At 42.5% G+C, this 72,089-nt stretch overlaps 1 protein-coding gene across 1 annotated transcript; it reads right to left on the bottom strand.

Annotated features, from left to right (window-relative positions):
• Positions 1–27,046: 27,046 nt before the first annotated feature.
• On the bottom strand, positions 27,047–64,902 carry AKAP5 (A-kinase anchoring protein 5). Its single transcript, XM_082242860.1, has 2 exons — positions 64,783–64,902; positions 27,047–28,882 (listed from the first exon to the last, which is right to left on the bottom strand). Exon 2 carries the CDS (start codon positions 28,755–28,757, stop codon positions 27,192–27,194), a length of 1,566 nt encoding a protein of 521 aa, XP_082098986.1. The 5' UTR covers positions 28,758–28,882; positions 64,783–64,902; the 3' UTR covers positions 27,047–27,191.
• Between the last annotated feature and the right edge of the window lie 7,187 nt (positions 64,903–72,089).

Here is a 72,089-nt window from a genome sequence, read left to right as displayed (position 1 = left end):
ATACAAAATGGTGTTTGCCCGTTTTTCTTCTTTGTCATGTAGGCGTAGTCATGCTTGCAGTGGGTCAAGGTCTTACCTTGCCTTCCTGTTATCAGCCATCTTGGACACGTGCAGATTGCTGTCTTTTATAAACTCTGTTTGCATCATCATTTGCCTGCTGCCTGGGCATCGCTCAGTAATGATGTTGCACACCTGACTATATCACCTGTTGGCTTGCAGTCCTTTACCCTTGTGTTTGTTATCCAAGGTGCATCACTGCTAGCAGTCTTCTGTTCTCTGTGTTCCTCTGTGCATGGACTGGCTTGGCTGACGACTTTCCTGGCTCTCGATTTTGCATCGGCAGACAACCCGGCATTGGCAGACAACCCACCTCTGGACTCAGCCCCGGCTTGGATGACTGCTTGCTTCTAGACTCGATCCCGGCTTTGATGACTACCCGCTCTGGACTTGACCCCCGCTGTTCCTGATTTCACTCCTCACTCTTGCTGTGCGTTTATTGTTGTTGCTCTAATAAACTGCTTTATTTACTTGCATCTTCGTGTGGTCTGGTTTCCTGGTACCCTGACACAGTGCAGCTTATGATGTTCTTTCATTGCTTGCATTGTGTAGTTTTTCACATTATTAATTTTACAGAGCAGTCTTGGATCTTTGACCCTGCCTATTCAATTGTGACTTTGCCATATTGTACCTGTCTACCATGCTTGTAAGATCTTTATTTTCTCAATAAAACACAATTGAAAGCAAAAGTCAGGGAGGCAATTTGAAAAGTACCAAATGCATTTCAGGGGTCCAGGAGTGCCCCCTTTAATAGGGCTAGCATTATAACAATGTTAATAGACTAGAAGTGAACTGGACATTTTAATGTTATTTTTTTCCAGTGTGATTGCAAGCACAGACCTTGTCAGCAGCTAGTTTGTAGCAACCGCATGAAGATCTGCTCTTGTAATTATTCTGGCTCTAATAAATACTGCATACACTTACAGTATGTGGTATTGGTGGTGGCTTAACTGGGATCCTGCCCAAAGGTAAATACATGCACTGCGCAATGAGTGTGACCAGGCTCTGACACCATGTCATGCTCAAAGGAAGATACGTGGAAGAACAAAGACAGCTGGTGGTCAATGGAATTTTATAATGATCATTTGACAAAGCAGTGTGTTTTATCATACACATCTGTGTCAGTCTGCTTTTTGCTAATAAAGTGTGCTAACTCAAAAACAGCAGAGGTTCTATCCCATGTACTATTATAGTCTCCCAACATTTTTTGATTCTCCTGAACCACTTAAGCCCCGGAAGATTTTACCCCCTTCCTGACCAGGGCCTATTCTGCGATTCGGCACTGCGTGATTTTAACGGACAATTGCGCGGTCGTGCGATGCTGTACCTAAACAAATTTGGCGTCCTTTTTTTCCCACAAACAGAGCTTTCTTTTGGTGGTATTTGATCACCTGTGCGATTTTTTGATCATGCGCTATGAACAAAAAAAGAGCATCAATTTTGCAAAAATAACAATATTTTTCAAATTTTGTTATATGAAATTCCCCAAAAAAATGTAAAAATCAAAATTTTTTTACATTTTCGGCCAATTTGTTTTATGCTACATATGTTTGGTAAAAAAAATCGCAAAAAGCGTATTTTGATTGGTTTGCGCAAAAGTTATTGCGTTTACTAACAAAGGGAAAGATTTTTGTCATTTTTGTTGTTTTTTTTTTTTAACGCGTAATGGCGGCAATCTGCGATTTGTTTTGCGGTACTGCGACATTGCGGCGGACAGATCGGAGCCTTGACTGACATTTTTGACACTTTTTGGGTTACCAGTGACATTTCTACAGTAATTAGTGCTATAAATATGCACTGTTACTGTAAAATTACACTGGCAGTGAAGGGGTTAACTTTTTTGAGAGGGAGGGGCTATGTGTGTCCCTTGGGGCGTGATTCTAACTGTGATTGGCTGTGGCTTGAGATGTGTGAACAGTGATCAACATAGTAGAACCGTATGATCATCATTCATACACCGGGGAGAATGACAGGCGGCTTGTTTACATTAGCCGCCTGCCTTTCTCCGTCTCCACCAATGATCGCGAGTGACTGGCGGACGATCGGGTCCACAGGTCACACGCGCGGGGGGGTCCGTGACCGCACGGGAGCTCCTGAGACCCTCACAGGCTAGCGACGTAGACCTACGTCGCTCTGCCTGTGAGGGGCTGACTGCCGCAGTAGATATACTGTGAGCGGTCGGCAAGTGGTTAATATTCTTACCTATTGATCATGTCAGATACTTTAACGTTCACTTTGAAGGTGACAACACTGGCTCATTGCATTGCAATCAAATAATGGTGTTGTCCCACATGCTGCTCTAAGGAATGAAGCCCTTCACAGATATCACCGTGCTCCCACATACACATTAACCAGTTTTTTCTTGGACGATCAGGGTTCTAGTGGTATCTTCATTGTAGACTTCTAAGACAGAAGATCTAAAAAAAAATAATAAAAAGTTACTCTGATTTCTTCACCCACCTCCATGCTGTCACCCACCACATCCATCCAGTAGTGGACAGTCCAAGGTGCTTCCTCAAGGCCAGTTACCCTTCTTTCAGCAAGGTCGCATCTTCAGAGAGTAGACTCCTGTATCAGCTGTTCTTCTAGGATCCAAGCTTTGGAGCTCAAGACAGCTCAGCTCCTCCTAAGGCCTGAGCCTAGCAGAGAAGGACCATGTGGGAGTAGGGGTGCCAAATATTTAAAACCTCCCCAGCATGCATCACCAGTCCTAGACTCAAGTTCACTGGCTGGGTTGTTAATTATTCATAACACAGACTATTAGTCCCTAAAGTGTTACTAAACCCACAACTGTAAAATCAATCTGTATATGCAGTAAAGCATGCTTGTCATATTCACTGTGGAATCATCAGCATTGAGGGTTTAATCATTTGCATTGTGTAAAAAGGCTGCTTGATCCTGTCTTCTCTGATCCTCCCCTTTTTCCACTAACTGCAGAACATGTCCAGATAAGACAGAGGCTTTGGAGTCAGGTTGCACATGCTCAGTTTGCTGTGTATTGCTAGAGAGTTTTTTTTTTTTCTTGGGAGAGTGCATGTGATCAGCACAGGGCCAATCAGCAGACAGAGGGTCAGGGTTCAGTGCAGTATGAAAACTCCTCCTACAAGCTTTACCAGGAACTGATACTGATAGAAGTCACAAGATGGCTATATACTGCTGACGAGAAAAAGTATTTAGCAGTATATATATACACATATATATATGATGTACACATAGCACCCCATACTGACAGAAAAACACAGAATTGTTGACATTGTTGCAGATTTATTAAAAAAGAAAAACTGAAATATCACATGGTCCTAAGTATTCAGACCCTTTGCTCAGTATTTAGTAGAAGCCCCCCTACAGCCAGGAGTCTTTTTGGGAAAGATGCAACAAGTCTTTCACACCTGAATTTGGGGATCCTCTGCCATTCCTCCTTGCAGATCCTCTCCAGTTCTGTCAGGTTGGATGGTAAACGTTGGTGGACAGCCATTTTTAGGTCTCTCCAGAGATGCTCAATTGGGTTTAAGTCAGGGCTCTGGCTGGGCCATTCAAGAACAGTCACGGAGTTGTTGTGAAGCCACTCCTTCGTTATTTTAGCTGTGTGCTTAGGGTCATTGTCTTGTTGGAAGGTAAACCTTCGGCCTAGTCTGAGGTCCAGAGCACTCTGGAGAAGGTTTTTGTCCAGGATATCCCTGTACTTGGCCGCATTCATCTTTCCCTCGATTGCAACCAGTCGTCCTGTCCCTGCAGCTGAAAAACACCCCCACAGCATGATGCTGCTACCACCATGCTTCACTGTTGGGACTGTATTGGACAGGTGATGAGCAGTGCCTGGTTTTCTCCACACATACCGCTCAGAATTAAGACCAAAAAGTTCTATTTTGGTCTCATCAGACCAGAGAATCTTATTTCTCACCATCTTGGAGTCCTTCAGGTGTTTTTTAGCAAACTCCATGCGGGCTTTCATGTGTCTTACACTGAGGAGAGGCTTCTGTTGGGCCACTCTGCCATAAAGCCCCGACTGGTGGAGGGCTGCAGTGATGGTTGACTTTCTACAACTTTCTCCCATCTCCTGACTGCATCTCTGGAGCTCAGCCACAGTGATCTTTGGGTTCTTCTTTACCCCTCTCACCAAGGCTCTTCTCCCCCGATAGCTCAGTTTGGCCGGACGGCCAGCTCTAGGAAGGGTTCTGGTCATCCCAAACGTCTTCCATTTGAGGATTATGGAGGCCACTGTGCTCTTAGGAACCTTAAGTGCAGCAGAAATCTTTTTGTAACCTTGGCCAGATCTGTGCCTTGCCACAATTCTGTCTCTGAGCTCTTCAGGCAGTTCCTTTGACCTCATGATTCTCATTTGCTCTGACATGCATTGTGATCTGGAAGGTCTTATATAGACAGGTGTGTGGCTTTCTTAATCAAGTCCAATCAGTATAATCAAACACAGCTGGACTCAAATGAAGGTGTAGAACCATCTCAAGGATGATCAGAAGAAATGGAAAGCACCTGAGTTAAATATATGAGTGTCACAGCAAAGGGTCTGAATACTTAGGACCATGTGATATTTCAGTTTTTCTTTTTTAATAAATCTGCAACAATGTCAACAATTCTGTGTTTTTCTGTCAGTATGGGGTGCTATGTGTACATTCATGAGGAAGAAGAATGAACCTAAATGATTTTAGGAAATGGCTGCAATATAACAAAGAGTGAAAAATTTAAGGGGGGTCTGAATACTTTCCGTACCCTCTGTATTTCAGAGAAAACCACCTTGGAGGTCCTATTCCTCAATCTAGTCCCTAAGTCCCTGAAATCGTTCTTTAGGATCCTCCACCTTCCTCTCACTTGGTCTTTGGTGCCCACATGAACCATGATCGCTGGGTCCTCCCCAGCCCTGCCCAATCTGTCTACCCGATCTGCGATGTGCCGAACTCCAGCGCCCGGTAAACATACTGTTAGGGCTGTCAAAAAGATTGCGGTAGCCAATCTGTCCTCTTGATGATTGAGTGAAAAATTTAAGGGGGTCTGAATACTTTCCGTACCCACTGTATATATATGTGTGTGTATATTTACTAAAATAATTGCATTTCCATGTTCTGTGTACTGTGGGAGACCGGATATAGTGAATGCAGGCTCCTGGGTTTAGTAACCTGGGAGTCACTTTTGGCTGGGGGGCCCGTGGAACACAGCTTACCTTAGAGAAGTTGGGAAATCCCTCTCTCAGCCCCCAGGCCCCTCTTATGTGTAAGTCACCCTGTGTCTTTTAGGGTGACCAAGAAAATCATGGACTTAATGGATACTGAGAATATGGTTTGGATTACTTCAAATGGAACAGTAATAATTATCAACCACATATCTCAAGAAATATATGAAGACTATCCCTGGTCTGTTTGAACATGTTCATTGAAAGAGCTAATCACATTGGCCTCTGTTCCATGTTACAGGCCTAGCTGCCTATTGCCAAAAATAGATTGCTTCACACAATATCATCAAATATAGTTTACATAGTAGGTGAGGTTGAATAAAGACAATAGTCCATCCAGTTCAACCTGTGTAGGTGTGTGTGGTCGTAATCATCTCTCATACCCCTGAATATTCTGATCCTTGAGATGTACGTCTAAGAGTCTTTTGAAAGCCACCATACTTCCGGCAGAAAACACCTCTTGTGGTAGAGAATTCCACAATCCTGTAGCCCTAACAGTAAAGAACCCTCTCGTTGCCTGAGGTTAAAACGCTTCTCCTCTAATCGCATTGTATGCCCTCGAGTCCTCATGCAATCCTTTTGACTGAATAGCTTTTTTTCTATGCCAAGATCACCATTGAAATATTTATAAATTGCTATCATGTCCCCTCTCATGCGTCTCTTCTCCAGGGAGAATAAATCAAGCGATTGCAGACGCTCTTCATAATTAAGGTCCTCCAATCCCCTAATTAGTTTAGTTGCCCTTCTCTGGACTCTGTCCAGCTCCAACACATCCCTCCTGAGGACTGGCGACCAGAACTGGACAGAATACTCCAGATGTGGTCGGACCGGAGTTTTATATCATCAGCTCAACCAACTGTCTTCCACATATTGTTGAATATGCTGATTTACTCACCTGTTATCTACTGTGGGGATGTGTTTAGACTTATAATAATGTGTATTGTACTTCAAGAGCTTGAGGATGACAGTCTGTTAGTTAATAGGCTCAGGTTGATTGAATCACTGCCATCTATTAGTTACTGGTGGGAAAATAGAATACTGTTTGTGTTGGTGGTTCCTTAGATAATTAGTTCAGGTTGATTATTTTTCTGTACACTATTTCATCTGCATAGTATAATGTTATCAGGCACCTGACCTGGTGAGGTAATCTGATCAGGAGGGGGATTTCCTCCTGTGAGGTATATATTCGGTGTGAGTTTGTTCAAACAAGCTAAGTTCCGTCTAGTTTTGTATGGGGGGTGGATAGAATATCTGATATCTATGTTCAGACTGGGGGAAGCAGTATTCTGACGGAAACCCACAAACACAGTGTGGGACGTGATTCCGATACATAACACTTTAAGCACAGCCTGCTGGAACATGCCCAATAGCATCTGACAAAATAAATAATACTGGGTTTAGGGACACTCACCAAAGAGATACTGTTAGACTGGCTACAACCCACAACTGACTATCTGCAGATCACACAAAAATATAAAAAGGGAATAAAATAAGGGGTCCTGGCTTTTTTTTTTCTTGAATATTCCAACAGCGAAATTTTACTACCATATTTCTCATTTGTAATTCCAGGAACTTTGAGTTTTCCCACCCACCTTTGTGTGTTCCAGCTTTTCCTATTGTTATCACCATAATATAAAATAACAAATGCAACAGAGAGCATGAAAGTCCCTAATAATGGCCACAGCAGGTGTACATACCCAGGAACTAAAGCAAAAATATTTCACTAATAGAGTCCCTGGGATGTATAAGAAATGTTCCAGTGACATAATTTTCTGGCTTTCAAAAGCTGCAATACCAATTTTATCAGGATTTACCTTTATTACATGTGAAAGCACAGGGAATTGTGAAAACATATATAAATGCCAAAAAAACGAATTCTGCGCTATCCCTGGGTATTAACTAGAGATCGACCGATTATCGGCAACACCAATATATCGGGGGCCGATATGCACCTTCCCCGATATATTGGAACCGGCCTTTGGATTTACCGATATTGCCAATATTTTCGTGATGTCATCGCATATGTTGTGCTCCGCGCACTGGGCAGCTCTTAGGCCGCCTCCCTCAGCTTTGTTACAATGTATTTTACTCGCTGCGGCCACACTGGAGTCTGCATGCTGCACAGGCGGTCGGTCGGGACAGTGAGTTCAACATCTAGTGAGTGATAACAGTGACTAACAGTCTGACACACGTTCTGTATCTATTCTGTTCTGTAACACAGCCGCCGTGGCCTCCCACCACCCACAGCTGCCCGGTGTCAGCCAGCCACCCAGTCCCACACACCCACTGTGTACCACCACAGGGTGCCAGCCAGCCACCCACCCACCACAGGGTGCCAGCCAGACAGCCATCCAATACAGGGTGCCAGCCAGCCACCACAGGGTGCCAGCCAGCCATTTTGTTAAGCCTATATTAGTGTCTGACTCTTTCTTGTTTCAATGGAGATAGAAAAATTAAAAGTGTGGTCTGGGACTATTTCTCTTCTCCATCTCCAGGCAAATCAGCAGCACTGTGCAACACTTGCAAAAACAATGTGAGCATGGGATCAATAACTGCAAAAACCAAAAATACGTCTAATCTTTGGGCTTATCTGAGGGTTCATCATGTTGAATTGTATAATGCAGCACAGAAAAAAACAAAATGAATCACAAGGTGAATCATCACTATCCCAGGCAACAATAACAGATATGTTTCAGAAAAAATACAGGTGGCTAAAATCTGATGGAAGATCCCAACTGCTGGACAGAGTAATCACAGAGATGATGGTGACTGGTAACCAGCCATTTACAATAGTGTCTGACTCTGGATTTAGGCAGTTGATGTCCATAGTTGAGCCAAGGTACACACTGAAGAGTGACAAATTTTATCGAACTGAAATGCAGCAAAAGATTCACCAAAAGGTTGTTGACAAAGTAAAGACTATGCTGCAACCAGAGAATGCTGGCAACTCACTCTCATTCACGATGGACTGCTGGTCAGGACAAACAGAATCACTAATGAGTCTTACATGCCACTTCATTGACAGCGGATGGACAAGAAGGCATTTGGTGTTGAATACAAAGGTGATGCAAGGATCCCACACTGGGGAGTACATTAACCGCTTGCCGCCCGCCCGCCGTCATATGACGGCGGAGCGGAGCGACCATTATCCTGGGCCGCCGTCATATGACGGCGGCACTTTAAGCAGGGCAGGCGCGCGATCGCGTGCGCGCAGCCCTGCACTGCCGGTGTCGGGGTGTCCCCGGGACACCCCCCGTCACCGGCAGGGGGGAAACAGCCAATGGGCGTGGCTGTTTCCCACGTGATCGGCTGTGTTCCAATGACACAGCCGATCACAATGAAGGCGCCCACTAGATGACCGCGCATGCGCGATCGGGAGCGCGCAGCGCAGTCATGTCGGTGGCACTGTGTTCCGTAGGAACACAGCTGTCACCGGCGGTAGTAAACAGTCACTGACAGTGACTGTTTACTATGTGATCGGCTGTGAATCCATTCACAGCCGATCAGAAAATGTAAACAAAGAGCAGTAACTCAGTGTTACTAGCTCTTCTCTCCTCATACAGTTTCCAGTATGAGGGGAGAAGAGCTAGAAATAGTGAGTTACTGCTCTGTACACATGTCACAAAGTAAAAATCACACTAATAAAGGTCCCCACACTGTCCTCAGCCCCCCCCAATGTCACCTGTCACCCAACAGTCACCTCATCAGTGCCCAGAAATTGACACCCATAACGTTCACATGTGAGCGCAGCGATCGCAGGCAGAATCACTGCGATTCTGCCCGCGATCCGGAAATCATTGCAAATCGCGGGGCGCCTGTGCGTTGCCCCTGATTTGCAATAGCACCCCAAACGCTGTGCGATGTTGCCGCCATTTCCGCCTGCCGAATCGCGGTAACATCGCGCAAACATCGCATGACGCCCAAAAAAGGTACAAGAGTTTCTTTGGAGCGTCATGCGTTGTTTGCGCAATGTTACCGCGATTCGGCAGGCGGAAATCGCAGCAACATCGCACAGCATTTGGGGTGCTATTGCAAATCACGGGCAACGCACAGGCGTCCCGCAATTTGCAATGATTTGTGGATCACGGGCAGAATCGCAGTGATTCTGACCGTGATCGCTACGCTCACATGTGAACGTAGCCTAAAGTTCACCGGTCACCAGAGACTGCCATCAGTACCGCCGTGCACCATCGCCCGTCACCTGTCACCCATCAGTGACCATCGCCCGTCACCTGTCACCCCATCAATCACCGTCACCTGTCACCCCATCAGTCATCGTCACCTGTCACCCCATCAGTCATCGTCACTTGACACCCCATCAGTGATCGTCACTTGTCACCCCATCAATCATCGTCACATGTCACCCCGTCAGTGACTGTCATCTGTCACCCCATCAATCATCGTCATCTGTCACCCCATCAATCATCGTCACCTGTCACCCTATCAATCATCGTCACCTGTCACCCCATCAATCATCGTCACCTGTCACCTCATCAATCATCATCACCTGTCACCTCATCAATCATCGTCACCTGTCACCCCATCAGTCATCGTCACCTGTCACCCCATCAGTCATCGTCACCTGTCACCCCGTCAGTCATCGTCACCTGTTTGCCATACACATGCAATCACTTACTGACCGCCTAACGACTATATGCGTCGGCCATTAAAAGCTAAATACTGGGGTTATGGCAGCAGATAGCCCCCATAACCCCGGTATTTTTTGAAACGGCGGGCGGTCGGCTTTCAGATAAGGGTGGTCCCAGTGGCGGATTCGCCGCGGAATTACCCTTACGGTGCAGGGGAAGAGGTGCCCCCCCCCCTCCTGCCGCGTCCCAGACGTTTTCCCAGCTTACCGGACCCGCCGGCAGCGGGGAAAACTATCCGGTCCCGGATCCTCAGAGACAGGAAGTCGAGTGAGGGCAAGATGGCCCTCACTCAACTCTATGGTCTTGGAGGACCGGAGCTACGTCAAAAGACGTTGCCTAGCAACCGGTTTAAAGGGCCGCTTTTTTTTTTTTGCTTTTTTTTTTTCCCTCTTTCAACAATTTTTTTTTTTTTTTTCTTTTTTAGTGTAGTTGTGAGGTGTGAGGTCTTTTTGACCCCAGATCTCACAATAAAGAGGACCTGTCATGCCTATTTCTATTACAAGGGATGTTTACATTCCTTGTAATAGGAATAAAAATGATCAAAACATTTTTTTTTTCAAACTGTGTAAAAATAAAAAAATAATAAATAAAATAAATAGGAAAAAAAAAAAAATTAAAGCGCCCTGTCCCCGTTAGCTCGCGCGCAGAAGCAAACACATACGCAAGTCCCGCCCACATATGTAAACGGTGTTCAAACCATACATGTGAGGTATCGCCGCGATCGTTAGAGCGAGTGCAATAATTTGAGCCCTAGACCTCCTCTGTAACTCTAAGCTAGTAACCTGCAGAAATTTTTAAAATGTTGCCTATGGGGATTTTTAAGTACCAATGTTTGGCGCCATTCTGTGAGCATGCGCAATTTTGAAGCATGACATGTTGGGTATCTAATTACTCGGCGTAACATTATCTTTCATATTATGGAAAAAAATTGGGCTAAATTTACTGTTTTCTTATTTTTTAGTTCAAAAAAGTGAATTTTTTTCAAAAAAATCGCATTTGGAAGACTGCTGCGCAAATATGGTGTGATAAAAAATATTGCAACGATCTCCATTTTATTCTCTAGGGTCTCTGCTAAAAAAAAATATATAATGTTTGGGGGTTCAAAGTAGTTTTCTAGCAAAAAAAATTATTTTAGCTTGTAAACACCAAGTGTCAAAAATAGGCCCAGTCTTAAAGTGGATAAATGGACAACTTTGTGTAAAGCGCTACTTGGATGTGAGGCCTATGTATGTGGCCAGGCTGTGAAAAAGTGTTACACATGTGGTATCGCCATACTCAGGAGGAATAGCAGAATGTATTTTGGGGTGCAAGTTTTGCTATGTACATGCGATGTGTTAGAAATATTGCATAAATGGACAGCTTTGGGTAAAAAAAATGTGTTTTCATTTTCTTTCCACATTTTCCAAAAACTTGTGGAAAAAAATGACATATTCAAAAGACTCATTATGCCTCAAAAATTATACGTTGGGCTGTTTGCTTTCCAAAATGGGGTCATTTTATGGGGCTGTGAAAAAGTCTCACACATGTGGTATCGCCATACTCAGGAGGAGTAGTAGAATGTGTTTTGGGGTGTAGTTGCAAGTATACATGTGCTGTGTGAGAGAAATAACCTGTTAATACGGCAATTTGTAAAAATAAAATAATAAAAAAAAATCTTCATTTTGCAAAGCATTGTGGGAAAAAATTACAACTTCAAAAAACTCATCATGCCCCTTATTAAATACCTTGGAATGTCTACTTTCCAAAAAGGGGTAATTTGGGGGGTATTTGTACTTTCCTGACCTTTTAGTGTCTCAAGAAATGAGATAGGCCTTCAGTACATCAGGTGTGATCAAGTGTGATCAATTTTCAATGAATAGCACCATAACTTGTGGACTCTATAACTTTCACAAAGACCAAATAATATACACTTACTTGGGTTATTTTTACCAAAGATAAGTAGCAGTATAAATTTTGGCCAAAATTTGTGAAGAAAAATGACTAATTTGCAAAATTTTATGACAGAAACAAAGAAAAATGCGTTTTTTCACGATATTTTCAGTCTTTTTTTATTTATAGCACAAAAAATAAAAAACCCAGTATTGATCAAATACCATCAAAAGAAAGCTCTATTTGTGTGAAAAAAAGGACACAATTTTTGTATGGGTACAGTGTTGCATGACTGAGTAATTCTCAGTCAAAGTGTGAGAGCGCTGAAAGCTGAAAATCGGTCTGGGCAGGAAGGGGGTGAAAGTGCACTGTAGGCAAGTGGTTAAAGAAATGTTTCTAGGCATGCTAGAAGAATGGGGAATCACCAAAGATCGAGTGATGCTTGTGCTGCGAGACAGTAAAGCAAACATGGTTAAAGGTATGAGACTTGCTGAAGTGTCAGGGCATGGCACACACCCTCCAACTGGTGGTAAATGATGATCTGTCACACCAGAAAGCTTTGCTGGACATTATTACCATGCTGAAGAAGTGTGCAGGCCATTTCCACCATTCTGTTCTTGCCAAGCAGAGACTGAGGTGCATTCAGGAAGACCTTGGCCTACCCAAAAACAACTTGATACAGGCTGTTCCAATACGATGGAACTCAATGCTACACATGTTACAAAGGATGCTGGAGCAGAAGCGAGCTCTCACTATATATTCTGGTGAATATGGACTTGGAGGACATTCTTGCCCTACTGCAGATCAGTGGGACATAGTAGGCAACATTATAGAGACGCTCGTACCATTGAGGAAGTGACACTGGAGGCGAGTCATTACGACTGATCTGTTTCCTCTGTGATCCCATGTGTGAGAGTCCTGAAGATGCTTCTTCAACAGAATAAAGGACCCAACACACGTGGCATCAAAGCATGTAGGCTGGCCATGAAGGACAGCCTCACCAAAAGGTTAGAGAAGCATGAGGAGAATAAAATGTTGTTCTTGCATGTCTTTTGGATCCTCGATACAAGAACCATCCTTTCTCTTCTGATGATGTATTGGCCAAGGCAAAACAATGGCTGACAGAAGATATTCAACAGAATGTGCAGGAGGTTCCTCCTGACGAAAAGAAAAGTCAAGAAGAGAAGGTTTCTGATGTGGAAGAGCAGGATGCATGAGAAAAATGTGCCAACAGACAGAGAAGAAAATTCATTGTGGTCAAATAGATGCAATGTTCAGCGTTTTATTGGGGCCTCATGCAGAGGATTCGTCAGAATCGGCAATAATGAGCCTGGATGATGAACTTCATCTCTATTTGAAGGAACCAGTAATTGACAGAAGAAGTGGTGATCCTCTTCAGTGGTAGAAAGAAAATGAGGCACGATACAAAAGACTTGCTTCTCATGCTAGAAGATACCTTTCTGCTCCTCCTTCCTCAGTACCAAGTGAGCGTGTTTTTAGTGAAGTGGCAGCAATTTATGAAAAGAAAAGAAGCTGTTTAACTGGTGAACATGCTGAAATGTTATGCTTTCTACACTATAATATTGATCTACTTAACTGGGAGTATTGATTTGAAAGTGTAGTAGTAGTGTCTGTCCACCAGTCCACTGAGTCTGTCCAATCCCCTGTGCTGCGCTGCAGTCAGTGCAAAACTGCTAGAAAAAAAAAAAAGACATAGTAGACAGTGGATTGAAGTCAGTGCCAGTGGACTACTGCTGCAGTAGAGCGCCACTCACTGCTGCAATATGTTTTAAATCACTACTGCAGTAGTGCAGTAATGATTTAAAATGATTGCAGTGAGTGAGTGCCCTACTGCAACGGTAGTCCACTGACTCCAGTCCAATCCACTCTGTAGCTGCTGCCTTGCTTTTTTTCTAGCAGTATTGCACTGACTGCAGTAGTTGCAGTTAGTGCCATACTGCGCAGACAGAGGTAGTCCTCCACTGACTTCAGTCCAATCCACCGTGACATGTGTAGCTGCTGCCTTGCTCTTTTTCTACCAGTTTTGCACTGACTGCACTGCAGTAGTTGCAGTGACTGCCTTACTGCAGAGGTAGTCCTCCACTGACTCCAGTCCAATCCACTGTGTATGTGTATTTATTGTGTAGCTGTTGTTGTTGCCTAGCTTTTTTTCTTGCAGTTTTGCACTGACTGCATTGCAGTGGTGAATTAAAAATATTGCAGTGAGTGAGTCCACTACTGCAACACTTCATTATACATGAATGCACAATCAGATGATGTGAAATGCAAAGCAAATGTCCCTGCAATTGGAGTTTTCCTATCAGTTTTTATGCAATTAAGATGTGAAGAACGAGCCCTTAATGTTAAAAATGTTAATAAGTAAAGATTTACATGTTCAGTAACAGATTTGTGTCGAAATTTGTGGGTTTTTTTTGCAAAATTTTACATGTGTGAAAATATCGGCCGATACCGATATGCGATTGCCAAAATATCGGTATCGGCAACGAAAAACCGATATCGGTCGATCACTAGTATTAACCACCTATTACTCAACTCAATATACTATAGGAAGCAGCTAGCACCACTATGCATCCACCCACCTCTACAAAATACAATATTTTTGTGACTATAAATATGAAAACGGTTTGATATTTGTCATAATGCAATTACACTGCATGCCTATAAATGTGGATGGCACATTTGGTTTCTAAGCCATAGGAGATGTGTGTGGAGGACATTTGGTCTGGGAGGCAAATACAACCAACTGGCCATCTCATGGTAGGGATGATAGAAGGAATTAAAAGGGATAAATAAACAAGGCAGTGCTTTATGAGCTGAATAAGATGACTGCTGCTATATGAGGGATATAGACTCATAGAGCAGGACACATTTTAATTTTGCTTTTCTTTAAGCGTCAATGTCCTATCTGCTCTTCACATTTGGTCACATGACATCCCAGAGCTACAAAGAAAGTCCATGCTTGAAGACATTTTTTCTGCCGAGAGTATGACCACAATTCTGACCAAGGAGCAGATAGCTATATAAAGTCCAGTGGCTGACTGTCACTGACTATGACTCCTATTCTGAAAGGAGGAGTATTTCCATTCAGGGCCATTAGTCCAACATATTTTTTTTTTGCTGGCCCAGGGGGCAAACGCCCCATGCCCACCAGCACAGTCCATTTCTTGAAAATGTTCCTATCAACTTGCTTTTGTTGAGTTAAACTGGCCATACACTAGTAGATTTTCGAACACGTTTGTAGGAATATAAATTCTCAGTACATTTGAGGACTTGACAAATATTGTTCAAAAGTATCCAAATTTATTTTGCTTTTAGGGCTGGTTCACACCACATGCGGTCCAGTGCATTTTTTTTCTGCGTCAAAAACAAATGAATAGTAGGCTATATGGTTTCCAATGGCATAGTTCACACTAATGCATTTAATTTCCAGAAAAAAAGTAGACATCCGCAATGCCATAGACATACATTATGTCCGTAAATCATCCGCAAAAAAATAGGATGATTTACGGACATGCGGAACGCCCGTGTGAAAGGGCCCTTACTCTATACAAAATGAACAAAAAAGTTTTACTTATAGTTCTACTTTAGCATTCACTGATGTGAACTTATCATAATAGTAGAAGTGGAAAGAAGGAAAAGGGCCAATTCCTTTATACTTTTTTAACGTGACTATTTTACATAAGGTACGAATGGTATTATAATATGACAAAAAAATGCCTCTCTTGGTTCATTTACATGACAATAGTCACCCCTTTCTGAACCATTTTTATACTCTTCCAGACTGGTGGTTGATATTCTTCATTGTTCATTGTTATAATGACAAGTAGAAGACCTCATAATATATACAGTCTATTGTTTTTTAAATTGACATTTCACACAAGAGTGAAATTACATTTAATACCATTTCTGGAATGCTGTAATAAATGTTAAAGGATTTCATTTCTAAAGGAACAACTAAATAAAATTTGCTCACGCCAGTATTTTATGTTTTTAGGTTTTTGTGTACCCACCAACACATGTAAATACGACACCTATAGCACTGTAATAATACACGGGTAAAACTACAAAAGATTTTTCTTTAAATCTTTACAGTGAATTGCAAAAGGCTAGGCCCACACTATTATCACCTTTACGACCGCCCGCTGCAGATGTACTGTGGCAGGAAGCCGCTCCTGGGCAAAACACCGTACATGTACGGCGCTCGCTCCCGGGAGTCTAGGGGGCAAGCCCGTGCTGCCGCCGGCGCGCTCTCGCCCCCTCTCGTCAGCGGGGAAGCCAATGCCTGTGTCAGGTGGCTCTGATTGCTGCCTGCCACCCGCGATTGCTCCCTGCTGAGAGAGAAGGACGGTCGGCTGTGTTTACTTCTCCCTGGGATGATCATAGAGATCATGTGATCCTGCTATATTATTATTATACAGGATTTATATAGCACCAACAGTTTGCGCTTTACAATGTGAGGGAAGACAATACAGTTACAATACAATTCAAAACAGGAGGAACTAGAGGGCTATATAGGATCACATGTCTCTATGGTCATCTCAGAAGCCACGCCCCCCCCCCCACACAGTTAGAATCACTCCCCTAGGCTCACATTTAACCCCTTGATCACTCACAGGGTTAATCCCTTCCCTGTCAATGTCAATATTACAGTAACACTGCATATTTTTAGCACTGATTACTGTAGTAATGTCACTGGTACCCCCAAAAGTGTCAAATATGTAAGTTAGGTGTCCGATCTGTCTGCCATATAGCAGAATGTGAAAAATATTGTTTTTTGTTTTTTTCAAAATTGTCGCTCTTTATTTGTTTATAGCGCAAAAAATAAAAATCTCACAGGTGATCAAATATCACCAAAAAAAAGCTCTATTTGTGGGAAAAAAGGACGTAAATTTCATTCGAGTACAACGTTGCATGACCGCGGAATTGTCCGTTAAAGTAACGCAGTGTCGAATCGCAAAATAGGACCGGGTCAGAAAGGGGGCAAATCTTTCCGGGCCAGAAGTGGTTAAGGGTACGGGAAGGAATGTAAATAGCACTCCTTCCTGCACCTGCAGGCCTCAAAAACATGCTGCTTTGACCCTCAATGGCACCCTGAAATGCAGAACCATTTCCCGTATGCAGAAAAGCATGGCACCATGGGATTTCCCTGCAACCATGTTTTTTAAAAGGTACAGGGACTTTTCCCCTGTGTTTAAGCAGCCCATTCAAATGAATGGGCTGCTGTGCCTGTGCAAACATGGCCACAGGGAAACACAAAGGTGTGAACCCAGCCTAAAATCCTATTCCACCCACAGATAATGGTGAGCCTGCTTAGGACAGATTTCTCTCTCTGTGATGAGGTAAATTGACATCTGATTGGATGCTAGGCATTAGTGCACACCACTGCCCTCTGCACTTCCTTGTTGAATAAGGCCAAATCCTTGGATTTTCCTGTTAATACTCCATCTCTAGCAGCAGATGCTTGCTTTTTTCACCCCCGCACTGCTCCATGCAGCATTCGGAGCCAAGGGAAATTCCTAGTACAAACCATGGGCATGCTATATAGAAGCAGATCCTTCCACTATATGACCAATCTGCTGTGTTACCACTTTATAGAACTGTGCAAAGGTATTGCATAGAGCAGTCTCAATCCTCCTCTTTTGGGGTCCCCACCAGTGCTCTTCATTCCTCCTTCCCTACGTGTGCCTCCTTAGCAGTGCTATGGGGGTACATGTAGGGGCATACTCCTGAGCCGGGCTATGTGCATCCATAGACACACATGATGTGGCACAGCCCTGTCCCCCCACTACCTCCCCACATAATATGACTGACAGCACAAGGAGCCAATTGCTCCCACTGCTGTCTATGTGTCCTGTGAGAGCAGGGAGAGAAGAGAGAGATGCTGCAGAAGGGCACAGCACTGGATATAGTGAGGACTCAGCTAAGCATTTAGGGAGGTGGGGGGGAATGCCCCTACTGGTACATTTTGTACCCCCTAATGGCTCCATTCACACCTGAGCAAACCAATTTAACCGCTTGCTGACCGCCGCACGACTATTTACTGCGGCGGTCAGCCCCTCACAGGCAAAGTGACGTAGTACTATGTCGCTAGCCTGTGAGGCTCTAGGGAGTGATTGCGAGCCGCCGGAGGTGCGCCACCGCTCGCTCACGGACCCCCGCGCGCGAGTGACCGGTGGACTTGATGTCCGCTGGTTACTCGCGATCGTCGGTTACACCTGGAGAAAGGCAGGCGGCTAATGTAAACAAAGCCGCCTGTCAATCTCCCCTGTGTAACAGCACAGATCATACGGTTCTGCTATGTAGGACCATTGATCTCTGCTGTTACACACACAGCCACATCCAATCACAGTAAAAATCACGCCCCTAGGGACACACTTAACCCCTCCCTCTCCAATAAAGTTAACCCCTTCCCTGTCATTGTAATTTTTACAGTAACAGTGCATATGTATAGCACTGATTACTGTAGTAATGTCACTGGTTACCCCAAAAGTGTAAAAAATGTCAGTCAAGGGTCCGATCTGTCCGCCGCAATGTCGCAGTCCCGCAAAAAAAAAACGCAGATCGCTGCTATTACTCGTTAAAAAAAAAAAACAATAAAAATGACAAAAATCTTTCCCTTAGATAGTAAACGCAATAACTTTTGCGCAAACCAATCAAAATAAGCTTTTTGCGATTTTTTTTTTTTACCAAACATATGTAGCAGAAAACAAATTGGCCTAAAATGTTAAAAAAAAATTTTTTTTACATTTTTTTGGTGGGGAATTTCATATAAAAAATTGTGAAAAATATTGTTATTTTGCAAAATTGTCGCTCTTTTTTTGTTTATAGCGCATGATCAAAAAATCGCACAGGTGATCAAATACCACCAAAAGAAAGAAAGAAAGAAAAAAAGGACATTAAATGTGTTTGGGTACAGCGTCGCACGACCGCGCAATTGTCCGTTAAAATCACGCAGTGCCGAATCTTAAAATAGGCCCTGGTCAGGAGGGGATAAAATCTTCCGGGGCTTAAGTGGTTAATGGCATTTTTTCTGGCATTTTTTAAGCAGCCTTTTACAAGCGTTTTTTTTTTAAAGCTTTTTAGAAGTGTAATACAAGTGTTTTACAGCTTCAGGTGTTTTTGTTTAGCCAATAAAAAGCACTCGGGGTAGGAGAGAAAGAGTAAATTGGGGGCTGAGAGCTGCTGTTTGAGCAGAAAACATGTGACAAAACGCTCAAGTTAGGCATTTCTATTCAAGACTATGGGGCCAAAATGCTGGTAATCTGCCAAAAAGAAGCTCATGAACTTTTTTGAGCGACAGGCGTTTTGCTTCAGGCGACAGAATGCTCAGACGTGAACTGGGACCATTGAAATGAATGTGATTTGACAGAAAATTGCCCAGGTGTGAACGGGGCCTTAAGGTAAAAAATGTTTTGTCTTTAGACCCACTTTACTGGATCTACAGAGTTCTCACCTATTTTCATCAGAAGCCCCATGACAAAGGCGTCCGACTCCTCATTCCAATAACTAATATATATATCAATATTTCCAAAGCTTCAAGTCAAGGGATGGTGGGGGAAGTTCAGAACATCGAGAACTGCTGTAAATCTTTTAATGAATATACTATTATGTGTTTGCTCATGATAGAAGCTACATTTTTACAGTGTCTGCTTTAATAACACATTCCCAGGTTGTGATAATCTATCTGCACCTTTATTTTAGGTTTAGGTCTATTCTTGCTTCCTATTTAGATAAAGCTTTCCTGCTTATTTCTTCCTTCTGAAAATGTGCATTTCTTTTTTTCTACCTTCATAAGTAATAAGATTCTAAGCTACAGGATGAATAAGCCTAAAAGCTTGCTGTGCTATACTTCTGTGCCATAATGACTATTATAGTGTCTAATGTTAGGAGCTCCAAATAAAAGCATATTTACTGTATGTTAAGAACAGCAGGCATCTCTATTAATGGAGGTTTTCACCAAATGTACCCATGGACTAAACAATTTCTTTTTTTTTTTCCATTATCCCCCTCATTCCTTCCTATAGCTCTTTCCAACCCAGCTGAAAAACAAAACAAATATACTTTAGTTCAGATATGATTGTATATATATATATATATATATATATATATATATATATATATATATATATATACAGTGCCTCATATATATATACAGTGTCTCACGAAAATTTCCCCCACACCATTACACAACCAGCCTGAACCGTTGATACAAGGCAGGCAACGAGTGGGTATTTGACTTACTGTTGTCTTTCTATCATCTCAAACCAGTCTATCTGTTCTCCTCTGACCTCAACAAGGCATTTTCGTCCACACAACTGCCGCTCACTGGATATTTTTGCTTTTTCTGACCATTCTCTGTAAACCCGAGAGATAGTCGTGCGTGAAAATCCCAGAAGACCAGCGGTTTTTAATACTCACACCATAGACTTGTGTTACCAAGCAATTGAACAGGTGTACCTAATAAAGTGGCCGGTAAGTGTATAGACTTTTTCACAGACAGAGAGGGCCCAGTGACGACCTCATCAGGTGCCCAATTATTGGGCAAGGAACAGGCTAAGTCCAAGAAGATGACCAAGGTAGTAGAACTTTGGCAGCCAATATTTTCCTGCAATCACCTAACAGTGATGGCAAACCTTGGCACTCCAGATGTTTTGGAACTACATTTCCCATGATGCTCCATTACACTGCAGAGTGCATGCGCATCATGGGAAATGTAGTTCCAAAACATTTGGGGTGCCAAGGTTCGCCATTACAGAACAGTAAGGGCCTTTGCAACAGCTTTCAATAAATTCACAGAGGATTCTTGTAGCTCCAACAGTCAGGTAGGTGAGATACAGAAATTTGAGATTCTGTAATAATATATTTTCTTAGAAACCTTTAGCCATTCACACTAGCGCGACTTATGAGGCAATTTGTGTCGCCCCAGGTCGCTTGACATAAAAAAAGCAATGTTAATCAATCAGTGCCGCCTTAATTGGCACTACTGAAGTCGCTCCGACTTCAGAAAAGGGTCCTGTACTACTTTGAGGCGACCTGTGATCCGACTGTCCCATATACTTCAATGGGAGTCGCCTCCTTATCTTAATTGAAGCGACTTGTGATCCGACTTTCCATAAAAATGGTATTGAACAAGAAAAAAAGAGCATTTTTCTTATAATTTTTATTAGAACATGAATATGGCTCCATTTTCCACCTGGCTGTTTTTTTTGCAGGCATTTATCGGGCATTTTTGGAGGCAGGCATGACTTTTTTTGGATTCAGTGTCTGGGGGGTCCAAATAGTGTCCCTGTGAAGTTTCATCACTGTAGCATGTCCAGAACCAGAAAAAAAAGCATTTTTCTTATAATTATTAATACAGCGTTGTGGGTTCAGTGGGTTCAGTGTGGGTTATGGACATGCTACAGAGCTGAAACTTCACAGGTACACTTTTTTGACACCCCAGACAATCCCAAAAAACTAAATCACCCCAAACTAAATCCAAAAAAGTCATGCCTGCCTCCAGAGATGCCAAAAAATGCCAGCAAGAAAAACGGCCAGGTGGAGAGAAGCCATATTCCTGTTATTATAAAAATTATAAGAAAAATGCTTTTTTTTCTGGTTCTGGACATGCTACAGTGATGAAACTTCACAGGGACACTTTTTGGACCCCCCAGACACTAAATCAAAAAAAAGTCATGCCTGCCTCCAAAAATGCCCGATAAATGCCTGCAAGAAAACGGCCAGGTGGAGAGGAGCCATATTCCTGTTCTAATAAAAATTATAAGAAAAATGCTTTTTTTTCTGGTTCTGGACATGCTACAGAGATGAAACTTCACAGGGACACTATTTGGACCCCCCAGACACTACATCCAAAAAAAGTCATGCCTGCCACCAAAAATGCCCGATAAATGCCTGCAAGAAAAACGGCCAGGTGGAGAGGAGCCATATTCCTGTTCTAATAAAAATTATAAGAAAAATGCTTTTTTTCTGGTTCTGGACATGCTTCAGTGATGAAACTTCACAGGGACACTTTTTTCATATTCTGATTGGCCAAATACAAAGTCGTTCAAAGTCGTCTATCATACAAGTCGCGTAAAAAAATTCACAAGTCGCGCCAAAGTCGCGCTAAAAGTCGCGCTAGAAGTCGCCCCTTTATGAGGCGACTTAGAGGTCGTGCTAGTGTGAATGGGCTCTTATAGTAAAGTTTTGATATAGATGAACTATGTACTGTATAGTTGTGCTTTTCTATTACTTTTGTTACTATTATACAAAAATAAACAAAAGCAGAAATATCAACTATAAGAATGTTATCCCAACCTACAAAACTATACTTAATCAACTTATTTGATAGGTTTATTTGAAGGTAATCAGTACAAATAACATCATAGTGAATAAATAATATGGATCACTTATGATTAGATAATAGTCTGTATGAGTTGAAGAGCATGTTGATAAGAGTATCTCAACCCAAAACTAAAATGTAATGTACTACAGCTTACAAAACCATAGATATGGATGTTGCATTAGTTTACTATTTTGTCCTCTATTTTCACCTGTTAGGTCTGCAAATAACACACTTCATGTCCCCTTGTGGCTATGCTCACTCCTCCACAGTATGTATGGAAGGAGCCATGGTTGCCAGAATCAGGTTGGACTACCAATACATTATATCTGTCTTTGTTCACCTTTGTTAGATGGGGAGATTAGTAGTTTTTTAAAGCAGTAATGAACCCAAAACCAAAAATGTATTATATTGCAGCTTGCCAATCATTAAATGTGGTGACTGCATTACTTTTCTTTTCTTTGGCTTTTTCCCTGTGTTTTCCCGTGGTGATCTAGTCAGTATCACACCTCCTGTATTAGTGTGACACAACTCTGGAGGAATGAGAGGTGGAGGCACAGTAGAAAGGAGCATTGTCATTCTTGGGGGAGGGGAGTGTTAAACGTATTGGCAGATTTAGATCTACCTACCTCACTAACACCTTGGGGTGTTTTTACCTACTATTTCTTCACCCACTAGGAAGGATTTTGGCAGATGGCCTATTTATTTCTCATCTTCTGAATTTCACGGAGCACTTAACATGTTTATGCACTTTATATATATTTAATATGGACTTTACGGAGCACTTTATATGTTTATGCACTTTATATATATTTAATTACGGACTTTACGTAGCACTTTATATGTTTATGCACTTTATATATATATTTAATTACGGACTTTACCTAGCACTTTATATGTTTATGCACTTTATATATATTTAATTACGGACTTTACCTAGCACTTTATATGTTTATGCACTTTATATATATTTAATTATGGACTTTACCTAGCACTTTATATGTTTATGCACATTATATATATTTAATTATGGACTTTACGTAGCACTTTATATGTTTATGCACTTTATATATATTTAATTACGGACTTTACGTAGCACTTTTTATGTTTATGCACTTTATATATATTTCATTACGGACTTTACGTAGTACTTCATATGTTTATGCACTTTATATATATTTAATACGGACTTTACGGAGCACTTTATATGTTTATGCACTTTATATATATTTAATTACAGACTTTACGTAGCACTTTATATGTTTATGCAAATTATATATATATTTAATACGGACTTTACGGAGCACTTTATATGTTTATGCACTTTATATATATTTAATACAGACTTTACGGAGCACTTTATATGTTTATGCACTTTATATATATTTAATTCAGACTTTACAGAGCACTTTATATGTTTATACACTTTATACATATTTAATTACAGACTTTACGTAGCACTTTATATGTTTATGCACTTTATATATATATATTATACTACGGATTTTACGGAGCACTTTATATGTTTATACACTTTATATATATTTAATATGGACTTTACGGAGCACTTTATATGTTTATGCACTTTATATATATTTAATTACGGACTTTACGGAGCACTTTATATGTTTATGCACTTTATATATATTTAATTACGGACTTTACGGAGCACTTTATAGGTTCATGCACTTTATATGAACTTTTTGGATTACCATCTTTGCACTATTATTGATTTACCTTTAGAATATGTAATGTACACTAGTTAATACTTTGTATCGATCAATTAATTTTTAGTGTTTCAAGCGCTGTGAGAAGCGTGCAATAGGCATGCCAATTTCATCATTTATCTGATTTTTTTTGTCCATAGCAGCTGCTCTTTATCACTTATTATTTATTCACATATAGAACTCATTTTTTTTCATACTTATCTTTTGGCCCGAGTGGAATTCATTTTAATAATTTTCAGATTTAGATACACTAGCAAATTGAAGCCAAACTCCAAACTTTATAATCAGTTACAACAGGCGGTTTTTATCCTTTTGGGACAAAAGTTTTACACGAATAAATAAAAGCTGGTCATTTTTGTATCACCCTGGTTTGTCTCATCCATGTAAACTGATATATTCTGCTGGAGAGATTGAACTTGTGAAAAAAAAATAGACTTGCTGGCTGGATTAATAGATGAAAGAAAGAAAGCCTAAAAAATGACACTAATACAGCCACCACATCTAAGAATTGGTAAACTGCAATATAATAAATGTTTGCGTTTGGGTTCAATACTGCTTTAAATTCAAACCAAACACATCAGCCAAGCCCTCACTCCAGTGGGGATGACAGCCGTACCGCTCTCCTCAGGTAGGGAACTCCAACGTATGCACATGAAAAAGAAGAAGGAGGCCCAAACACCTAGTGCATTACCCGTGGTCACCTTAAAAATGTTTTATCAAAATACAAAAAACATACTCACAAACAAGAAGAGCTCTGAAGAAGGGAGCTTGACTCCCGAAACGTGTTAGCTGTCCTATTTATAGGGACATGATCCATTCCACGTGTGGCGGACCCTCGTAATGTGGTTTTACTCTTCTTGTTTGGGAGTATGTTTTTTGTATTTTAATAAAACATTTTTAAGGTGACCATGGGTAATGCACTAGGTGTTTGCGCCTCCTTCTTTTTCATCTGCTTTAAGTTGAGCCCACAGGAAGTGATAAGAACACTGCATTTCTAGCAAAATCAACAGGTATTTTATGCCCAAGACTGTTCTTAGCCTGAAAAAAAAACAAAAAAAACAAATGCAGATGCCACATTTAAGGATTGCTAAGTAGCAACATACACATTTTTTGATCATGGGTTTAGTTATTTTTTTATTTAATACAATTATTTACAAGATCCGATCTTTCTTTTAAAGGAATGTTATCTAGTGGTTAAGGGTCCTTTCACACGGGGCGGACCGTTTTTTGATCCGCTCCGGCACCTTTTTTTTTCCGGACACGGATGATACTTGTGTCATCCGGTCCGTATGTCCGTTTATCATCCCATCCGTTTGCGGATGATAAACGGAGATAATGCATGTCAATGGGATTGCGGATGTCAGCGGATGACACCGTTGACATCTGTTTTTGCGTCCGTTCCGCTGACATCCGCAATCCCATTGACATGCATTATCTCCGTTTTTCATCCGCAAAAAAATGGGATGAAAATCAGACATACGGACCGCCCGTGTGAAAGGACCCTTAGGATTTCTCGTACTTTTAAGATGTACAAGTACTCCCTTAAAAAATAAATTCCAGGCATCAGAACCATTCTGGACCTTACTCTTCTGTTTTGGGTATTTCAGATTTCCTTTAATGAAAGGACTTGAAGCAAGCAATCAAGCAATAAAAAAATAAATAAATGTCTTTATTCTGCAAAGTGAATAGCTGTTCGGTCAACTTATCTTTTGGACATCATCCTGCTTCTGTTATTAAAGAACAATAAACTTACATTTTCACCCAGCATTGCCACCCTATAAACGATTTGGAAATTACCCTCAGTTGTGAAGGGCTGATTTGTAAAGTCTACTGCAACTCATAGCCCCAAAAATGTAGCCGATGCAGATATCATGGCATTATAAAGGGGTAAACTAGTCACTTGTATTTCGATAGATGTGTTCCTTGAAGTCACAAAATGCTGCACACATTGTCCAGTCTTGTCTGCTGCATCATGGAAACTATTGTCAGGAAAGGGCTTACACCTGTTTCTAAAGGCAAGGAAACGCTAAAGGCAAGGTACACATGTGTGAACAAGCCACTTAGAATAAAGCTGTCATAAACCTAAGAAATTTGAAAACTAACATGATGAAAAAAGAGGTAAATGCAGATCTATAAAGAAAAAAAATGTGGAACTTACGGGTCCTGTGCCGAATGGCTGCTCTGCTGTATTGTAAAGACATGAGTTTTCTCGCTCAGCACTGGTGCCATGGTGGGGTGATGATGTCACAATCTGAATGGCGCCTGGAAGCTAGCAGCAATCACTGTAGTAGTGGTGCATACTACAGAGATTTGCAGTTTCTGTAGGGAACCCACAGGTATGGCACACGCATCTTTAAGTTGGTCCAAACCAACTGGACCAATGTAGCTATGTAAAAATTGCCATATGTAAACTTCAACTTCAAACACTGTGTATTGTAAACTATTTCCATGTTTTTTTTCTTCAATTCTCATCAGTTTTTTTACATCTCAGTTCTGTTGATCTTCTCCAGCCTCTTTCAGCTACTTTCTGTCTAATGCCCCGTACACACGTGCAGATTGTCGGCCGAAAATGTTCGGCCGCCGAACGATCGGCCAATTTTCGGCTTGTTAGTATGATGCTTCCGACAGCCAACAGCGCACTTTCGGCTGAACAGAATCTGTCGTGCAAGCATTAAAATTTTTGTATGCCGACACCAGAGCGGCCGATTGTTCGCCAGTCAATACAGAATTCGGCCGACAGACAGCAGATTTGCAAGACTGGGCATGCTCAGAAAAGAAAAAACACAGGGAAAGTTAACCATCACATGACATCACTTCTGCAGTCGGCTGTAGTTGGCGGACAAAATTCTTGTGCAGTCTTTTGCACTTTTCAACAGACACGACAGCCCGGGGACAAAAAACGGCCGATCGTTTGGCCGACAATCTGCACATGTGTACGGGGCATAACTGTCTGCACTATCAATGTTAGCACAACCATCGTAGTATCTACCAGAGGTAAATATGATAGCATGGCAACAGTTGTCATCCCATAAAAGGAAGTGCCTAGACAAGGACCTTCATGGCTGGATTACCAGGTATTGCTGAAAGTTACAAATTTAAAAAGAATGACTGTTGAATTTACATTGCCATATTAAAGCTTACATAAGATTTTGAATTTAGTCTTCGCTATCCTTGGATCTATTACTGAATGTCTGAGCACACAATTTTCAGCGAGGGCGAACACTGATTATGCATTTTTTTCCCCACCTATGCTTGGACTGCATTGCCCAGATTTGCAACAGGTTTAAATTTGGGTGCATGAGATGAAGATAAAGAAGAAGATCAAGAAACAGAAATCACAACCCTGTTTTATTGTTGTTTATATTTCAAATATAGAACCTCTCTGAGGTTTTGCATGGGACATGGTTAAGTAAAGCATCTTCTGTAACTATCTGTTGAATGGATGACTGAATAACCTTACTAACAAGAGAGGCAGCTGTTCTCATTAGGAGAAATTCATATATATCAGATGTTGAGTCTACTATATCAGAAATGTCATTGACCAAAGACAGTTCATTCAGTCCATTTTCACTGTCAGTATCTCCATCATCTGTTTGGACCTTTGTTATACGACTGATGTTAGCTTCATGGATAGGTATGTCTTCATTAACTAGATGCCCATTTGCTACTCCAGTGCTTTGTATATTTGTATCATCTACAGAAATTTCACAGATTAGTTCTTTTTCCTCAACAGGAGACTGGGACTGCCTTGTTAAATTCATTTTTAATTTGAGGTCTTGTCCTCTACCATGAGTTTGTTGAAAATCACTTTTTTTTTCTTGGGAAGAATTAACTTTGTGGTCACGTTGCTTACTTAGGGAATCAAACTCACAATTTTTAATGCCTTTTTGGTCCAAGTTGTTTTCCGATATTAGGCATACTTCAGTACAAGTATCAAGGTTGCTATCACTTACATTGTTCTCTACATCTAGAGATCTTTGAAGTCTATATTTAGCTGCTAAAACTTGATCACTTCTTTCACCATCAGCTCCCGATTCCTTTGCACAGTTTTCTGATGAATTTATTGCAACGAGAGGGTTTTCAGAAGTTAAAGTTGTGTTTGCAGACCTTTTCCCTCTAGAAAAGTTCATGCATGAAATCCTGAGGTTGGAGAACATTTTCTTTTGTGGAACTCTTTGAATGCAAGTACCACTTGTGTTGGTTTCAAGGTGTCGAGCGCTGAGTTGTGATTGTCTTTTTAAGGACGAGTTTAATTTCTTTCTACGAGTAACTAACCTCTTGAAATTTGCCCAGGTCTTACCTGTTGATTGATCTTGTACCAAATCTTCTTTTTCATTGGTTGCAGCATAGGTAATGTCCTCGTGTTTTACTGAAGATAAATTCATACTTTCTTTTTTGTAGTCTTCATTTGAATCAGAAGATTTCTTAAGGGCTTTGCTTCTTTTTTTGAAGCAAATTTTTAATGGCTTATGTGAGTAACGGCCCTGCTTGTGGCGGGATTTTAAAGACCTCTTCAATAGTCCAGATTCAGACTTTTCTGGCTCATTAGAGCTTTTGGTTTCTAATGCAAAGGTGCCATCTTCTAGTTTTCGGAAGCTGAACTTCGCCTCCTTGGTTGTATTAAGATGGTAGGACTCCACAAGGGAAGAGTCGCAAGTAAATTCATTGGAGACTTCTTCAAAACCCAGAACCTCACCTTTCTTAGCTGCAACATTTGGATTTTTTTTCTCACTCTCTTGTAAGTCCCTAGAAAGGTTACTAAGATTGCTCCGGCTTTGCCTTCTTTTGTGTTTACCCCTCCTAAGGAACACCATTGAGGAGTAACCTTTGAAGTACTTGCCAACTGGATCACTTTGGCTTTTGTCACTGCTTGTTTGAGACCGAAGCTTTTCTTTAGGTAAATCAGTAGATTCTGCTTTACATCCCGACATTTTAATATATCTGGAGAGCTACCAAAATGTCTGTTAGATCTGCATTAGCTGTAGAAAAGCAATCCACTATTAAGTAATTTCTCTTGCATTTGGATCTTTTCCATTCCAAAGATTAAAGCCACACCCTATGAAAGAGACAAAAGAACAGAAAAATAGTGGTCAGTTATATCCAGGGCTTTTTTTCTCCGAGAATAGGTGCAGGAACTCCCCCTTTCTGGGTCAATTCTTTTCTCCGCCCCTACCCACCTTCAAGCACCGCTTCTTGATTCAAACCCTCAACCTCTCAGTGCTGCCCCCTTTAGAGTATACAGAGCCAGGTATCATTTTGTGGTGCTAAGTAATTTGTATGGAATTTGGTAATAATAGCAAGAAAAGCAGATCCCCTGCAGCCACGAGCAATATACCCCCCCCCCCCCCAGCAACCACAGATCTCCCAGCAGCCAGTATCAATAGACCCCTTCCTCAACAGCAGGTCTTATCCAGCAACAATTGACTCCCCAGCATCATAAGCCCCCTTCCAGCAAACCAGCAACAATTGAACTCCTCAGAAACAATAAACAACCATGCAAAAACAGATCCCCTCCAGCAACAATAGATCCCCCAGGAGCCAGTATCAATAGACCCTCCAGCACCCCCCAGCACCTCTTGCCATTAAATACAGTACCATTCAGTACTGTGTTCCCCCGCATTCCTGCTGAAAAAAAGGGGGGATTTTGGCAGTGATACCAGCACTTGATTTTCCAGATCTGTCCTCTTTTTCAAGGCATACTCTATCTTCTTTTAATTTTTTTTACATTTTGGGCAATGCAGCAGAAAAACTGAAATGACCTCATTTGCAGGAAGTAGGATGTCATCTTATCAAGAGGCGAAACCAGAACCTTCAACAGGGAAATCTCATGATTAAGGGCTAACTCCGCCTTTTGGACCATGTTACATATTACACCCACATTTAGGGTGTAAGGCTCCATGTACACGGGACGCTGGAAATGGCCGTTTAGGAGCAGTTGGGCGTTTTTTTCAGAAGCCCCTGAACCCATCTACATTTTATCTTATCTGTCCATGTACACCAGGTCGTTTACAGTCATTTGCAGGCAGTTGCGTTCAGGGACTGTTTTTAGAACGCAATTATTTGCGTTCGAACGTGTGTTTCCCGGCGTTTCAAACGCACAAACGCGTCCGAACGCGTCTGAACGCGTCCAAACGCGTCCGAACGCGATGACCCGCGTTTAGCGTTCGCGTTTTTTCATTTTAAAGGGGAATAATTTTTTTGACCTCTAGGAACGCTTCTAAACGCAAACGCCCGCAAACGCCGCTAAACGCCCGCTAAACGCGGGTACAAACGCGACCGAACGGACGTTTCAAACGTCTTAAAAATTCCAGCATTCAAAGGGACTTTTAACAACGTCCCGTGTACATGGAGCCTAACATGTATCATGGTGAAACTCGGACCCCCTAAAATCACAACCCCCCCTCTTCTGTGACAGCATATGGGGGTCCAGGGGAGGTATGAAAATAAAGTAAACTTGGAGGTAAAGTCTGCAGCAGCTCTGATTGCACCTACAATCCATGGTTTGTGTTTCCAATGCTTTGCGTGTTCATTTGCAAATAATAATACATGTGCATGCATTTTTTTTTTTTGTAAAAGGTGGCCTTTTCTAATTAAAATTTCTAGCGAGATACAAATATCCAGTGTGAAATACTGCCCATTAGTATCTACCTATAACTAATATATTAATTTTGGGTGCAGTCAGTAACTAATATCTCTAGAAAAAGGAAAAGACATAAGAATGCTGAGATTCATTGGTTATCATACAACTTAACCGCTTCAATCCAGAGCACTTTCACCCCCTTCCTGCCCAGGCCAGCTTTCAGCGCTGTCGCATTTTGAATGACAATTATGTGGTTACGCACCTTTGTACCCAAATTACATTTTTGACATTTTTTTCCCACAAATAGAGCTTTCCTTTGGTGGTATTTGATCACCACTGGGTTTTTTCTTTTTTGCTAAATAAATAAAAAAAAGATTGAAAATTTTTAAAAAAAAAAAAAGTTTTTCTTCTTTTATGTTAAAATTTTTTTGTAAATAAGTACGTTTTCTCCTCCGAGCACTGATGAGGCTGCACTGACGGGCACTGACGAGGTGGCACTGATGGGCATTGATAAGACACTAATATGCAGCACTGATGGGTACTCATAGGCATTACTGATATGCAGCATTGATGGGCACTGATAGGCACTCATAGGCAGCACTGACAGGTGGCACTGATGGGTGCTGATGGGTGGTACTGATGGGCACTGATAGATGGCACTGATAGGCAGCACTGATGAGGAGGCAATGACAGGCATTACTAATGGGCACTGATTGGCATCTTTGATGGGCCCTGATTGGCATCCCTGGTGGGCATGGGTTGGCATCCCTGGTGGGCTCTAGTGGGCATCCTTGATGGGTCTGCACTGATAATCAATGCGCTGAATATCAGCGCAGACTTCCTCTGCCAGGAAAGCCACCGATCGTCTCTCCTCAACTTGCGCCTTTTTAGCGCAAATTGAGGAAAGCTGATAAACGACACTTCCTGATTACGATGTGACCAGCTGTGATTGGACACAGCTGATCACATGGTAAAGAGCCTAAGTCATAGGCTCTTTACTGGGATCGGAGATGCGGTGTGTCAGAGCGACACACTGCACCCCCAGTCGTCGCTCTGCGAGCCCTCATGGGCCTGCATGAGCGGCTTATTCTGCTGGACATCATATGACGCCCAGTCAGGATAACATAACCACTTTGTGGCCATCATTCCGCTATATGGTGGGCGGGAAGTGGTTAAAGCCCATCTCTGGGCAAATGTGACCCATTTTCCATTCCTCCTAATCCCCTCTCACTCATTAAGCAGCTTTAAAAAAACTGAAAAATAACCCTCTGAAGCAAATTTTTAACCACCTAATGCCATAGTTTGTCTATGAAAATAGAATGTGGCTTGGTGCACCTAGTGATGTGCCTCCATCCCTTCCATAATATCTCCATACAACCAATTCCAGGTCAAATAAATTGGTCGTATGGAGATAGTTTGTTAAATGAGTTCAAGGGAAGTTGGAGAATTACGACCGTTCAGGAATAAAAGTTATCCAACTTTCGATATATTCTGATTTGATGTAGAAACAGTAACATTCAGCCTCATGTAGGAAAATGTCTAAATATAGACACACACACAATGGCTACCCATAGACAGATTTCTCCCCAAGTACAACAAATGATGGATAGAGAGACATCTGCCTGTCCCTTTTCACACAAGTATTTGCTATTGTTACTGCATTCTTCCCAGTAAATGAGCATCCAAGTTGCTCAGATATTTTCCAACATGTTGGAGAATCCATATTGGCAAAAACAATCCCTTGGAGATAGGAAACATCTGTTTAGCTGTGCACCCATGACAACCAAATTCTTGCCAAGGTATTGATCTGGCACCATAAACCTCTTAGTATCATTGGTCAGGGTTATTTTATTTTAGCCTTTTCCTATGATTGCCAGGGCAATAATACAATAAAAAACAAAAACTATATAATATTTTAAGAATGAACTCTTGGCAGATATAAGACACAAATTAATGCAGCTCAGTATTCATGAATACGTCATTAAATATATTATTTTAATTGGGCAATCCTGGACACAAGCAGAGTATTTATACACCATGGGTTATAGCTTCAAGGTGATTGACCCCTATAAACGTACCCTACTCTGTGTGTCCACAGTTTTGTGCAGGTGTCTGAAGGTGATGGACCTTTTCTCCTTCACTGAGAAAATCTCCTTTAGCTTAACAAGTTTGTTATTTTATCTTTATTGTTTTATCTTGGATTTTTTTCAGTCAACCCCCCACTGTCTTCTACTGCCAACAGAAAAGCAACCTCGGTAAAACATTGGAAATCGGCCACAAGCTGTGGGGACAGCCTGTAATGTTGCTTTGAGTACTGAATCCCATATGGGAAATAGCTTTGGCACTTGGTGCTAAGTGTTGAGTTAGGCTGTGGGATGCTATAGAGGTCCAAGGCTGTGGTCTTTTGGAACCCAGTCCCTGAATACCCCTTCAGGGATATGCCCGCCAGGGAGGGCAGAGTCTGGCCCAGCATCATAGACAGGTAAAACAGGGTCACCCTGTATCTCTGACCATTACTGTAAAAATGGGGCTATGTTGGAATAAATTCACTTTGCAGTGTAAACGCTTCAAACTTGGCACTAAAAATTACTCAAACCTTAAGGCCCGTACACACGAGTCGAAATTCGGCTGGGAATTTTCGTCCGACGACCGATCTGCCGATTTTCGGCTTGTAAGTATGTGTAAGGTTCTGGCACTCTCAGTGCCTCCTATCACATCATTTCCGGGTGCGTTCCATCTACCTAGATAGATGAAGCACATATAGGTGTGTTTCCCTTTAAGAGTGCTGACATCATCATGAGGCGCCGGACTGAACAGCTATTTAAATCACCAGCTTTCACTCACATGTGTTCGTTCAACCTGCTGTGTGCCTAGATGTGCCTTGATGCTAACCTGTCTTGAAGCTCTCATGCTTGCAAGCATACCTCGCTGTCGGAACCACGCTGCGCTGATCCCTGTATCCTGCTACCGGATCATCCGCTCTTGTCGAACCTCTCCTCTGCTACATTGTTACTAGTGATAAGTACCCCACAGGGGAAACCTCAATAACCTTCATACTAAAGCTTACACTGTGTAGCTCTGCATACTAAGGACTGTTACTACATCTGCACTATCTAGATTGCTAGCTCTTGAGCCTACTATCATCTGCTCTTGCACTGGGTTAGTCTCTCCTGTATGTCATCTGCTATCCTATCATCTACTACCATACATGATTGCTAACCTATCTGCATCCCACCTGTTACTATCTCATTCTCAAGAACATTCCTCTCAAGTGTCTGTCACCTATCGTCTCTACTCAACCTGTCTCTTCAGCCTATCACCTCTATACTACTATATACATAGATCACTCCAGGAACTTCTTATTGAGTGTGTATATTTGTATGCTGAATTGAGATCATCCACACATGATGAGTCTTGGGAGTTGGGATTGGTGTCTCAGCGTTTCTCTACATGACTACTGAAGTGGAATATTTCTGCAGCTGTAAATCCACATCATACATAAAACGCAGGAGCGTTACAGATTGAACGAACCTGATAAAATGGATTCAGCAGAAATGACCACTCAGGTGACACAGTTAACACAACAAGTAACTACGTTAATACACGCACTTACTGAATTAAAAGAAGACAATCAGGCTCTGACGCAGCAGGTGGCCAGACTGACACAGCCTACTGCTGCTCAACCCCCAGAACCTCTTGTCCTTCTACCAGACAGGTTTGATGGTTCCCGTTCCTCTTTTCTTTTTTTTCGTATGGATTGTGAGCTCCTATTTATCCTTAAGCCTAGGACCTATCATAATGACTTTATTAAAGTGCATGCTGCCATTAATTTGCTTTCTGGCAAAATGAAAACGTGGGCATACCAGAAACTGCAAGAAAAAAGTCTGATCCTAGACAATTGGGAATCATTTGCAATTGCGATACACTCCCAGTGTCTCCCCTCCCAAAAATCTACTCCTAAACCTGCTCTAGGTAACCGCAGACCCCGGGTACCTAGGGAAAAAAGGAAACCAAATGAATATGGTGATCCTGCCTGGTCATGGTCCAAGCCTGCCTTAAACAGTCAGCCTTGTCACTCTGACACATCTCATTTGAACCCTGATCCTACAGAGATGGATGAGGAGCCTATGGAGATTGGTGCCGTACATACTAAGTTGTCCTTACAAAAAAAAAAAGATCACAGGAGAATCTGTGGCCTTTGTTTTTATTGTGGAGAAGGGGGACATTTCATTACATCCTGCCCAACCTGACCTCATAGGCCTAAGGCTCTCCCAATGGAGGCAAGGCGAATCCGAACTGTCTTCCCTGAAAAACAGCCTGGAAATTACCAAGGCTGTTGCCAGCCCTGTCCCCGTTCTATATCAGAAAAGGACACCCAGAAATTGGCAGATGTTGGTATAGATACTCCTATTTTTGCAAGCACATTTCTAGCTTCCAATGAAAACATTGAGATTCTTGCACCTGACTGCGTACGCGCTTCTAATGGCACGGTGGTATGTAGGAAGGATCGGAGGATGTTTGAAGAAGCATTGGTTGCTAGGACTACTTCGGATGGTTATGCGTCCGATTCTAGTGAGGGGTTCATGTAGCAGACACCGTAACAACAAGTGATCCGATTCTCGTATCGGCAACCAGTATTATCCGATTCTCGTATCGGCAACCAGTCTTATCCGATTCTCGTATTGGCAACCAGTCTTATCCGATTCTCATATCGGCAACCAGTCTTTTCCGATTCTCGCATCGGCAACCAGTCTTATCCGATTCTCATATCGGTAACCAGTCTTATCCGATTCTCGTATCGGCAACCAGTATTATCCGATTCTCGTATCGGCAACCAGTCTTATCCGATTCTCGTATCGGCAACCAGTCTTATCCGATTCTCATATCGGCAACCAGCTTTTTCCGATTCTTATATCGACAACCAGCCTTAGAGGCCTTCCGGAGCCGGCCTTACGGGGGGGGGGGGGTACTGTAAGGTTCTGGCACTCTCAGTGCCTCCTATCACATCATTTCCGGGTGCGTTCCATCTACCTAGATAGATGAAGCACATATAGGTGTGTTTCCCTTTAAGAGTGCTGACATCATCATGAGGCGCCGGACTGAACAGCTATTTAAATCACCAGCTTTCACTCACATGTGTTCGTTCAACCTGCTGTGTGCCTAGATGTGCCTTGATGCTAACCTGTCTTGAAGCTCTCATGCTTGCAAGCATACCTCACTGTCGGAACCACGCTGCGCTGATCCCTGTATCCCGCTACCGGATCATCCGCTCTTGTCGAACCTCTCCTCTGCTACATTGCTACTAGTGATAAGTACCCCACAGGGGAAACCTCAATAACCTTCATACTAAAGCTTACACTGTCTAGCTCTGCATACTAAGGACTGTTACTACATCTGCACTATCTAGATTGCTAGCTCTTGAGCCTACTATCATCTGCTCTTGCACTGGGTTAGTCTCTCCTGTATGTCATCTGCTATCCTATCATCTACTACCATACATGATTGCTAACCTATCTGCATCCCACCTGTTACTATCTCATTCTCAAGAACATTCCTCTCAAGTGTCTGTCACCTATCGTCTCTACTCAACCTGTTTCTTCAGCCTATCACCTCTATACTACTATATACATAGATCACTCCAGGAACTTCTTATTGAGTGTGTATATTTGTATGCTGAATTGAGATCATCCACACATGATGAGTCTTGGGAGTTGGGATTGGTGTCTCAGCGTTTCTCTACATGACTACTGAAGTGGAATATTTCTGCAGCTGTAAATCCACATCATACATAAAACGCAGGAGCGTTACAGTATGATGCTTCCGACAACCGTCTCCGACTTTTCGGCCGAAAAAAATCTGGTGTGCAGGCTATAAAATTTTTGTCCTCCGTCAAAACACGTCCGATTTTCGTGCAGTCAGTACAGATTTCGGCAGGGAAAAATCTTATGAGCAAGACTGGGCATGTTCAGAGAAGAAAGAACACAAAGAAAGCAAACCAACACATGACATCACTTCTGAAGTAGAATTTTGTCGTGCGGGAAAATTCGTGTGCAGTCTAGGCACATTCCAACCAACAAAACACCACTCTGGACAAAAGATGGACGACCGGTCGGCGAAAATTAGTTGCGCGTGTACTAGGCTTTAGTCTCAGATGAAAGACCAGCAATTACATCACACCACTGGTTGTGCACATTACTGCCACTTCCACTTAGAGCCCTTTTAAGTTACTGAGACACTTCCTCTCGACCTTTTACATCGAAGATTCGTTACAGGGTGGCCTACACCAGGGACACCATGTACTCCCTATGGATATGATTACCCTGTACTCTGCACCCTATTCAATGTGTACACCACAGGGCAATACCCTCACTTGTAGCTATTGTGTAGACCAGGCAAATAGGAGTCAATGCAAAACCACAGGAGAACATTCGCTAAGCAAAAGGGCCACACAAGACTCAACCCCAGAGTGACGATGTGTCCCTTGCTTGCACCTGTGCAAGAGCCAGCTCTAACACTGGCCTCAGCATTCTATTCTAGCTCTGATTTAGGCATGCAGTAAGTGGCCTATTTGACTAAAGCAGAATTCTTTGCCTCTATTTCACATTTCCTTGGACCAGAGATGTATAGTAACGAAGTAGAACTACTTAAGTACTGTACTTAAGTACCGAAATGCGGTATCTGTACTTTCCTAGAGTAGAATTTTTTTCTCCTACTTCTACTTTTACTTCACTACATTTTTTCGATGATTTCAATACTTCTACTCAAGTATTTTTTTTTTGTGCTGCATAGTTACTAGTTACTTTTAAAAAAATTACCGCTGCCAGAACAGTAGATGGCAGGTTGCATAAAGCTCAAAAAAATGTGTATAATGTCATTTGTAAATCAGCGCATACGAAAATAAAGGCTGTGTATAATAAAAGCTGCTATACCAAATCTTTCCAATAAAGAGAAAATATGAAACAAACAAATGGTGCTACAGCGCTTAAAGTGCATCAAGAAACTGATAAAAAACACAGGTTAATCATTTGAATAAATCATTTGAAATAATAAAAAACAATATGATGTTCAAACTTTTGACTTCTTTCTTTAATAACTACATAACACAGTACTTCTACTTCTACTTTCAGTACTTGAGTAGAATTTTTTTTTCAAAACTACTGGTACTTTTTACTTTTAGTACTTAAGTAGCAAATTTTTTGAAAAAACTACTTGCAATACTTAAGTAAAAAAAATGTTGAATACTTTAGTACTTCTACTTAAGTAACTTTTTCTGCGAGCACTTCCACTTCTACTCAAGTCACTTTTTGATCGAGCACTTGTACTTTTACTCAAGTAGAAATTTCGAGTACTTTATACAAGTCTGCCTTGGACAGATTAGAGCCTTAATTCAGTAATCTTTATCTGGCTCAAAAAACACCACACTACTTCTCCTGCTCTTTTTTTCTCAACATGGGCTAGAACCCGATAAGCCAGTCCTAGAGGAAGCGGGCACATCATTTTGTATTGTACAGCTTGCAGCACACTGTGCTTCCTTGGAATCTCAACATGGTTCTCTCTTCCTGCAGAAACCAATATAGAAACCATCAGGGATATTTTTCTAGAGTATCTCTCCTGCAAACTAGCAAAAATCTATCAGACGTTTTTCTGAACTAGCAGCTCTTTCCTGTAAGCCCCGGTTCACACTTATGCGAGTGCGGGAAGGCTGCGAATCCGCAGCCTGTTCCCGCATCGCACACGCACCCCCGGCAGTTCACACTGCCATATGTGATACGCTGGGGGTGTCAATGTAATCTTAACGACACCCCCAGTTTGATCGCATATCGCAGTGCGATCGTGCAGTTCGCACAGGATCGGATCGCACAAGTGTGAACCGCTGTGCGATACGATCCTGATGCGGCTTCCAAAAAGGGTCCCTGTGCGTGTTTGGTGCGGCTGCGGTGCGAATTTAGCCATACAAACTGTATGGCTAAACTCGCACCGCACAGCCGATCGCATGTAATGTCGGAGCAGTGCGCTCCGACATTACATGCGAACCCCGCACACGCACAAGTGTGAACCGGGGCTAAAGAGTCTTTCCTCATAATTTACAATGACAAGGTTGTCCTACACCCAGAATGCCTTCTTTCTAGCAGTGTAGTGTATATAATACCAGGGTCCTGCAGTAAAAAGATGGCTATATGTTACTTGAACAGTGGGGAATCTTGTGCCTCCTCTCACCCTCTCACTTTAGTACAAAAAGAATATGCAAAGATGTCATCTGCAATTGTTTTAGTTTTAGGGCTCTTTCACACGGAGCGGACCGCATTGCGATCCGCTCCAGGACTTTTTTTTTTTTTTCACGGAGCGGATGACACTTGTGTCATCCGCTCCGTATGTCCGCATATCATCCCATCCATTTGCGGATGGTATGCGGACATAATGTATGTCTATGGGCATTGCGGATGTCAGCGGATGACACTGCTGACATCCGATTTTGCTTCCTTTCCGTTTTTTGAACGGAGGAAAAATAGGGTTCTGTTCCGTTCCAAAAAACGGAACAGAACTGAAAGGAAGAAAATCGGATGTCAGCGGATGGTATTCCGCTGACATCTGCAATGCCATTGACATACATTATGTCCGTAAATCATCCGCAAAAAAATAGGATGATTTGCGGACATATGGAGCGCCCGTGTGAAAGGGCCCTTAGTCATATTTAGTTGACTAAAATCTGCGGTATGTTTTAGCCGATTAAAATCTCCTACATTTCAGTTAACTAAAATCTCAAGTACATATGGGTCGACTAAAGTTTTTTTAGTCGGAGTAAAATTTAATGCGTTTAGTTAAAATGAAATGCATTAAATGAGCATTTCTCTAGAATTTCCAAACTCCAAAAAAATAAAAAATCTAAAATCATGTGATTATTTATGGTATTAAGGTTTTAATAAACTACACAGAAATTCTGGATGGCGGCCTGAGGAGGCCTCTAATGCTTCACAGTGCTCTGGTTGGTGGTCTAAAGAGGCTTGCAATGCTGCACAGTGCTCTGGATGGTTGTCTGAGGAGGCCTGTAATTTTTTTACAGTGCACTGGGCGGTCTAAGGAGGCCTGCAGTACTGCACAGTGCACTGGACGGTGGTCTAAGGAGGCCTGTAATGCACAGTGCTATGGGATGGTGGACTGAAAGGTCTGTAATGCTGTACAGTGCTATGGACGGTGGTCTGAGGGGAGGCCTTTAATGCTGCACAGTGCTCTGAATGGTGGTCTGAGCAGGCCTGTAATGATACACGGTGCTCTGTGCGGTCAGAGGAGGCCTGTAATCCTCTGCACAGTCAGATATGTTGGGATTTAAAAGGCCTGTAATGCACAGTGCTCTGGATAGTCGTCTGAGTCTGAGGAGGCCTGTAATGCTACACATTGCTCTGGGCTGTCCAAGGAGGCCTGTAATTTAAAGTGCTTTGGACGGTCATGAGTTGGGACTCTCAGGAGGCCTGTAATTCACAGTGCTCTGAACAGTCCTCTGAGGAGGCCTGTAAAGCTACACAGTGCTAAGCACGCCATACCATTAATCACACTATGTTTGTTACCTTGCTTGCTGGGAGGGAAGGCACTTATGGGCTTTATAGGTAAACCTCCAAGGAAACTGTGGGGAGGGGTTCTAATGCTGCCCTTAAAGCGTAACTCCACTTTTGTTGAGAAAAAAACATTCCCCTCTGGGTGATCTCTGTACATTGCAAGGATTTTAACAACCTTTGTTGCAAATTCCTACCTTTTGTTATTCTGAAGAAATAATTGTTTATTCCTCTGTGCTGAGTGGGTCGAATGGGAGTGGTTTTATAATTATCATTCAACTGTGGCAGCTGCAGGACACTAATGAGGAAAGCTGCTGGGCCTGCATCCCTTTAGACGTGTTCCTATTGGGAGGATCTCACCAAAAATTACATTTTTGTTGCAGGGGATGCCAGAAATCTGACTTGTATCTTAGGCAGACTTCTGGGAAAAGTGAGCGAATCACACAAGCAGGAAATTATGTTTCTGGGGTGTGGCCAGTATACATTTTGTGTACAAAACAGCTCCAGGTAGCCATATTGCATTGCATTTTCAGAAAATGACAGCGGCTGCAGATTGAAAAGGAAAGGCAATTTTTTAATAACATTCAAATACAATATGATTTGTGTCGCAATTGTATACGCTATATTGTTTTTCTTTATTTGCTGTTTGTTTTCTCCACGAAAGTGTAGTTACCCTTTAACCTGGCAATTAGATTTTATCTATCTCAACTGCCTAGTCGATTATTTGTACCTTAGCAACCAGATGAATTTGCTAACAATAACAATGTTGCTGCATCGGTCTCCTGATCATCTTCAGCACATACAGTATATTTCAGAAAAATACTGCCTGCGTGACTTCACACATATTTTCAATGTGATTATTTTTAAACTGTTTTCCACATTGTCAGTAAAACGTAGTGACTGAAAAATGAGTAAATCATCAAAAAACGATGTTCACTCTTTAAGTGCTGCTCTTGGGCAAATTTCTTGTTCAATAGCAAGTTTTTGTAAGTGTTTGTAACTGGAAACAACCTTCTTTTAGTACTCCTGACCAGTGATGGGCTCAGGACATGAACCCAACTGAGCAATCCTGCCAGAAAGCTGTCAAAGTTGGCATTCAATCATAGGCATCGGAGGCATTCCCCAACCCGCAGTTGCACATTTACACACCCCCTGCATACATGCAGCTGCTGGGTGGGGAATGTCTCCGCTGACTATGATTGACTGTTGGTTTTGACTAGTGATCGACTGATATCGTTTTTTTATTGCCGACACCGATACCAATATTTTGTTCATCGCATTTCGGTATCGGCCAATACTGGCCGATATTTTCGTACATTAAAAAAAAATGTTTTTTTTTTACAGGTACTCTTGTGGAGGGTTCTGGGGGTCTAAAATACTCCAAACCCCTCCTCTGCACTTAAAAGCATTCAAAATGTCAAGTTTGGCTGTTTTGAATGCTGTCATTTTTTTAATTTGGCGCCGAGTACCCAGAAGTGATATCACTTCCGGGTTTTTACATGGAGACCCGATCAGAGCTGAATGCGGCTTTGATCGTGTCTTCTCTTCGGCGGCCATGCAGGCTGGTTGCCTGGGTCTACCGGTGGGATGGGAGACCCGGGCGAGCCGTGGAAAGCGGCGGGAGGGGGGGGGACGTCCCCTCCCACTCCTTGTAATGACAGCCGAGCGGCTTCTCAGCCGCATTGGTTGTCATTACAAGACAGCCGACCATCGGCTATGGATGCCGATACCGGGGTGATGCCTCTAGCTGCAGGCATCACTCCGGTACAAGCACTTTCCCGAAATATCGGCAATATCGGTAACCTCAGGGGCCGATTCCGATATATCGGGGAAAGTGCAGATCGGCCCCCGATATATCGGCTTTGCCAATAATCGGTCGATCCCTAGTTTTGACAGCTTCCGGTTGGGATAGTTTAGACTTGTATCTGAACATGTCTGATTTCATCCCTACTCTTTTGTAGACAAAGCAGGAAGTAAGAGGAAATCTTTTCAAAGTAAGGGGAATATCTTTCTTATGCTGGGTACAGACATGTAAAATTTCCTACGACAGTTTGTAAAAAAATTTTTGGAAACATCATTGGTCACAGCACAAGATATTCATATCAATTAGTAAATGAAATTGGGACAAAAGCATCCCAAAATTCTGTTCGGTGGGAATACCAAAGTACCGAATTTACAGGTGCAATCTTGGTAACGAAAAAAAGTGATGTCATGGTTATTATGTATGCAACTCTAGCATGCCACTCCCTCCAGGCACTGTACTTTATTGAAATATTTATTCGTATGCAGCAGTCAGTTCATTTGTTTTTGTAGCATTTACTAGCACAATGGATTTTTTTTTTTGGATGATACCCAGATTCATACAGTATCACAGCAGTGGTGATGGTTAGATCATCACCGCTGAAAAAGAAAGTGTGAAGTAGAAAAAGAAAGTGTGACGGATTAGGATAAATAAATGGCTAAGGAAAAGAGACAAATTCTTCCATATGGAGCTTTTGCGTGAATTGGCTGTGAGTAATCCTGATGATGTTTGCAACCATTTGCATATGTCTGTAGCACTACCCCCAAAGGAACTGCTGTAATTTAACAGTTTTTTCCCCAAGATTAGTGCAGAGGCAGCCAGGCACACAGCAAAAGTTAAATAACTCTGGTTCAGTAATCAGTCTAGGGGATTTTTTTAATAGAATTTAATTGCTGAAGAACTTGGATGGGGTCTAGGGGGACATATTTAGTGTATAATTGCAGGAGGACATTCCACATTGCTAAGCCTCCCTGGACAGTCTATGCAGGAGCCACTGGCTCTTCCACCCAAAGGAATACAGCACACAGTCACTGGGATCCTAAGCTCAAGTCAGTGCTACAATGTCACAGGATCACTGGATGCCTTCTTCTAGTGGACACTCTTCAGTGAGAGGAGGTTAATGCTGCTTACAATGCCACAGGACAGTTAGACCCCTTCCAACTTCCACCAGGCACTCTTCAGTGAGCTCTCCAGACCAGGTCCTTTGGTGAAATTTAATTGATTAGCTTCAGAGAAGAATTTTAAAAGTAGGCCTTCCTGCTATGCCACAGCTGGAAGCTCGATTAACATGCAGCACATTCCAGTAGTCTGCCCGGAGGGGCAGAGGCCCTCAGGATGAGAACTCCTTCAGCAGGACAAGGACCTGGCGGCTCCAGGCCTATTTATGTGCTCTCCAGACACCTAGTGGGCCCTCCTCCCCAGGGAATGGTGGAAGCACAATAAATATTCAGGTTGCCCATTTGCCTTGCTCAACGTCCTATGTTCCATAAGCCTTTAGAAAGCAGGGGAGAGCAATCAAACCTGCAATTTGTGAGATCTAGAACAGCCAAAAGCAATCAACAGCTGCTCCACTGATTACAGAGGAGCCGAAAACTAACTTCATAGCAACCTAACTAGAAGGGTGCTACATATCAAAGGTATGTTTTCAGCAATTTCTAAAATGTATAACCCCCATGATCAAGAAAAGGGACACCATGATGAAAAATGCCATAAGTGCAGAGCAAAGGTTTATAGCATCTGGCAAATGAAAGCAGCTTATAAAATTGAACATTTTCTTCTGGGATATCAGCACAATTACTGATGCAAAAACATGCGAGTCAATTATTAAAAGGTGTTGCAACCACAATATACACTATATTACCAAAAGTATTGCGATGCCAGCCTTTACATGCACATGGAATTTAATTGTATACCAGTCTTAGTCTGTAGGGTTCAATATTGAGTTGGCCCACCCTTTGCAGCTATAACAGCTTCAACTCTTCTGGGAAGGCTGTCCACAAGGATTGGGAGTGTGTCTATGGGAACGTTTGACCATTCTTCCAAAAGCACATTGGTGAGGTCAGGCACTGATGTTAGACGAGAAGGCCTGGCTCACAGTCTGCACTCTAATTCACACCAAAGGTGTTCTATTGGGTTGAGGTCAGGACTCTGTGCAGGCCAGTCAAGTTCCGCCACCCCAAACTCGCTCATCCATGTCTTTATGCATCTTTCTTTGTGCACTGGTGTGCAGTCTGAGGTGGAGGAACTTGACTGGCCCGCACAGGGTACCTAAACCCACAAATGCGATTCAGGAAGAATGGTCAAACATTCCCATAGACACACTCCTAAACCTTGTGGACAGCCTTCCCAGAAGGGTTAAAGCTGTTATAGCTGCAAAGGGTGGGCCAACTCAATATTGAACCTTATTGACTAAGACTGGGATGCCATAAAAGTTCATGTGCATGTAAATGCAGGCATCCCAATACTTTTAACACTATAGTGTATATAGGTAAGAAAGACAATAGCAGTTTTGTTTTAGTTGTCACAACAGCTGGAAGATTTGTGAAAATTTGGGATTTCCCATCGCTTTCTGTACAGGCAAAAATAGTCACTATGACCAATAGTTATATTCAATCTTTGTCAGTGGTAACACAGTCAGCTGCAAAAACCCGATAGTTGTGCTAATTCCACATTTTATCCAAACAAAAAAAAAAATGATTGGCTTTCCAAGCTATGAGTTGTCTTTTATTTAATTTACTGTTAAACTAATGTTTTACTGCCAAAGCAATATTTTTGTCTATGTTTTAAACTTTATGACAGGTGAAGCTAATGTTCACTAGGATTTGGGTGGTCAGGCCCCAGAGGGACAACATTTCACACTTACTGCTTTATTTAGGAATTATTATAATTGGATACTGTACTTACTGTGACCCAGATTTGCCTGTTATGTGGTCTGATTATGCATTGGAAGTGGGTTTGCTTCTTATAAATGAGATGCGTTAAAGGAAATAGGCTGCCGTAACCTGCATATGGATTGCACAGATTTTCCATTAAACCATATCATTTGTCACTAACTTACTGAAATGTAAAACAAATGGGTATAATTACATCAACAAGTGTCAGAACCGGTGAAAAATGGGCTTGAAAATTTCTAGGTAAAAATCATTATGGGTGATCAATTTTATTCTCGTTTTTCGCATGTCATGGTTATGAAGTGGAAACAATTATGCACCCGTTGTCTTGGAGAAATCAGTGGCTAATATTGGAAAAAGGTAGAGAAGACAGGCACTGCCCTTGTTTTTTTTATTTAAATTTTGGAGGGTCTAGAGTAATTTGTATGGGTGATATGAAGCCCCACCTACCGTACCAGTAAAACCAAAGCTTTTCATGAAAGACATATGGGGCTGCCACTGCCTATCCCCCTATGAAGATGTTGGTTATCTGGCTATTCTATTGACCAACTGAGTTCTTTGATTTACTGACCGGTAACAAGCGTGCATCTCTATAAGGTCAGACTAAAGTCAGAAATCCTTATTTGCATGCTTATTCTAGGTACAGGAAGAAATCTTTTGAATTTGGAGGGTGAATATGACAGCTAGGATACTAGATTTTTTAGTAAGAGTAGCAAGTCAACTTCCATATCTCTTCAGGGGTATTGAAATACAATTCACAGGGGTTGAATATGTGAAATTTTCTTCCAGCCGGGGTCTGAATTGCTTGTTTGTGCGATGACTTAGATCATTCACATCACAGTCAATCTCCTCTAAAATCACAATCTCATTTTTTACATCAGTTTTCTCAGTCCCCCTTTACATCACAGTTTTCCCGTGACAGTGGTGTCCTCTGCCCCCTTCACATCCACATCACCCCCTTCACAGTAGTGTCCTCTGCCCCCACTTTATATCCCCCCACAGCAATGTCCTCTGCCCCATTTTACCCCCCCCCCACAGTGGTCTCCTTTACCCCCTTCACGTCACAAACCCAAAGCTCTACACCCCATTCACTTTGCAACTTCCCCAAAAGCTCTGCCCACATTCACATTGCAACCCCCCCCCAGCTCTGCCTCCCATTCACATTGCTCCTTCCCTCTGGTCTGCCCCCTCATTCACCGTGCAGCCCCCCTAAGCTCTGCCCCCATTCACATTGCAGCCCCCCCTAGCTCTGCCCCCAGTTACATTGCAGCCCCCCAAGCTCTGGCCCCTATTTACATTGCAGCCTATTTCAGCACTGCTCCTTCCATTCATATTGCAGTCCCCCTAAGCTATGCCCCCTATCTATATGACTCACCCCACCCCCTGATGGCAAACTCTCCCGAGAGTTGCAGAGAGAGTAGTGCATGATGTCATTAGCCTAGGCTAATTACCAGACAAGAATCTCTGCCCCCCTATCTATATGACTCACCCCACCCCCTGCTGGCAAACTATCATGAGAGTGGGAGAGTGTTGTGTATGATGTCATTAGCCTTGGCTAATTACCAGACAAGAAGCTCTGCCCCCTATCTATATGACTCAACCCACCTCCTGCTGGCAAACTCTCACAAGAGTGGGAGAGCGTTGTGTATGAGGTCATTAGCCAAGGCTAATTACCAGACAAGAATCTCTGCCCCCCTATCTATATGACTCAACCCACCTCCTGCTGGCAAACTCTCACAAGAGTGGGAGAGCATTGTGTATGATGTCATTAGCCTAGGCTAATTACCAGACAAGAAGCTCTGCCCCCTATCTATATGACTCACCCCTCCTCCCTTGCTGGCAAACTCTCACGAGAGTGGGAGAGCGTTGTGTATGAGGTCATTAGCCAAGGCTAATTACCAGACAAGAAGCTCTGCCCCCTATCTATATGACTCATCCCTCCTCCCTTGCTGGCAAACTCTCACGAGCTGTGCATGATGTCATTAGCCTAGGTCTAATGACCAGACAAGAAAGAGGAAGTGGGCTGTATAAGGTATTTACTGGCAGAAAAAAAATTTTTTACTATCCAAAGTTAAAACAACAAAGCCAAAGGATTTAATAGATGGAAAGATGAAAAAACGGCTGAAGGTCCGCTTTAAGTTGAGAGGATGATAAGAAACATCTTATTCAAAGTGCAACTGTGCCTGAAAGGGAGGTTCAGAACATGTCTATAACATATCTTTGCTACATGTTCCATTTTGTAATTGAATGGTTTTAGACTTGACCTTTTCTTTTCAATTTCCAGCTGACTATGATTTTCTAAACCTCCCAAAAAATGCAAATATTGCTTTCACTTGCAGCCATGGCAACTGGGGACATTCTGTATATGGTGTCCAGAGCCCTCCAATATCTTTGCTGCTCATGTGATTTTCCCAGCAGTCTTATAATTGTGTTTTGTTTATGGACAGTGCTGTGTCTCTATTAAGATGTCCTTGGTTGTCAGAACAAGAAGCAACAGGAAATCTCGACAAGCAAAAAAAACAAAAACATGTTTTTAGCACACAGCAAATAAAAATCCCTCACGAGAAGAACTCGTGTGGACAATAGTGGCTTTAAAAGGCACAACATGAGACACATACATACACTCTCACTGGCCACTTTATTAGATACACCTTGCTAGTACTAGGCTGGACCCATTTTGCCTTCAAAACTCCCAAATTCTTTGTGTTATAGATTCAACAAGGTGTTGGAAACATTCCTCAGAGATTTTGAGCCATATTGATATGATAGCATGGCACAGTTGCTGTGCAGTTGCTGCACATCCATGATGCCAATCTCCATTCCACCACATCCCAAAGGTGTTCTATTGGATGAGATCTGGTGACTGTGGAGACCATTGAAGTACAGGGAACTCATTGTCATGTTCAAGAAAGCAGTGGTGAGATGATTTGAGCTTTGTGACATGGTGCAGTACATTGCTGGAAGGAGCCATCAGAAGATGGGTACACTGTAGTCATAAAGGGATGGACATGGTCAGCAACAATACTCAGGTAGGCCGTGGTGTTTAAACGATGCTCATTTTGTACTAAAGGGTCCAAAGTGTGCCAAGAAAATATCCCCCCACACCATTACACCACCACCAGCCTGAACCCTTCATACAAGGCAGGATGGATCCATGCTTTCATGTTGTTAACGCCAAATTCTGACTCTACCATCTGAATGTCGCAGCTGAAATCTACACTCTTTAGACCAGGCAATGTTTTTACAATCTTCTATTGTCAAATTCTGGTGAGCCTATGCGAATTGTAGCCTCAGTGACAGGAGTGGCACCCATTGTGGTCTTTTGCTGCTGTAACCCATATTCTGCAAGGTTCAATGTGTTGTGCGTCTAGAGATGGAGTTCTGCATACCTTGGTTGTAACGACTGGTTATTTGAGTTACTGTTGCCTTATTGTCACCTAAAACCAGTCTGCTCCATTCTCCTCTGACATCAACAAGGCATTTTCCAAACAACTGTCGTTCACTGGATATTTTCTCTTTTTCGGACCGTTCTCTGTAAACCCTAGAGATGGTTGTGCATGATAATACCAGTAGATCAGCAGTTTATGAAATACTCAGACCACCCCACCTGGCACCAAAAACCATGCCACATTCAAAGTCATTTAAATCCCATTTTATCCCAATTCTGATGCTTGGTTTGAACTTCAGCAAGTCGTCTTCGCCATGTCTAGACGCCTAAATGCATTGAGTTGCTGCCATGTGATTGGCTGTTTAGCAATTTGTGTTAACAAGCAATTGAACAGGTGTACCTAATAACGTGGCCGGTGAGTGTATATAAAAATAATTTTATTTCACAAATATTAAAACCTAGTAAAAAAGGCTTCACAAAGAGCCCCTATAGAATTAACCATCAAAGAAACACAGGACAATGGGAACCAATAAGTGTCCAATGATCTGTCACTTGTACTTGTCTTGCAAATATTCTTGTCCACTTCTGAACAGTCAACGTGTTTCGCTTAACTTGTAGCTTCTTCAAGACCATTTGTTTTTGAGGGTGAAAACACTATTATCATCAAATAAATGAACACAAGTTAGATTTATATTTATGTTTATCTTGGATTCATGTAAAACAGCTGCATAGCTTACATTAATAGTGGCAATCTGTGGGATTCCAAAGAAGCAGTCTAGGGGGCAGACACAGCAGACCCAGATATAACCAGCCCAGGAAAGGCAAGGCACACAGGAGTAGTAAAAGGCCCAAAATGATGGTATTATGTAGTATCTTAATGTTTTGAATGCTATAGCCCTATAACAATTTACATGCCTCATGTCCCATCGGCCCCTATATTATAGGGTCTTTTACTACTCTTGTGTGCCTAAACTCTGGGACTGATGGGACACCTGGTATGTAAATTTTAATAGGACTATAACATTTAAAAACATTAAGATACTACATAATTCCATACTAAAGGGTCTTTTACTACCCTTGTGTGCCTTGCTTTTTCCTCGGTTGCCTGTGTCTGCCCCTAGACTAGTTCTTTGGAATCCCACAGATTGCTATCAATGTAAGCTATGCAGCGGTTTTACATGAATCTAAGAAATATTATGTTACCATAAATATAAATCTAACTTGTGTTCATTTATTTGATGATAATAGAGTTTGCACCCTCAAAAACAAACGGCCTTGAAGAAGCTACAAGTTAAGCGAAACACGGTGACTGTTCAGAAGTGGACAAGGGTATCTGGAAGTCCTGTGCAAGTGACAGATCACTGGACTCTCATAGTTATTCTTGACCTGTGTTTCTTTGAAGGTTAATACTATAGGGGGTGTTCCCCATGTTTATGGCTTTATGTGAAGCCTTTTTTTACTAGTTTTTAATATTTGTGAAATAAAGTATTATTTTTTTATATGTATGTGTCTCATGTTGTGCCTTTAAAACCCGCCATTGTCCATATAAGTACTTGTGAGGGATTCTTTGCTGTTATTATAATTGGATGGGGCACACATTTGAAAGGTATGATATTCAGTAAAGTGGGGATAGGTTAGTATGTGGTCTTATTGCTATTCATGTCTTCCTGTTGCAGTGACAACCTTCCATTTCTTGTCCTGGTGCCAAGAGGGAAAATCTCTTCAGTTGCATCACAGACAGGAATAAAAGCCTAACAAAATGTCTTCTCCACTCTTTCCACAAATAGTGGAGTTATGCTTTAAAAAGACATTGCCACTTTGCTAATTTGGGGCAAAGTGACAATGTCTATTGATAGCCCACTTTCCAGGGGTGTCTATGTGGGAGTCAAAGACCCCAGGCCAAATTCTTTGGAGTCACTTGGTGTTGGCCATTCAGAGTCAGTCTGATGTATGCACTGAAGGATTACATTATATGGACATCTGACCGTCACACCTACCTGTATGGCCAAATGTATGTGGACACTGTCCAAATGTTCAGGTGTTTTCAGGAAAGGGCACTCTTAATGCTACCACTTACAAAGACACTTCTGACCTTGTGGGAACAGTTTGAGGAATGCCCTTATCTGTTCCAGCATGACTGTACCCCTGTGCACAAAGCCAGCTCCATAAAGATGAGGAACTCAAGTATCCTTCACAAAGTACTGAAGTCAACCCTATTGAACAACCCTTGGGTTGTATTGACACGTGGATTGTGAGACAGATCTTCTTATCCAACTTCACTACCTGACCTCACACATGCGCTATAGGCTTAACCACTTAAGCCCCGGAAGATTTTACCCCCTTCCTGACCAGGGGGTATTTTGCGATTCGGCACTGCGTGATTTTAACGGACAATTGGGCGGTTGTGCGACGCTGTACCTAAACAAATTTGACGTCCTTTTTTCCCACAAACAGAGCTTTCTTTTGGTGGTATTTGATCACCTGTGCGATTTTTTGATCATGCGCTATAAACAAAAAAAAGAGTGTCAATTTTGCAAAAATAACAATATTTTTCACATTTTTTTATATGAAATTCCCCCCCAAAAAAATGTAAAAATCAAAATTTTTTAACATTTTTGGCCAATTTGTTTTATGCTACCTATGTTTGGTAAAAAAAAAAAATCGCAAAAAGCGTATTTTGATTGGTTTGCGCAAAAGTCATCGCGTTTACTAACAAAGGGAAAGATTTTTGTCATTTTTGTTGTTTTTTTTTTAACGCGTAATGGCGGCGATCTGAGATTTTTTTTGCAGTACTGCGACATTGGGGCGGACAGATCGGACCCTTGACTGACATTTTTGACACTTTTGGGGTTACCAGTGACATTACTGCAGTAATCAGTGCTATACATATGCACTGTTACTGCAAAATTACACTGGTAGTGAAGGGGTTAACTTTATTTGAGAGGGAGGGGCTGTGTGTGTCCCTAGGGGCGTGATTCTAACTGTGATTGGCTGTCTGTTGAGCTGTAGAAACAGTGATCAACGGTTCTACATAGTAGAACCGCGTGATCACAGTTTCTACACAGGGGAGAATGACAGGCGGCTTGTTTACACTAGCCGTCTGACTTTCTCCCTCTGCAGCGGCGATTGCAGAGTGACCGGCGGACATCGGGTCCGCCGGTCACATGTGCGGGGGGGGTCCGTGACCACGCGGGAGAGCGCCTCCGGCAGCGCGCGCTCGCTCCCTAGACCCGCACAGGCTAGCGACGTAGACCTGTGCCTGTGAGGGGCTGACTGCTGACGTAGATAGTCGTTAGGCAGTCGGCAAGTGGTTAACAAGCACAAATTCGTACAAGCACACTCCAAATTCTTGTGGAAAGCCTTCTCAGAAGAGTGAAGGCTGGTATAGCCACAAAAGAGAATTAACTTTGTATTACTTGAGTACATTCCATTTGCACACTATGCTAAAATTTACCTTGTGGTTAAAAGGGTGCTGTAATGACTTCTAACTGGTCATGTACAGCGTGAATAAGGAATGTTATTAATCCACCTGCAAGCTTGTTTGAAATTGCAAACCTCATTTTTAACAACCATATTCTTGTATGATTCGTGAAAAGCAAAATTTCAGGGCAGTGCAGGGACCCTTCCTCAGGCGTGTAGTCGTAATAATGCCCATGGTTTTGGAATAGAACACCCAATAAGCTCCAATGGATATGATGGTCAGGTGTCCACTGTGTCGAAAAACATGTGACCATATATAGTCTGTATAGTGGTAAATGGCTCTAGAGGAATCGATTTATTTTCAAAATAACCACCTAGATCTTATAGACACTGCTATTCCTGCAAAGGTGGCTCAACATTAGTGAGTATGACTCTTTATCTCTCAGTTTATGAAATAAATACTGTATAAAGGTAGCCACTCTCCTATTTCAAAGATAGGAAGTAAAAGAGTTAGTGGACCTGTCAGTACAATGTTTCTTTACTTGAATCAGTAGGGCACATGTCGTGTTACCAAATCACATTAAATCTTTTAGAAGAATATAATTTCCTTTGTGCCATTATTGAAAGTGGACCTGAGCTTACAAAACAGAAGATTTGCTATCTTACAGGAAACATTTAGAAAAGCTATTTGTGCCTAAGCAGTACCCTGAAGCATCTGTTTTTGTCTTCTATTTCTCCTAAATAATAGCAATGCACTTTCTGTTACTAAAATATTTCTGTTCCCTGAGTCTCATAGCTCTCTATCTGCTGTGTGGCATCATCTAAGGCAGGGGTCTCAGAGCTCTCTATCTGCTGTGTGGCATCATCTAAGGCAGGGGTCTCATAGCTCTCTATCTGCTGTGTGGCATCATCTAAGGCAGGGGTCTCATAGCTCTCTATCTGCTGTGTGGCATCATCTAAGGCAGGGGTCTCATAGCTCTCTATCTGCTGTGTGGCATCATCTAAGGCAGGGATCTCATAGCTCTCTATCTGCTGTGTGGCATCATCTAAGGCAGGGGTCTCATAGCTCTCTATCTGCTGTGTGGCATCATCTAAGGTAGGGGTCTCATAGCTCTCTATCTGCTGTGTGGCATCATCTAAGGCAGGGATCTCATAGCTCTCTATCTGCTGTGTGGCATCATCTAAGGCAGGGGTCTCATAGCTCTCTATCTGCTGTGTGGCATCATCTAAGGTAGGGGTCTCATAGCTCTCTATCTGCTGTGTGGCATCATCTAAGGCAGGGGTCTCATAGCTCTCTATCTGCTATGTGGCATCATCTAAGGTAGGGGTCTCATAGCTATCTATCTGCTGTGTGGCATCATCTAAGGTAGGGGTCTCATAGCTCTCTATCTGCTGTGTGGCATCATCTAAGGCAGGGGTCTCATAGCTCTCTATCTGCTGTGTGGCATCATCTAAGGTAGGGGTCTCATAGCTCTCTATCTGCTGTGTGGCATCATCTAAGGCAGGGGTCTCATAGCTATCTATCTGCTGTGTGGCATCATCTAAGGTAGGGGTCTCATAGCTCTCTATCTGCTGTGTGGCATCATCTAAGGCAGGGGTCTCATGGCTCTCTATCTGCTGTGTGGCATCATCTAAGGCAGGGGTCTCATAGTTCTCTATCTGCTGTGTGGCATCATCTAAAGCAGGGGTCTCATAGCTCTCTATCTGCTGTGTGGCATCATCTAAGGCAGGGGTCTCATAGCTCTCTATCTGCTGTGTGGCATCATCGAAGACTGCGGGCCCAAGGGCCAGATGTAGCCCTTTGCTAGCTTTTATCTGGCCCTTAGGGCACTATTCCTCCCACTGATATGAGGCACTATCCTTCCCACTGACACTAACAATGGAGCATTATTTCTTCCACCGATACCAATGATGGGATACTATTCCTCCTACCAATAAAGGGCACGTCTCCTCCTCCTATTGACCACTAACTCTAAGGCCATATTTATTCTCATTGATGTCAGGCCTGGGACATTTTCTGCCTCTACTGAGCATAGTCCGGCCCTCCTAAAGTCTGAAGAACAATAAACTGGCCCGTTGTTTGAAAAGTTTGGAGACCCCGAATCTAAGACATAGGTACCTCTGCTTGCTACTCTCAGATTTGGAGTCAGATTTGGTGATGGCACTATTGTGCTAATTATTGTTTTCTTTGCTGGAGAGGAAGCTGTAGCTGAGAACCAACAGTGCAAGCTTCTCCCTGCCTTTACATTTTTTTAACTGTTGCTCATCAGTCATGAGATCACCAGTCATCCACTGACATGAGGAAGCAAAGTCCCGCTCATCTACCAAGATGACCTGCTCTACACAGAGACACAGTTGGGGAAACCTCAGACAATACTAGTAACTATTCCTTCACGCAGTATTCATCCTTTTTGGACACAGCTTCCACAGTACAGGTCCTCTTTAAGAAAAATGCTGCTTCTGAGCTCCCTCATAAAGCTTCTTGCACAAAGGCTGTGTAGCTGATGTGCATTCTTCCTGGCATTTTAATGTGCACGGGAGGGATAGGTGCAGTGTCCAGCCCGCTGCTTCCAACCTGTCAAAGACCTGCATCCCAGGCATTTACCCCCTGAACACATAGGGCTCTTAACAAGAGTACCACTCAGCACAGTATTCAGCCCCATCCAGCCAAAGCCTGTCATAGACTTCAACAGACTGCAGGCAGTGGGGTTGAACACTGCACCTGTCCCTCTGGGGTGCACTAAAACCCCAGGACGTATGTACAGCAACTAGATGGCCCATGTGCAAGGATCCCACATTTTAGGTGGTCTGGATCACAAAGACTTTGCCTACCAAAACCATTCTGGGTGATGATTTTAAATGTAGCACTACTCCCATGGGAGCTACTGAGTGTGGGCTCCCCTGGGTTACCATTAGCAACAGCAGAACATTTGGACATATTTCCAAGTGTTTTTACCTCAGACAAGGACCAGTCCAGTTTCTTTGGTTTTTATGTTTTATCAGGAACTTGGATAGGAGAAGGGATGAGTGGGATTCTCCAACTGAACTGAACTATGCACAATAGGCAGGGGCGATCCGGAAAATTGGTGATTAACGCTGGTTAAATGCTGATTAACGCTGGTTAATGCTATGTTGAGCTAGTCATGGCTAGGCCGCTGATTCACTTTGCCCATGGCTGTAAAAGAGTCCTTAAAGGTTCCTGAGGTAGCTAAGGTAGACTGTAATTCTGAGACTTCAGGGACCTTCCTGGCGCCCCCTTAACCCCCTAATCTTCATGGCTTGACAACTTGGCACCCTCTTTACTGTATCACTCTGGGTTAGCTGGCTCCTTGATCCCCTTGACCCCTCTGGAACGATCCCCTCTCTTAGGCAGACCCCTGGGCAGATGCTTAAGTACTCACGACACAGTTTTTCCAGAAGTAGTCTGCCCAGCAGCTCCACTTGGTCAGCGCACTGGATCCTTCTGCAACACAGCTCAACCCCTGGTCCCTAGGTCGACTGCTTGGACCACCTTCCTCACTTCAGCAGGAGGAGAGACAGCCATCCCCCTCCTCCTGGGACTTTGCTCCCGCCAAAAGACACCCTGTCCCATGCCCCCTCCGGATTTATTCCCAATCCCAGGATGCATTGCAGAAATGCCCAACCACTGGGACAGTCATAAACCCTGGTGTGCTATTGGCTAGGTTTCCTCCACTGTCCAACAATGTCCCTCATTGGATACAGTGGGGAAGACTCCCCAGACTCAACAGGTCACACCTGGAAGCATATGACAGGCTTACTAACAGATCAGACCCTCCTGATAAGCAGACAGGGCCACTCTATGCTTTACCTAGCACCTACCTAGGAGGGTGCTACATCAATAAAACTAATATCAGTTAGATAGACTCTATCTGGTAGACTTTCAGTGAAATAAGATCAGCAAAACAGATCCTTGGTACAGCACCAAGCAGAAAGCGGACATACTGTATTTGTAATGAGCAAGTATACCTCTCCTATGTACATACTGTAAATACAAAGTATAGATAAAAGTGAACAAAAAAATCATTACTTACATCAAACCGATACACTTTTAGATATATTTCAAAGACATTAAAAAGTCTCCTAAATAGTCCAATCAGCAGCTTAGATAACAGTCTAATCCAATATACAAACATTAAATAACTGAAGACAATCTTCTTCACACAATAATAAATTATGTGCAGAGGCTTTGGCTTGCACAGCACTATTTCATGATATAAAATGATGTCACCTAATAAAGATAAAGGCCTAGACAGCACTGTGCATATGTCACGGCCAATATTACTTAGAACCAGTTCCAGGAAACAGTAAGGCCATACAGATGCCTCAATTCATAGAGACAACATAAGAGTGTCCGTGTCTTTCCAAGGTGACCTTGGATTTTTTTTAAGCAATTGTGTTGTTGTGTAAGTTTTATATGTTTTACAGTTTTAATTTATCAGCTGCATTTCTTAGAAGAAAAAAAAAAAACACACACACATGGATTATAAATCACATTATTTCTAGAGCAAGAGAAAATAATTCATACCAAGACTACTTCTTCCTAGGGTCTTGTTCTGTAATTTAGTCTGAACTCCTTGCATATACAAAACACTACCATATCACCCAATTATGTTGTTTCAAAAAATACTTTAGGACCCATTTACATTTTGCATTACCATGTGTCGCATCGATGCAACCAATGCATTTAATATGTGTTATGATAATGGCGCATTATTGTGCTTGTTCCCGCAACACATAAATGTAAATAGGCCCTTACATGGATTATAAATCACATTATTTCTAGAGCAAGAGAAAATAATTATTACCAGGACTTCTTCTTCCAAGGGTCTTGTTCTGTAAGGTAAGCTGAACTCCTGGCAGATACAAAACACTACCATATCACACAATTATGTTGTTTAAAAAAAACCTTTAGGACATTACATTACATGTGTGCATTACCATGTGTTGCATCCATGCAACCCATGCATTTAATATGTGTTGTGATAACGTGCTTGTTTCCACAACACATAAATGTGAATAGGCCCTTACTTGTTATCTATAGCTAGCAAATGTACCTACATGCTTTTTTCATATTAGCCTAATGTAATCTTCTGTTCATAGGTCCCAGGCTAGGATAGGGAATGGCCACTATTGTCACTTTTCCACTGCAAGTACCGGCTCGGCTCCACTCGGCCCTGCTTGGCTCTGTTTGGTTTTCCACTGCATGGTACCGCATGATACAGTGTTGGAACGGTCTGGTATGGTTTGCTTTTCCACTAAAGTAAAGTGGGTGGGATAACAATGATTCTCTGACCAATCAGTGGCTAGTAGTGACAAACAGTCAAGGCTGCATGCAAAGGATTGTGGGATATGGTACCGGTACGGCCCTCTTGGAACCACAACTGAGGTGGTACTGTTTAAGCGAGCCGTACCGTTCGGTTCCATGTAGTGGAAAAGCGCCGCCGTACCGTACCGTACCGAACCGAACCGTTCCAACACCGTACCATGCGGTACCATGCAGTGGAAAAGCACAAAAGCGTGCCGAACCGTTTGGTTTCATGCAGTGGAAAAGCACCAAATATGAGCAAATCAGGCTTTTTTGCAGTGTGCTGTTGATCCAACTTACTGACAGGAGGAGAAAGCAGAGTTTTTATCTCATTAGTGATAAGGCAAAGTTCTCCAACTGTCAGGCTATAGACCGAAGGGTGATCAAGCTGCATGTCTTAACCACAGTGGAGAAAAAGGAGGCCATCCTCCTAGCTATGTTGCATGGCAGGGATGTCCTATTAATAACTGGTGGAAGAGTTTAAGCCATGATGGGCTGGTTTAAACGCGTCAGGGGGGGAGGCTAGTAGAGTAGCGCTGGCTGAGGCCATTCATATTTTCTCAAACATTGGATCATCAGAATGGCATCTTATGTCTTTCCCATTTGCACTGGCGGAAGAGAAGCCACATAACAAAACTGGTAAGCAAGTTAGTTCTCATATACAGCATGTATATGAATTGTACATTCAGCTATTTGCTTGCAGTTTTAACAAATAATATTTATTCGGCAACAATTTTTTTTGAATCTTTATATGGGTAACTGAATATAGTCATCTTAGTTTAGTTTAGTAATAATTTTGTTCCCTCACTAAAGTCGCAAGTCAACCAGTCGCTCCTGTGCGGTTAGTGCTACGGTTGTTTCCCAGTATGACTAAGAAGGCTTTGCCTGAGGGGTGGAAAGACTTTAGAAAATGTATAGCCCTGTGTTCTGCTCTTATTCTGCCCCACCATCCCATACAGTGTGTCATAGGATTGGCCTTCGATAAGCTGATCTCATGCGCACTAGGCCCAAAGCAACCAATAGGCTGTAGAGGGCAGTGGGAAGATCCATTTGCCCCATGATAGTTCCGTAGGGTGGACTTCCCTGGCACTGGCTTTCGCAAGGAAACAATGACGGACAGACAGACAGACAGAAAAGTTGGTTTTGCACAATCACCTCTTACTTCAATATCAGTTGGCCAGAGGTGTCTTCAAAGGTTGTGTACAGTACATACAACATATATTTAATACATTAGCTTACAATCATAACCCAATCCAACCAAAATTAGTCAAAAAATGATCTTAGGTCTATGGGCTTCTAAATCGTCATCCAGCCCTTTTGAGAGAAGATATCTCCTTGCTTGTCTACTGCCTATTCATGGCCAGCCAAAGGAAATATGCTGAATGAACAGGCAAATATAACTATTTTTTTTCCATTACTATGTTTTCACAGATTGTCCTTAGTGACTAGCCAAAAAATCCAGCAGGAGTGCAATTCCCCATGGAGGAGTTGCTGCCATCTGAAGACAGAAGCACATTCATTTAACATGTACAGTATGTCAAATGACGTTTTTAGTTTTGCATTAAAGGAGTTGTAAAGTCAGGAAGGTTTTTTATCCTAACGCATTCTATGGATTGAGATAAAAAGCCCTCTGTGTGTAGCAGCCCCCCAGCACCCCTAATACTTACTTGTGCCCCCTCTCTATCCAGTGATGTCCACGAGTCCCTCGGCTGTCCTGATGCTCTTCCTACTGATTGGCTGAGATACAGCCGCGGCGCCATTGGCTCCAGCTGCTGTCAATCAGTTAGCCAATCAGGAGAGAGAGGGGCCGGGGCTGAATGGCAGCTCTGGGTCTGAATGGACACACAAAGCTGCAGCTTGGCTCGGGTGCCCCTATATCAAGCTGCTTTCTGTGGGAGCACTTGATAGGAGGGAGGGGCCAGGAGCAGGAACAAGGGACCCAAGAAGAGCAGGACCCAGGCTGCTATGTGTAAAACCAACTGCACAGAGGTGGTAAGTATAACATATTTGTTATTTTATTTTTATTTTTTTTAAAACGAGACTTTACAATCACTTTAGGAAGGGAGTGTTTTAAACCTATGTCAGGTTTCCAGACAAGGAGATTTCTCTTCACTACCTCGAAAGCAGGGCTGGGACAAGGGGTGAGCAGGAGGGACGCCTGCCCTGGGCACTACAGTATCATGTGAGGTGGGAGGGTGCCACAATAAGATGGGGGGTTTGTGTTGGAAGGAGGAATTTGTGGGGCAGCAGGGGATAAGTATTGTTCTAGTAGGGGAAATTTGGGGGGGGGGGGGGGTGAGGAGTGCTAAGAGTGGTGATTTAGGGGGATTTGTGCTGGGAGGGGGGATGGGGGAAGATTTGTGCTAGGAGAGGGAATTTAGGGGTAATATGTGCTGGGAGAGATACATTTGAAGAGGAGGCGAGAAGATGTATACTACGAGGAGACATTTTAGGGGTAGACAATTTGTGCTAGGAGGGGTGAATTTTTTTTGGGGTGGCAGTTGAGCTGGGGGTAGGCAAAGATTTGTGTTGAGAGGGGATTTCAGCAGGGGAGCAGATTTGTACTTGGAGGAGGGGGAATTTATGCTTAGAGGATAAGCATGTAGACTAGTGCTCAGTGTTTTTGTGAGGAGATCTTTGCTGACACAGAATGCTCATACATCTTGGTGGTGGGGGGCAGCAGTTTTGCATGTTTACCCTGGGCTCTAGATGACCTTGTCCCAACAATGCTCCAAAGCGAAGTTCCCTCTAAGATATCCATTAGAAGGTTTTCCCTCACCTGTAGTTAATGTGACAACTCACACATTAGGGACAATGGTCCCCAGGACCTATAGTGACTGTGAATCTCCATAGTAGGGACACAGACATCAAGAAAAGCCTATTGGAGGTTCTACACCTTTCATATTCTATTTCAGCTAAAAAAAAGTTTGGACATACACTTCAATCCATCAAAGTCAACAATATTGGGCAATAATTATCTTATATGTATGACTAGCTTTAGTTCTATGGCTTCCAGATAACAAATTTTCCAACTGGACTATCTTCTCAATCATTGCACCTCATTTATTTATTTCAGATACTTATATAGAACCATCAATGTACATACGTATATATTGTACATTCACATCAGTACTGTCCTCAAGGAGCTTACAATCTAGGGTCCCTAACTCACATTCATACCCACTCTAGAGCAATTTAGACAGGAGCCAATTAACCTAGCAGCATGTCTTTGGAGTGTAGGACGTAACCCACACAGGAACGGGGAGAACATGCAAACTCCAGACAGGTAGTGCTGTGGTTGGGTTTCGAACAGATAACCCTAGTGCTGCTAGGGCAGAAGTACAAACCACTTATGGCGCTTTTCCACTGCATGGAACCGAACGGTTCGGCTCGCTTTTGTGCTTTTCCACTGCTGGTACCGCATGGTACGGTGTAGGAACGGTTCAGTATGGTACGGTACGGCGGTGCTTTTCCACTACATGGAACCGAATGGTACGGCTCGCTTAAACAGTACCACCTCAGTTGTGGTTCCAACAGGGCCGTACCGGTTCCATATCCCACAATCCTTTGCATGCAGTCTTGACTGTTTGTCACTACTAGCCACTGATTGGTCAGAGAATCATTGTTATCCCACCCACTTACTTTAGTACTACTTTAGTGGAAAAGCAAACCATACCAAACCGTACCGAACCGTACCAACACCGTACCATGCGGTACCATGCAGTGGAAAACCAAACCGGGCCAAGCAGGGCCGAGTAGAGCCGAGCCGGTACTTGCAGTGGAAAAGTGCCATTAGCCACTGTGCTGCCCCTCCTGATATACTATGATTTTGCACAATAGAAACTTCAAAAATTGCAATTTCTGAAGTCCAGTCATAGAGAGCTGAACAAGTACAGCAACAGATAAGATAACTAAGGCTTGCCATAGAAAGTTTGAATCTTGATATTCGAACCACTAGCATCAAACACTGTCTTCTCCCGGCAAGGGTGGCTTCCCTCGCCCGTCCCTACCGGGAGCCGATAATTGCTTGGCAGGAGGGATTCCCCTGTCAGTACTGTCTTTGTTGATGGGAAATCATGCTAATTTCTTTCCTGCAACCCGTGGCTGCAGGAAAGAAATTTGCACCGTCTATGGCCTGCTTTAGACAATACCTAACTCACATTCTATAAAGAATCGCTGGTATTCAAAGTACAACTAAAGGCACCTGTATAGCAGCATATACAAATCCCAAATCTAGTTACTATGTGATGCAAAAGGCTCATAAAGTAAACAAAAAACATCCTTTTCCTTTCGAGTATGAACCAAGTTCTTCAATTGTGTCTCACACATTCCCCCTCCCAGACACTGCAGATCATAGTAGGAGGGTTTCAGCAACAGAGGCAGTGCTGCCAATCAGGAAAGCAGTGGGCAGGACAAGGTGTGGCCAGGTGCTAAAGGAAAGGCTACAGACTTGTGACTCAGCAGTGAGAATGCTGATAGTCACGCTCAATATAACATTTTTTGCATCCCGCTGTAGTGCAAGCAGACACAGCCTACATGAGAGTGGCAACTCTGCTGTGAATTCATGAGCAGTGCAGCATTGTTGCCACCCCATCACAGAAAGATGCATTAGGTGGACTTCACTGGCAGACTCAAGTATTAGTGGAACTTTGCAGGGGGTTAATAAAAACTAAGTGCAGATCTACTTATAATGAAATGCTGCAGAATATATTTTAATAGGAGGCCATAGTTTTCTTTAAATACAGAAGGGAAAAAAAACAACAGTAACATTCTGCTTTATAATAAAACGCAATGCTCAAAGTCAGCAATCTATGCCAAGAGTTGTCATAACCATTCTGTTACAGTAGAAGTATGCCGCATAATTAAAGACCGTTATTGTATGAATGTCATTTTAACATTAATCAATTCAGAAGAGGCTGTTTTCCCGTGACCTGCTTGCATATTTAAGCAGTATGAACATATGGAACTGGACTGAACTGGCACTTAAATGCTTAAGGTCCCTTTCACAGGGGCGGTGTGCTCGAAGGACTCTGTTTTGCTCAGCAGGGATCGATCCGCTGATCCCCGCTGAGCAGGCGGATGACAGGTCCGTCTCCGCTTACTTTGCAGAGATGAAGCTGTCAGATCCCCGCTCTCCTCTATGGAAGATCGGATCAGAACAGACTGCCTGCTGCTATCTGATCCGATCCTCCAGACGGATGAAAAATAGGGTTTCCATCCGTCCGGATTTCAAGGACAGGATCGGATCGGATCGAATCAGATAGCAGCAGGTGTCAGCGGAGATGTCACCGCTGACATCCGCTGCTCCATAGAGGTGTTTTGAGCATTCGATCAGGACCGCCTGAAAAACTGAGAGGCAGACCAGATCGGAAAGCCCGTGTGAAAGGGCCTAACTCTTCAAACACAAGAAGGCCTTTTTTAAAACAGCGGTGTTGGTGTCCAAAGTACCGTAACACACAGATAAAATATATATGGGGGTCGGTTTTACCTGATAAAGGATTTGTATTTTTGTTCATCCAGTTGTGAGATTTACATAGCTCTGCCACAAAGCACAACCCTGCCTGGAAGGACAAGAGACCTGATTTTCTGTCTCAATGTTTTTTCGATTAATGAACATGCAAAACATGCAAAAGATCTGGCCTTGCAGGGGCTAGCTGTGACATTTATAAGAGAGACCTGATTTTCAATTGCTAGAGTTTGCGAAGGCTGGTTTCACACGGGTGGACTGATCAAGTCCACCTGTCAGTTTTTCAGGCGGACCTGATCGGACCGGCCATTGCTCTCTATGTAGCAGCAGACATGTCCGTTGACACCCGCCAGCTTCCAATCCGATCCTGTCCGCCAAAAACAGACGGATGGGGGATCCAGTCCCCATCTGTCCGGGGAACCGGATGACAGTCGGATGGAAACGGCCTATAGAGGACAGCAGGGCTGAGTCTGTGTCAGCTCTGCATAGCGGAGTGAGCACGGACCTGTCATCCGTCTGCTCAGCGGGGATCAGCGGAGAGATCCCCCGCTGAGCAGGTGGGTGTGCATTATAGAGACTGCTTGTGTGAAACCAGCCTAACACTTACAGGTTTCCTTCCTGTCCCCAGCCTGTGACATGACAGTAAAAAAAGAAGCAGCAGACTTAAGCCTCGTACACACGCGTCTAAATTTGGCAGGGAATTTTCGTCCGACGACCGATCGGCCGATTTTCGGCTTGTTAGTATGATGCTTCCGACAACCGACTCCGACTTTTCGGCCGAAAAAAATCTGGTGTGCAGGCTATAAAATTTTTGTCCTCCGTCAAAACACGGCCGATTTTTGTGCAGTCAGTACAGATTTCGACAGGGAAAAATCTTATCAGCAAGACTGGGCATGCTCAGAGAAGAAAGAACACAAAGAAAGTAAACCAACACATGACATCACTTCTGAAGTAGAATTTTGTTGGTCGACAAAAGTCCAGTGCAGTCTAGGCACATTCCAACCAACAAAACACAACTATGGACAAAAGACGGACGACCGGTTGGCCGATAATCGTTGTGTGTGTACTAGGCTTAAGAAGTTCACCCCTCTGTCTCTCCGCTCCCTCATACTATCAGCATGCTCTGTTAGCACATCAGCACTGAAACACAATTGATAGCCTCCTTGTGCTGCTCTTTCTCCTCCCAGTCTGAGCTCTGCTGAACAGGGAATTGCAAGAGACTATTACCAGGTTAAGTACAAGTACACTGCTTGTATACAAAACACATTAAATGATATGTTAGATAATACAAAGTTGCATAGGAGTTTAGCTTTAAAACGATTTCCCATGTTCTTAAAGAAAATGTGAAAAAAACCCTTTGCTTGTCATCCAACCAGACCTGCACTACGCATTGGATGCCTGCCCATCAGTGCACAGGGAGGGTGGTCTCACTCTCCTTATGAAATCTGAAAACCCAGTTAAATGCAGACCCAGTTTACAAGTGGATCATCATTTTGGTAATTAAAAAAAAAAATTATTTGTTTGTATCCACCTACTTTTATTGCGGTTAATTTTTTGACTATACCGTTTTCTTCTACACACGTTCGTGAATTAGGTAAAAATGTTACGTTAACTGCGTATGGCAATCAGTGGCGCCCTCCTCTATCTATAACTAACCTTGATTAGTGCTCACAGTGCATTAAATTGATTGCAGAGGCTATTTCATGCCTCGGTCTCATGAGGCTTGCGTGCAGAGGTCACATTCTGTTATTCATAATCATATTCAAATCTGTTATGGTCCTTTCCTATGTAGGAGAGGATTCTTACAGCATAGTGCATACTATTTGACATATTTGTCCTGATTGTTTGGGGTACAGAAAAAAAAAAAAAAAAGCACATACTCATCTAAAGCTGGCCCCACATGGATCATTCAATTGATCATTTGATGCAACGAAACTGATCAATCTGAATAAGTAACCCCAAATGCTCCCTCTGATGAATTTACTAAGCTTTCAATCATTTTCGATGGAATTTTGTTCAATCACTTTGAGCGATTGAACGAATATCAGACAACTGATCATAACGATGGTTTAAATTATTTATTTTTAATGGATCGTTTCTGATCAGATTTTAAATCAATGCCATATGTGTTGCATCATTCAATATTTAAATCATTGATACATTTCTGGTTTGTGATTGCTCCTGCCTAGATCAATCACAAATTGATGGGTGTCTGGCCACCTTAAGACAGAAATAACCAAAGAGGTGTGCAGTAATCCATAGTAACCAATCAGAGTCCAGGTTACTGTAGGAAGAATGCGTGAAAAATGACTTGTGGATGTTTTTTATGGGTTACTACACTTTGTACATTGCCTTTTGCCTTTTGCCTATATAAGCTTGATAATGCATGGGTAACGTCAGCATAGCCCTGCAGCAAAATGTGCTAACGATACAGATCGCTACACCGCTGTGACAAATCCATATGCTACATGCAAGGGATGGGTAAAGCTACAGCTCTATGAATAAATAAAGGAAAAAATAAATAAATGAAATTACCTTGTTCGTCTTCCTAACTTGCGATTCTCAGTTCCCAGGCTGGACCAGTCTCATCCTCACACCAGCAGCAAGCTCCCTCTCCCTCTCTGCGCTCTCTTCTATAAGACAGGTCATGCTGCATTCAGAGCCAGATGGGAACTCCTACACATAAGCCTGCTATTGGTCATTGCCGTGGCAACCAGGATGATGGACAGCTCTGTTTCACAATGACAAAATCAAAGTTGTTAATAATGAGCCCCCACAAGTAACAGAGTGGGCTGCGATTGTAGCAAGGAGAAAAGAAGGAAAAAAAAAAGTGTTAAATCGCATGGGAGTACATTTATGCAGCAGGCAGGAATTGACTGTGCTCTTTGAAAGAAATTAAATAAATTGCATAGAAGAGACATATTCCTCTGTGTTCACGAAACATCTCTGACAGGTGAATCATGGCAGTTTAGTTGTTTACTGGATGCAGGTTTAACAAAATAATTCAAAGCTTTCAGTAACCCCCCCCCCCCCCCCCCTTGTAGGTTACTCCTAGAGACTGCTGGTGGCACGGGGGCAAGCTCGGATCAGTTTAAAGCCTAAATGTAATTAAAATAAAAAAAACTGAAAAATCAGCACAAGGGACATAACTTACAGTCAGTAGGATGTGTCCCTTGTGCTGAACCCTCTTTTTCGTCTAGCAAAAAATAAAAGAAAACCCCCCTAAGGGAACAGGACTTTAAAGGCCAAAAGTAACATCACAAATATAAAAAATATTATTTTTATTTTTAATATAACACATTAAATGTCACAGTGATACATATACATAGAAAAAAATCTGACAAAAAAGATAATAAAATCATGTCATGATCACACAAAGATGATGAGGCATTGGTTTCCAGTAGACACCCTACGCATTACGGGAAATACCCTTTGTCAGGGGTGTGAATATGGGAACTCATATGCTTGATTCGTTTTTCTGTAATAGAAGATGTACAGGTAATATCATATGTAACAGAGTAATATATACATTCATTAACAATGCGTTTACATTTGGAACAAAGTCATATATAGAAAACCAAGACAGTCACATTTAACTGAACACATACCATGGGTAAATTCCCTTTTTCGCATGGGTAGATTCACTTTTCGTCTAGCTCCGCCATTTATAGAACCCGTACAACAACTACATAATCTATGATCTATAACGTGATCTATGAATGGAGGGGACAGAGCTATCAATCGTTCACCCATCCTCCATGTGACAGACCCAACCGGGACAGGGGCTTTTGGAAGGGGCCGCAGGGTAGCATCTTGCCTACTCATTATGGTCCCTGGCATTTGAGAGAGCTACAAGAATTCAGGAAGATGTCCTGTTATATAATGTAAGATGACATTACCACATTTAACAGTCAAGGAAACCATGATGGTGTCTGCCAGCTTTAAACTCAGCGAGAAATGTATGGGAAAAGAAAGCTGTTTAATGAGATTTGGACAGCCCTGGGTCTTCTTGAATACTGGTGCTGAACTGTCTAAGTGGGCACTGACACCTAGGCTTGTCTAGGTGACTAGTAGTTACTTAGATCATTGTTTATGTTTAGCTGTTCATTAGATGTACTGATATTACAGTTTACAGTTTGCATTGTTTAGGATAATGTGATCAAGCTCTTGCCTAAATTTTGTGTGGTATATATTCTGTGTGAGTTTACAGTTTCCACCTAAGTTAGTGTTGTCTAGTTCTTGGGTGCAATGCTCAGCTATAATACCCGGTTCTTTGTTCCAGAGTGGAGGAAGCTGTATCTTGGCAGAAGCACCCAAGCGGGGTGCTAAGCGGTCTGCCACACACCATTCATAGATCACTTTCCATTCATTGAAGAAGTAATGTGAAAAACAAACACCAGAGGGCTCCAACTAAGCGCTCATAATTGGCTTCCATTTGGTTTTGCTTTTCATATTGCAAGTTGGAGATGTCCCAGCGTCTCTGAGAGGAGCTGCAACAAGTGTAACCTGATAGAGTCCCTTAAAGTGGATGTAAACCCTCACATATACCCAGTGAAGTGAAAAGCCTCGGCTGATACACAGAGATGAAACAAATATCCCAACATAAGTTTTATTTGTATATCTGATGTCTTCAGCTTTCTACACTGTTTAGAAAGTGAACGTCCTGTTAGAATTTTTTCTTGCTGTTCCAGCGGTGGGTGTGGAGTCTTGGCATACACTGTGTGACAGCTGATTGGAGGAAGGGCACACACACACACATACCCTCCACATAGGCAGAAGATGGAAGAAACATGCAGAGCTATGCTGTGAATAGACCAGCTCTCTGCTAATCTATCTCTATGCACCCACCCAGACAAATTTCCAGCTGCTTTTATCTCCCATGTCGGAGAACTTGTCAGAAGTTATTATGCTGATAACAGAGGAACAGAGCAGCAGAAAGACACGGGACTTCGGTCTTTGGAGAGAGATAAGTAAACACTACAGATATATGTGGCTGGGTCAAATTTCATGAATGAGATTTTCATCCACTTTAAACTCTTGATGTATCGGCCTCTTGGTCAGACTGTTTCACCCCCTTCATGGCCACAGCATGTTTTGCTATTCCGCACTGTGCTACTTTAACTGGAACTTGTGCAGTCATGCAACACTGTACGCAATTTAAATTTATATAATTATTTTTCACACAAATAAAGCTTTCTTTTGGTGGTATTTGATCACCACTGAGTTTTTTTATTTTTGATTATAAAAACGATACATTTGAGAAAAAAAATGGATTTTCTACTTTCTGTTATAGACATGTCTAATAACATCTAATTTCTTCATAAATTTAGGCCAAAATGTAGTCTACTACACGTTTTTGGTAAAAACCAAACTGCGTTTCTGGGGACACTAGTATAGTTCTGATCATGAATAAGATACTGATCCGTACAGACACTGTACTAGTAATGGCAGTGATCAGCGACTTATTGTGTGACTGTGGTAGTGTGGCAGGCAATCTAGCGCTTACTGACACTGGCTGGTAGGGACACTAACTGACACTGACATCATTAGTCACACTAATACAGTGATCAGTGATAATACTGTACACTTTACTAATGTCACTGGCTGGGAAGAGGTTAACATCTGGGGGCAATAAAGGGATTAAATGTGTAATGTGTGCTGCTTTTAGATCGATCTGCTTTTCTCCCTAAACTCAGAATTGATTTCAGGGAGAAGAAACAGAGAGATCTATGTCTGTACACAGAGTTCTGTGTGTTTGTCAACACAGAACCCTGTGCTGGCTACTGCCAATTAGTAGGTTTCAGCTATAAACCATTGGCTGAAATCTGCTGTTAAACTCATGCTGTGTCTAATCACAGCAGGGGGCATGCGCATGTGCGCCTCCAAACCAGGAGGTACACCCTAACGTACGGATACGTCGCACTGCCTGGCTGTGCTGCCCACTTGCAGTACATCTACTGTACTGGTTGGCAAGAGGTTAAAGACTGCACTTCTTTTTTTCTTTCTAATCAAGGACTCACTGTCACCGTTGCACCATTTATTATAATTGATTACGTAGAAGCTGTACTACAGCATCTATGAATGGAGCAGCTGGATGGAAGAGGGAGGGCTCTCTTGATGAGATCCTGTGACAGACCCTCACAATGCCATGGAGGTGGAGGGGATGCCTGAACATAGGAAGATTTCACCTGCAAAAACAGGCAGACAGGAATGTACAAGCTTTAAACTTGATTATACAAAAAATAGATATTTATTAGATAACCAAATAAAAATATTCTGTACATCAACACAAATCAATATCACACCTTCTTGTATTCTTTCACAGATGTACACAAGAGAAAAGATGAATTGTTCTCTTTAGAGGAGAACGCATTAATGCCAGTGGCACATAAGTACAATTTTTTTACAGAGGTAATTCTCAGATGTAAGTGAATATTAGTGAGCACTTTCATTGTGTTCTCCTGGATTTGATGCGTTTCCCAGAATATTCCGCTTCTTCAGGATAGAACAATACATTACCTGCATATAGATATAAAAAAACAATTCTATAATATACTATATATATATATATATATATATATATATACACACACACGCACATATATATATATATATATATATATATATATATATATACACACACACACGCACATATATATATATATATATATATATATATATATATATATATATATATATATATATATATATATATATATACACACACACACACATATATATATATATATATATATATATATATATATATATATATATATATATATATACATACATACATACATACATATACATATAAAAGAAAGGAAAAGGAGGTGCAAACACCTAGTGCATTACCCGTGGTCAATATTTGCAAATTTTTAATAAAAATGCCAAATGCATACTCACAGACGTAAAGATAAAATCATGTTACAAGCATCCACCATGTGTGAACTGGAACAAGTCCTTCAGTCAGGACCGCTAACGCGTTTCGGGGGTCAGGCCCCCTTCCTCAGAGCTCTGAGGAAGGGGGCCTGACCCCCGAAACGCAGACAGACATGGATGAGCAAGTTTGGGGTGGAGGAACTTGAGTGGCCTGACCTCAACCTGATAGAACACCTTTGGGATGAATTAGAGCGGTGACTGCTAGCCAGACTTTTTATCTTTAGGTCTTTATAAATTAATTTCCTTTATAAAGACAATTCCTATTCTTCCTATGTGGCCCAGGGAAGTCAGAAGGTTGGACACCCCTGCCCTAAAGGCTCCTGAAGATTTCCTTTGTGACAAAACATGTTGGGTTGAGCTTAGGCTGCTGGTGACATTAAGTCCGCTGACTCTGACAGCAGACTTTGCTTTTTTTGCTGTTACATTCCCTGCTTTGTGAGTACCCTCTTTTATCGAATAAATTAGGCTGATTTGAAAGTATTACACTGTCTGGTTTGCTTTGTTTTCTCATGTCTTCTCTTGCTTATACATATTCTGGAAGTGTTTGAAGGCTGATCTTTGATCCGTACCAAGCTAGCCAAGTTTACCTTCATGATATATTCACTATGCACTTTTGAACTCAGTTGGTGAGGGGTCATTTATCTCTGGAAGGAGGCTTTTTAATCCTTGGTGGGGCGCACATTATTTGGCACATTTGAAGGACGGATATGCACAATAATTATTGATTTATTATTGCTCATTGGTGATAAATATACAGTGGGTATAGAAAAGAATCACCACCTTTGAGACCCGGTTCACACTGATGCGAGTGCCGGGTTCGCATGTAATGTCGGAGCGCACTGCTCCGACATTACATGCGATCAGCTGTGCGGTGCGAGTTTAGCCATACAGTTTGTATGGCTAAATTCGCATCGCACCCGGTGCAAACACGCACAGGAGGCATTTTTGAAGCCGCATCAGGATCGGATCGCACAGCGGTTCACACTTGTGCGATCCCATCCTGTGCGAACTGCACGATCGCACTGCGATATGCGATCAAACTGGGGGTGTCGTTAAGATTACATTGACACCCCCAGCGGATCGCATATGGCAGTGTGAACTGCCGGGGGTGCGTGTGCGATGCGGGAAAAGGCTGCGAATTCACAGCCTTCCCGCATCGCAATAGTGTGACCCGAGCCTAAAAAAAAAATCACATTTTGTTGCTTTGCAGCCTAAAATAAAGACAGACAATTTTTGTTTTATCCAGCTGTATTTACTAGTGCAACTTATAACATCCAAGTAAAAGATATAACACCAATATGTTAGAAAAAAATATATAAAAATTCAAAAACAGAATCACTGAGCTGAAAAAATGATAACCCCCCCTTATGTCAGTTAAATTTGATGGTGACCGCTTGTGGACTCCAGTCTTCAAGTCCTTCCACAGATTTTCAATGGGGTTTAAATCTGGCCTCTGACTAAGCCATGCAAGGACATTCATCTTTTTCTCCTTTAACCACTGTGTGGTCATTTTTTCTGTGTGCTTTGGGTCATTGTCATATTGAAAGGTAAACCTTATTCCCATTGACAACTTTCTGGCAGAGGGCAGCAGATTTTCCTCAAGAATTTGATGGTATTTTGCCCAAGTGCTCCAGTCCCTGCTGCAGAGAAACACCCCCATAACAGGATATTAGCACCTCCGTACTTTACTGTAGGAATGGTGTTATTTGGATGGTGAGCTGTATTGAATTTTCGCCAGACATATCGTTTGCTGTTGAGGTCAAATAATTAATTTTAGTCTTATCTGACCATAATACCTTTTTCCATGTAGCCGTAGAATCTTTAAAGCGAAGTTCCGGCCTCAAAAACAACTTTGGGCCATCCGCTGGCTTTAAATTACCTAAAAAACAATTGGATACTCCCAATTTTATTTTTTTTGCTTTACTTACCTTGTTTTTGAAGAAAATATACTTACCTTCCTTCTACTTCCTCCCTCTGCGGCTGTGGCCCGCCCTGTCACTTCCTGCTTGCGTTGACTCTTGGGAGCTGAACGTCATCCCTCCCAGGAGTCAATGCATCTGCACCGGCCATGCTCCTCAGTTCCGGTGCAGGCGCGGCATTCCCTGCTAAACAGCTTCTGGGCATGCACCGGAATGACGAGCGGGGCCGGTGCAGGGCATTCTGGGACCGAAGAGGACGCCCGGAGGACGCCAGATGGCAGCGCTGGACAAGAAATTTTCAAGGTAAGTATTTCTTCTAAAAGGTAAGTGCAACCTGGGACAGTTCAGAGGATATCCATTCTGAAATGCACTAGCCCTGACTGTCCCAGGGGTATTTTTATCTCAAAAACATTTCCGAGGCCGGAACTCCGCTTTAAGGTGCATTATAGACAGATCCATCCACCTCATTTCCTGCCTGAAGAAAATGGCCAGCATCATCTGGCTATTTCCTCTCCTGACTGTTCCTGGCTGGCCGATCCCTTTCATTGGATTAAAGCGGAGTTCCACCCATTTTTAATAGGTTGGAATACATAGCTGTATGTAATCCCCTTTAAAACGGCTTTTACCAATGGAAACTTTTTTTTTTTTTTTTTGCTAGTAAATACCTTATTTTCTTCTTTATTCCTCCTCTCCTCACTTCCTGGTCCGATCGGCGATGACGTCATTCGGCGATCCGCAGTGTCTGCTGGGATGTATTCAATTCCAGAAATCTCGGAGTAGCTGTATCTGTACTGAGCCGTGCCTGCCCCGCCTCCGCCCCGCCTCCTCTCATTGAGTTGCATTGTATGAATGTATTAAGGCTGTTCTCTGCCCCGCCTCCGCCCCGCCTCCTCTTACAAATCAATGAGAGGAGGCGGGGCAGAAGCGGGGCAGAGAACAGCCTTAATACATTCATACAATGCAACTCAATGAGAGGAGGCG

Source organism: Pelophylax lessonae, assembly GCF_965119305.1.
Source record: "Pelophylax lessonae genome assembly, chromosome: 13".
NCBI lineage: Eukaryota > Metazoa > Chordata > Amphibia > Anura > Ranidae > Pelophylax > Pelophylax lessonae.
This window is presented reverse-complemented; position numbering and strand designations above follow the sequence as displayed.

What these genes read in the sequence shown, in the direction of transcription:
- AKAP5 (XM_082242860.1), bottom strand. Translation starts at nt 28,757, where the DNA reads ATGTCGGGATGTAAAGCAGAATCTACTGATTTACCTAAAGAAAAGCTT.